The sequence below is a fragment of the Ochotona princeps genome, chromosome 1 (assembly GCF_030435755.1).
Source record: "Ochotona princeps isolate mOchPri1 chromosome 1, mOchPri1.hap1, whole genome shotgun sequence".
Lineage (NCBI taxonomy): Eukaryota > Metazoa > Chordata > Mammalia > Lagomorpha > Ochotonidae > Ochotona > Ochotona princeps.
In genome coordinates this window covers 69,326,363-69,398,451 of record NC_080832.1, presented here as the reverse complement: position 1 = coordinate 69,398,451, position 72,089 = coordinate 69,326,363, and the positions used below count along the sequence as shown (strand labels likewise).

The 72,089-nt window shown below is 44.5% G+C and overlaps 1 long non-coding RNA gene across 2 annotated transcripts; it reads right to left on the bottom strand.

Annotated features, from left to right (window-relative positions):
- Positions 1-16,060: 16,060 nt before the first annotated feature.
- On the bottom strand, positions 16,061-32,765 carry LOC131481682 (uncharacterized). 2 transcript variants are annotated; one of them, XR_009246503.1, is made up of 4 exons: positions 32,700-32,765; positions 27,770-27,858; positions 19,301-19,384; positions 16,061-16,124 (listed from the first exon to the last, which is right to left on the bottom strand). It is a non-coding gene; the product is annotated as an uncharacterized LOC131481682 (long non-coding RNA). The 2 variants fall into 2 exon arrangements; XR_009246502.1 differs by lacking the exon at positions 16,061-16,124 and adding an exon at positions 17,747-17,943.
- Between the last annotated feature and the right edge of the window lie 39,324 nt (positions 32,766-72,089).

Genomic DNA, 72,089 nt, shown 5'->3' with positions numbered 1-72,089 from the left:
AAAGCTTCTCCCTGTTAGCACTAGATCATGATTTTCCATAAAATTTGCCCTTGAGCAAGCAGTTCTCTCATCATTTCCACTAAGAAAATTGCCTTGCTCCCCTTTCCCTGCCCCTCCGCCCCACCTGACTTCTCCATCTTTCCTCACTTCGCTAAAGCTCTTTTTCATGAACCTGCATTTTGCCTGCTAATTAATGTTTCTGAATAAACACTCGTTGTTGAGTTGAAGGATCTGTGGGGGTATTTCTCATGCTGGTTTGTGAGTTCCTAATCCTGGTGTCAGTTGATATTGTCCTAACTTGGTTATTACATTTAGGATCTTCTTCAAGCCTCCATTTGTGCCATGGAGACATTTTGGTGTTGAAGAGAAGTGTCTCTGATCCCTGCCTGCTCAGTCTTGCACGCATGCTTGGGATCTGCTTCCCTGCTTAGTGCATTCAGAGGGGGCATGGGAGCCAGACAGCTCACTCTGAAAGGTGAATTCACTCACAATATGCCCCTTTGTTCCAGGGACTGTTTTGTTCCTCTGATCTTCAGCTTCAGCATCATGAAAAAAAAGCATTTGTCAAGCCCCTAATTGCCCAGAGCACTGCACTCAGTACTCCATAAAGAGTTTCACAGGCACAGTGGGAAAAATTGAGATGGCCGTAACTCTTGTTCACAGGCTGCTGCACTTTGAATGGAAAAATGATGTCTGTGCAGATATCCCAGCCTTACTGAGATACCTGTATTGTGGGGGTGGCCACAATACGGCAGCAGGACATGCAGGGCGTTCACAGCATAAAGACACCCCAAACCCTGTCTAAGAAGGAAGGAAGGGAAAGTGTGATGATTAATGTTATATGTCAACCTGACTGGGACACAACATGTCAGAGCTGACAAAACTTATTTTGGTGGAGTTTTGCTAGGATGTCTATGGAAAAGACTGGCATTCGATTTTGCAAGCTGAGTAAAGAAGATGGCCCTGGCCAGTGCGGGTGGCCTTCATCTGGGCTAACGAGTCCCTGGATAGAAAAAACAAACAAAAGCCCAGAGGTGCTGTCTTGTGAAGGTGGGGACATTGGTCTTTTCCTGACCTCAAATGGTGGTGCTCCTACTTTGTGGGCTTTCAGACGCATACTGAACACTGGACTCAGACATAACACTGGACAATCATGGGATTCCTTGGCTTCCTTATGGAACCATGTGAGCCAGTTTCCATAATAAATCTACATACACTTGGTTGGTTCTGTTTATCTTCAGAATATTCATACAAAATACTAAGAATGGTTCCAAAAGAAGCAGAATTTTAAGGATGGGTTTCTAAATTGCTTCTGGGTTTCTGGAATTGGCTCTCTTATCTAATTAGATTTAAAGATGCTAATGAATCTATTTCTAGATGTAAAGAGTACATTGATAGTCCATGGCCTGTGAGCCATCCAAATACAAACCATCTATCTGCATCGGCTACGCCTAATCAACCACTTGTGGGAAGGCGCCAAGCGACTCTGGATGTGACAATTTCGAGTAGTTTTTGAAAAATTGGCACTATAAAATGCTGATCAGTTGCTCCTACTATCACTAGACACAGTGGTGAAGGAAAAGGATGAGCTCAGGGATTCAGAATCCAAGCTGACGTGCTGTGTAAGTGAACTAAGAGCTCCAGGTGTTTTCTGAAGGAGTCTTCCCTCTTTTAGCTGCCAGCAGGAATTGCAGAAAATCAAATGCAGAATTTCATTTTGCAGCTGAATGGACTTCAAGTGGATAGCGTATCTACTACTAAAGGGAGGGTATTTGTTGGGAAGGAATGGGCTACTGTAAGTTTGGATAGTAATGTTTGGGAAGACCCTGATAAAGTTGAGCCCCTAAAATCTGATGAGTTCTTGCTAGGAGACCCATACCATCCTACAATGGAATTGACCTTGCACTTTCACTATCTATAACTTCATAGGATGCCTTACCTATCATTATGTTATCCCACCCAGCATTACTTATCAAGAAGTCACCTCAGAGCAACAGCAACAACAAAAAAAGAATTGCCATGGATGCAGGCTTATGGAATTCACTGGCCTTACTATACTCCCACCATCCTATTAGCTCCTGGAAACCTTTGAAAATTCAGTTACAGCAGTAGCCAGAGCTCCTGGCAGGGCTGGAGCAAGATTCTGTGGAGGGCTGTATGTACTCTGAATCACAGTCACAAACTCATAGATCAAGGTATAGAAATGGGAGTGACACCATTTACTTATAAGCTGAAGCGACCCACAGGCAAAATTCTTGCTACTGCTTGTCGAGACTTTGTGTTCTGTTGGAATTCTTCATTCCAGAGGCAGGAACACTTCCTTTAGGAGACTTACCTTATTCCATTGAACTGGATGTTAAGATTGTATCTGGCTCTGCTGGTGCTATTATATAGCAGGCTAATCCTTGACCTGAGAGGCTGGCATCACATATGGGCACCAGTTGGAGTTCTAGCTGCTCCACCTCCTGATTCAGTTCCCTGACTGTGGCCTGGGAAAGCAGTGGAGGATGGTCCAAATCCTTGGGCCCCTACACCCATGTGGAAAGACCTAAAAGGAGGAACTGTCTGCTGGCTTTTATACCAGCCTGGCTCTAGCCATTGTGGCCTTTGGGAACTCTAGTTTTCAAGTAAAATGGAAAAAATATAGATATATATATATGTGTGTGTGTGTGTGTGTGTATATATATCTTTTAAATATATCATATATATCTACATGAGATACTTGCTGAAGGCAAGAATATGCAGTAAATAGCCAAGAAAGGTAATAAATATAACTGTGACCTGTTATAAAAATGAAGATCATTAGTGTCATGATATCTCCTCCTTATTTTGTTATGTCTGTGCGTGTACATATATATTAAACAAATAGCTGTGCTTGTTTTCTTCTTATCTCCTTACGTTACATAAAATAGATTGGCTTTATATCAGGATCGGCATTGTGACCCTGAGAGCTAAGCTGTTCCCTGCGACCCATCATTGCATATCTGTGTTGGTTCATGTCCCTGCTGCTCAGCTTCAATCCTCTTCCCTGCAAATGCATATGAGAAAAGCAACAGATAGCCCAAGTGTTTGGGCTCTTCCCATCCACGGGGCAGATCGAGGTGAAGCTCCTGACTTCAAAAAGACCCAACCCAGGCCATTGCTGCCGTCTGGCAAGTGAATCGGTAGGTGGAAGATTTCTTTCCCTCTGTCTCTCTCTCTCTAACTCTGATGTTCACATGAATAAGTAAATCTTTTAAAAAGTATTGATTTTATATCAATCATGATTTAAGTATTGATCTTACATTGTAAGTAGGTTACAGAATATCAAGGGGAAAAGTAAACGTCACTGAAGGACTTCACTTCTATTGTGAGGGAGAGAATCAGTGCCTTTGTGGTTGAATGCAGGACATTTGTATGGTGTTACATGCAATTGCTACTTAGTTACTGCCTTTATTTAGAGATGAAGTATGTTGAATGAAAAGTATACACTTGTAGGTGTCAGATTGACCAGGGTTAATTTTACATGTTCATCTGATTGGGCTAAGGGGTGCCCAGGTGGCTAGTAAAACATGGTTTCTGGGTATGTCTGTGAAGGTGTTTCCAGAAGAAATGAGCGTTTCAGTTTGTGAATAAGGTGATGATCCTCCGCAGTGTGAGAGGGCATCACCCAGTTTGCTTGGTTCTCAGGCCTGAGTCACACCGTGCATTTCCCTGCTTCTGCAGCTTTCACAGTACTTTTCAGTCTCCACCATCGCGTGAGCAAATTCTCTGGAGAACCTCAACTAACAAAGGAAGCAAGCTATTTTATTCTCAGGAAGCCTGAAGGGCATGTTCCTGAGAGGAAGCTACTGCTTGAGCAAGTGGCACACTGCTCAGTGCATTGCCAGCGAGGCAACAAATACAGGGGTTCCTGGAAGCAACAGCATTTGGCCAAATGCCAACAAGAAATTCTTGCCTGCTAGGACCCAGTAATCCTGGTTGGGATGATACAAAGGCATAACCTAGTGCACAATGCATGATTACATAAAAAGCATACACAGAGAAGACACACAGGAGGGAAGGGGGTGTGTGTGTGTGTGTGCAGAGGAAAGCACATAATTGGAAGTTTACAGTGGGGATTAAATGGGTCAGTTCTATAAAGTACTTAATGCAGTACCTGGAATGTAGTCATCACCTCCTAAGAGCCTGCTAAACACAAACAGGGCCTAGCTCAAGATGGGAAAACTGAGGCAATGCAAGGTGAATAGATGGCTCCCTCCCCTAATGAGCTGTCCAGAGCAGCACTGAAGGAACACTTCAGGACTGAAGGTAGTTCAGGTGCTCACAACATGCAGAAAGGTGCTCAGGCCAGCCTGGTGTCTGCCCAGGGTGTGTGTCCCAGGTATGTGTCCTTGAGGTGTGTGGCATGAAGAAAAACAGATCATCCTTTAGGACAATTTATTAAGGGTAGAGGCAGGGGAAAGGAGCTTGATTGGTTTGCTTTGCTTCAGTCTGCGTAACTTTGAAATTAGTGTTCTGTGGGTTCAGTAATTCTTAGAGTTAGGACCGAACATGAATTTCATGATGATCAAAGTATTGAAACAGTTTGACTTTGGGCCCGGCGGCGTGGCCTAGCGGCTAAAGTCCTCGCCTTGAACGCCCCGGGATCCCATATGGGCGCCGGTTCTAATCCCGGCAGCTCCACTTCCCATCCAGCTCCCTGCTTGTGGCCTGGGAAAGCAGTTGAAACAGTTTGACTTTGATGTTTCTGCTAAGATTGTGCTGGGGCACAGATTTGATATGAGGCCACCATATTGCTGTTGGACCCACAGGCGTGGGGAGAGAGAGGGAGAGAGAGAGAGGGAGAGAGAGAGAGAGAGAGGGAGAGAGAGAGAGCAAGCACACTGGTCCTGTCTAATACACAAATATGTTTATACTGTTCATGTTCCAAACTTGTCTGCAAGTGTGGACATTCATTTCTTCTTCTTCTTTTAAGATTTATTCAGATAGCAGCTGATCTAAAGCCATTAGCCAGGAGGGTCTCCTGAGTCTTCCACATGAGAACAGTGTCCCAAGGCTTTAGGCCATCCTCTACTGCTTTCCCAGGCCACAAGCAGAGAATTGGATGTGAAGTGGAGCAGCTGGGACATGAACCAGTGCTCATATGGGATTTCATTGGTTACAAGGCGAGGACTTTAGCCACTAGGCTATCACTTTGTGCCCTGGACATTTGTTTCTTGCACCTCCCCATCACTGCCAGAGGTCTTAATCTTTGCTTGCTAATCATGGCACTGGAGCCAGATGATTTGGTTTTGGGAATTTCTAGCCTGAGTTCTCTCAGTGTGTGGTTTCTTTAGCCTGCTCTATGGAATGGCAAGTTAAGCTGCTTCCTCAATGCCAGCATCCCATATAGGCATTGGTTGAATTCCCCATTGCTCCACTTACCATTCAACCCCCTGCTAAGCCACCTGGGAAAGCAGCAGAGGATGACCCCTGTACCCACATGGGAGACACAGAAAAAGCTGCTCATTCCTGCTTCAGCCATCTGGGGAGTGAACTAATAGATAGAAGATCTCTCTCCCTCTTTGCTTCTGTGTAACCCTGCCTTTAAAGAAACATTCTAGAAAAACAAAAGCAAAAACAAAAAACAAAACATTCCAGGCCAGACCCAGAAGCCTAGCAGCTAATGCATTCTCCTTTAATGTGCCGGGATCCCATATGGGTGCCAGTTGGTGTCCCAGGTGGTTGCCCCACTTCCCATCCTGCTCCCAGTCAAGTATGGCCCAAAGCCTTGGGGCCCTACACCCACATGAGAGACCAGAGGGGAGACTCCTAGCTCCTAGGTCGGGTCAGTTCCGGCAGCTGTGACCACTGGGGAGTGAATCAGCAGATGGAAGATCTTTCTGTCTTTCCTTTCCTCTGTGAGTCTGCCTTAACCATAATAATAAAATAAATCTTTAGAAAAAATATCCCCCTCCAATAGCTTCTGGGATTATGATTACTACGCAGTGTCCAGTGATAGACAGCTTATCCTCTGAGGGTTGAGAGTCCTGCAACAGGGTGAGAGGCACTTGCAGGGACTCCTGATGAACTCACCTGGGGAACCTCACAAAGGTTATGGTCAAGGAACTTAGCATCTGTGGTTTCCATTCAGTCCGCTTGCAGACACTCTGCAATATTTGTCAAGTTCCTGGGCAGCTTAGCCTTGTCCTGATGCAAACGTGAGGTGCATGCACATATGTGTGTGTGGTGCTACCATACGGAGATTCTCTGATTTCCTGACTTCTTCCCTTTTGCCCTGGTAGACGCCAGGACTCTCTGAGATCACCAATCCATGTAGAGTAACTTCCCTGGCCCCAAATACCACCTCATTAGAGCTTTCCTGGACTCATAGTTTTCATTTATTTACTGATTTTTGAAATTCAAACTTTGGTCCTTTTTTAAAAATTTTGACTTTTTCTATGAATTGGGTAGGTTTCATGTTTATCAGATTCAATTAGTACGGAAGACTGTTAGGGATGGATGCAGTCAAGAGATACTATTGAGGATGCCAAAGAGTCAAATGATTTTGTGAAGCTAACCCATGCTCTTGAGAAATTAGAAGGAAAGGGAAAAACTACCCATTCTTTTAGTTCCAGATGTGTAGCAAGTGCTATGTTAACAGTGTACTTGCCTAGAAATAGGTATTGGTAGGATATCACAATAATTTTGTAGAAAAAAACACACAACACCTGCTAAATTCTTTTCTTGGAAACCATCTCGCTCTGTTATATGCAATATAGGCCTCTTTTAAGCTTTCAGCCACCTGCAAGGAAGCTTCATATCCAGGTTTTGAGGGATTTTGCTAACAATTGCTTGAGAACAAATGTGAGAAATGAAAATATGCCAGAAACTCTGAGATTTGCCTCCACAAAGGGTTAGGGTTAGTGGACCTATGGGAGAAACAGTGGCAATGACTGCACAGAGGACTTGGCCTGGCACTCAGTCACCACCAGCATCCAGCCCAGGGCACCAGCAGCATCCAGCCCAGGACACCCTGCTATTGAGGGAGGATGTGAACAAATGTTTTCGTGAGCTTGAATATCATCTTTTCGGTGTTATGCAATGTGATCTCAATTGTAACAGAAGAGAATGATTAAGCCCCACAACGGATATTGTACTGTCATTTTTAAAAAGATCAATGTCAGAGTTTAGCTCTATAAGTGGGAACAGTTTTACATTTGTGGGTTTGTGTGTGTGTGTAAAAAATAGCATAATAATATAATACTCATATATAGTATTTATATGCTAACTACTGCTTTTAACTGAATCTTTTAAAATGGCATAATGATACATTTTATTATTTTATACATTATACACAAAATGTATATATTTTATACATATGATACTTTGTGTCATAGAATGATACTAATAAACAGAAGTACAATTAAAAAAATAAAATGGCATAGTGATAGCAATAGTTGCATTTTACAATATGTTAGCCACTGCCTATAATTCAAGTCTTTGTAGTAGTAATCCTATAAGCAGATATCCCCATTATATAGATGGTAAAACAGAGTCATGGAGAGGTGGTGATTTTTCCTAGAGTTAAGCAGCAAGCAGAGGTAGGGCTAGAGACTGTAACTCAAGAATCATTGCTACGAGCAAGCTGGTGAGAATCTGCCTATACTGCTGAGTGCAGATAGGGGTTGGCCTCAGGCTCAGGCATAAAGCAAATGGCATTTAGTATATTCAGTAGATACAACAGCAATATGATAAGAATAAGTTGGAAAGAACCTAAATTACCCAAAGTATCTGTTAAAGTCACTTAATAATCTGAAGAGCAGCCAAACCAGAAAGGAACAGTGGTTCTTTATAATCTGAAAAACCATGAATGTAAGATGATGTACATTTTTTTTTCTTGAAAAAACTCTCACAGATACACAAAGAGGAACTGACCATCCAGGAAAAGTGTATATATGTATCCTCTCAGCGGACATGACCCGGACATGCTGTCCACTAAAGGTGAACTGAAATCACAGTGATCTGGCTAAATTTCTGAGCTAAGGTCATCAACAGGAAGGGACAAAAAAGTCATTAGAGATGTGGCTTTAAAGTTTCATTAGGTGAGACTGGACTAGTCTGCCAGACATACTGGCAAACCAGGGTAGGGGGTGGGCCTGGTGGAGGTTATTGTGGGTTGCTCCGACTAGGCTGCAGCTCCCACTGGTTTATGTGAGGGCCGAGTATGTGCTGGGCAGAACCAGGCTGGACTGCAACACCCATTGGTTCCAGTGCAAGTTGGGACTGAAACCAGAACCAACCCAGCAATTGCAACCACCAGCTGATCGTGGAGATGGACTGTGCCGGGCCCTGTGCTTGCTAGAACATACAAGAATCAGGTCTGGGAATACCTCAAAGTTTCTTTGGGGATCTCCCCAATCGAACTGCAGGACTCAGAACCCTAGCCAAGAAAAGACAGAAGAAAGAACAAGTCAATCAACCACCTCAGCTATATGTTGGCAGCGAAATACTGGGCAAATAAGGACTCTATGATGGACTATGTCAATCAGTGGATTCTTTTTTTTTTTTTTTTTTAAGATTTATTATTATTGGAAAGCCAGATATATAGAGAGGAGGAGAGACAGAGAGGAAGATCTTCCATCCGATGTTTCACTCCCCAAGTGAGCCGCAACGGGCCGGTGCGTGCCGATCCGATGCCGGGAACCTGGAACCTCTTCCAGGTCTCCCACGCGGGTGCAGGGTCCCAAAGCTTTGGGCCGTCCTCAACTGCTTTCCCAGGCCACAAGCAGGGAGCTGGATGGGAAGTGGAGCTGCCGGGATTAGAACCAGAGCCCATATGGGATCCCGGGGCTTTCAAGGCAAGGACTTTAGCCGCTAGGCCACGCTGCCGGGACCAATCAGTGGATTCTTCAACGACCTCATCATGCTTGGAGTGGCGAGACTGGCAGCGATTCATAACTGATGAACTATTAAAACCACTTGGGGGCCCGGCGGCGTGGCCTAGCGGCTAAAGTCCTTGCCTTGAACGCCCCGGGATCCCATATGGGCGCTGGTTCTAATCCCGGCAGCTCCACTTCCCATCCAGCTCCCTGCTTGTGGCCTGGGAAAGCAGTTGAGGATGGCCCAAAGCTTTGGGACCCTGCACCCGCGTGGGAGACCTGGAAGAGGTTCCAGGTTCCCGGCATCGGATCGGCACGCACCGGCCCGTTGCGGCTCACTTGGGGAGTAAATTGTTGGACAGAAGATCTTTCTCTCTGTCTCTCCTCCTCTCTGTATATCCGGCTTTCCAATAATAATAAAATCTTAAAAAAAAAAAAAAAAAAAAAAAACCACTTGAGCAAGGATCTCAGAGCATGCCCCACATTTGGGACCTGGGGTGGGTAGGAAACTGGGTGTGGCTTCCCCCTCAATATCCCCCTTTACCTCAGATACAAGAAGGAAACAATATGGACATAATAGTCTTACCCACCTCCCTATAGCCCCTGAACCTTTTTACCGTAATTAACTATGCAAAGATTTTCAACAATATAATTAAAAAAAAAAGTTTCATTAGGTGACAGGGGATGTCTTTCCTCAAAACATGGGATTAAAAATACAAATTGATTTAGATAAAAATCAAGGCAAATTTTTAGATAATTTATCTCAGTAAGTTACATAAGAATATTACAAGGGATAAGTCCTTACGCAAGCTTAAAAACAACCTAGAAGAATTTCAATCCTACAATATTTTATGTAGATACATTTTACTATGTATTATTATCTAATGAGGGTATTATAAGTGTTCTAGATGCTATCTTGGTCTTTTATGTTTTTCATTTTATATTTTCATTTTAATTCTTTTTTACTTTTTATTTTTAAAAACATTTTGCACTAGAATATATATTTTTTATCTTTTTAAGATTTACTTATTTTTATTGCAAAGTTAGATGTACAGAGAGGAGGAGAGACAAAGAGGAAGATCTTCCGTTCATTGATTTACTCCCCAAGTGCCGATGTGGGATTCGAGCATGTGCAAGGCAAGACTTTAGCCAGTAGGCTATCAAGCTGGGCCCATTTTAATTCATTTTTTAAACAGAGCCAATGTGATTTGTAAATACAAGTCCAGGAATGCAATGTTATTTTCTTACTTTTTCATAATGCCTGTTTAACTGTAAGTCAATTTTGAAATAATGCTGTTAACTCTTAGGTGTATGTGCTAAGCAAGATGGCAAATTTGAAAAACAGGATTAATTCTGTCATCTGGGTTAAGGTTGGTTTATTCTTGGAATAAAATAACTGATAAGGGCCCGGTACTGTAGCCTAGTGGCTAAAGTCCTCGCCTTGAATGTGCTGGGATCCCATATAGGTGCCGGTTCTAATCCCGGCAGCCCTACTTCCCATCCAGCTCCCTGCTTGTGGCCTGGGAAAGCAGTTGAGGACAGCCAAAAGCCTTGGGACTCTGTACCCATGTGGGAGACCTGGAAGATACTCCTGGCTTCGGATTGGCACAGCTCAGGCCATTGTGGCCACTTGCGGAGTGAATCATTGGATGGAAGATCTTTCTCTCTGTCTCTCCTTCTCTCTGTATATCTGGCTTTCCAATTAAAATAAATCCTTTTTTTTTTTTAGAAAAAAATAACTGACAAAGAGCACAAGTCTCTCTCTGTCTCTCTCTCTCTCTCTCTCTCTCTCTCCCTCTCTCTGTGTTTATTTGAAAGGAAGAGTGATGGAGGGAGGAAATGAGACAGACACACAGAGAGAGCTTCCATCTGCTGGTTTACTCCTCAAATGACTGAACCAGGGCAAATACCAGGGGCCAGGAGCTTCATCCAGGGGCTCAAGCACTTGGACATCTGTGCTGCTGTCCCAATCACACCAGCAGAGAACTGGATTGGAAACCCGTAAGGGATGTTGGTATCACAGCTTGTAGCTTTACCACTGCACCACATACCGGCTCTGAAATCCATGGTAAAGAAGCCAGTGATTTGGTGTTGTTGGGCTTGGAGTAAAGGTGCTGAGATTGTATGAAGATTTCCTGACCATTTAGATTCTACTGAAACTAAGATACTGGTTGGTCTGGAATATATTCCTGCCCCTCAGCTGTGCGCCTGTAGAATCACAAGAATACTAGCCCGAGATCCTGTTAGCATTGTGGAGTTCTTTGTGTGATGGCTGTGTGGGAAGAGGGGCGTGGCTTCTCAGCAAGGCTTGGGGCAGATTCACCCCATCTACAAAACACCTCATAGAATTAGTTGAGGCTTTGTTATTATTCATTGAGATCCACCTTCCCCTTCTGCCCAATCTTTCTCTTCCAGCCTTGCACTGATGTGGTCCCCAAGAGCACTCCTCCTGTACCCCCGTCTGTTTCAGCGGGGACCTGAGCTCTAATTCACAGCAGTTTCCTCTGAATGCCAACAAGTGCTGAAGGACAGAGATCCACTTTGGAGAAAGATTCATGTGAATTTCTGTACCTTTTTTGGAAATGGTAGTGCTTTTCTCAATTGCTTTAACTCTTCCCCGCACTCTCTACTGATTCTTAATTCATGTATAGATTTAAAAAAACTTTACAAGTATTTTCTGATGAAAGATATAATTTGTGTTTAATGTAAAAATTCACAAATTATAGGGGTATTGTACAGGCTACAGTGCACATCAAAAGTTTAGCCATCATTACCAGCAGACCTAATGTAACCCCTGTGCATCCTCACTCAGCCTTGAGAGTTCTTTGCGTATGACATTTACTCATTTAACACTATTTGGAAGATAAGTGGGTTTTGACAATAACAATATCATCTGGAATTTGTTTCTAAAACATTTTCCAACGAGTATGTTGATTTATTTCCTGGTATCCTTCAGAAAGCCTGACCATCTTAGTTTCATTTTCTAGGTAGAGAGGAACTTGCAGAAGACACTGGGCTATGGGAAATTCCTTGTGGCTGGCTCTCATTTCTGCTGCAACCAGCAGGTTCAAGCCCTTCACTCAAACTCTCTTTTGGTGTTTTGTGAAATGGCACATTCCACCATCCCTGCTGCTGAGAGAAGGATCTAAGCTCAAGATCAAAGCAGCATCTTCAAAGAAGAGTGGGGTTCCTGTTAAATAACTTCTGGCAATTGCTTAAACTCCGGGCACTGGGACTTAAGAGAGCAGGAACAGAACTAAAAATAGAGAAGTGGATAAGGACAGGAGCAGAGACATCATTGTCACTCAATGTCACTTTTTGACAGCATTGGAGCACTTGATCCCTGGTTCTCCACATCAGGAATTCAGGAGTCACATTTTGCAGTGACAGCCCTGGGAGAAGGGAAGGAGAAGGAGCCTCACCAAAGGCCTGTCTGGGAGGGGCGTGAAAAATGGAAAGTGCAAATTATGATGAGCTTGTATTGCCTCTTTCCTAGTCAGGGTTCCACTACTGGCTATCCACCACACAAAGCAAAAATCTAGAAGGACACTCCAAGTAGCTCCAATTTTCTGCAGTCTTACTAGTGGATCTCACAGACAGGAAGTACAATCAGATGCTGCTTAGCAGCTGTGGCTCTGAGAGCCAGCAAGCCAGCAGGAGCTACAGAGATACTGGTCATGTCCCATGTCCTAGACCAACTTCCTCGGCACAATAATCTTGTTTGCTTCGTCCAACACAGCTGCCAGTCTCTCCTCAGTATCATGACTTCCATGCTCCTGTCATCACCATCAACTGAAAACAGTTTGAGTCTCTTTGGAAAATACTATCATATGGGAGAGCTGCCTCAGGTATAGCAGACCTCAGTGAGAGCAGAAAGTAGGATGATCGTGGGGTAGAGAAAGGTTTTCTTTTCAGGTAACCTAGGTAGAAGTAGGTTGTCTAGACGGACCCATTGATGGAACAGCTGACGAAGTCTGTTTATTACACCTGTGCTCATCTACATTGTCGTCTTGTTCTGCCTCGTGGTCCATGGTCCAGTCAGGACACAGACAAGGCTGGGTATCCACAGCAGTGTTGAGAGGGCCATCTGCTCTACATGGGATTATAATCCGGTTGGTGCCATATGGCACAAGCCCAAGAGAAGAAAATGAGCCATGCCAGACAGTGTACAATGAGCTTCTGATGACAGGCACAAGTGTAAAGGATTTTAAAAAGTTAGCAGATGGGGAGATCCTTGTGCATCAGGGAGCTCCAGGAGATTTTTTTCCAGGAGAGAGAAGCTGGAAAGGGGTTGTGATGGATGGGCAGGATTTGGAGAGAAAAGAGGAGAAAAGGAGAGTGGAAATGCTTGACCTAAGTCCAGGGCACAATGACTAACTAGGACAACCTAGCTGAGCATAATGTGTGTGTTGGAAAGTACGGGAAGGGAAGTTAGAAAAGCAGAAGTGAAATTGTGTAGAATCTTGAATGCCAGACTAAATAGTTGTTATCTGGAACATTCTATGAATGTTGTTTGTTCTTGGCCTGGCATAACCAAGGCACTGCCCCAAGATGACCCCCTGCAGTGGAGCAGAGCAGAGACCATCAAGAGACCCTTAAGGGGTTCAAAGATGGAGAGATGGAGTCAAAAGACTTGGGAAAGGAAATGGAATCTCTGTTATTTCAAGTATCAGCTGCCTGTTGCCTATAACATATTCACATAAAGACACACAAGTCCATGGAAGCAACTGCCTGACCCTGTTGCTTTTAGCCATCTGTAGCCCAAATGTGTCTGGATGGTGCAGCCTTTGAGTATAAATCTGGCCACAGTATAAATCACTCCTGAGATGTAGCTGACCCGAAGCCAGGAACCAGGAGGTTCTCCTGGTCTCCCACATGGGAACAGGGTCCCAAGGCTTTGGGCAGTCCTCAACTGCTTTCCCAGGCCACAAGCAGGGTGGGAAGCTGGGCTGCCGGGATTAGAGCCGGTGCCCATATGGGATTCTGGTGTGTTCAAGGCGAGGACTTTAGGCGCTAGGACACTGTGCCGGGCCCATAAGCTGAAATCTTGAAAGTACTATTTGAAAAACAGGACTATGACAGCATGCAAAATAAGACTTGAGAAATGACGAAAAACAGGTTGTAAATTGGCTTTTACATCAATCGGCGGAGAGTGGCATTCGCCTCTTTGTCAAGGCATATAATGATGCAACAGGAAACATTGCAGTGCCAAAAAAAGTTTATTTACGAACCTCAAAGTCACATTCTGTGCCACTCTGGGTCAAGATCTGAACATGGGATGTCTTTTTCCATTGAGAAAATCAGCTGCTTGGCCCACTTGTCCCCATACATTCCATATTGTTCCTTGGCCGAGGCTGACATTTAAAGATGACTTCTATTAGTGGCAGCAATTGAGGAAGATAATGTTAGGCCATGGTAAGGAGGAGATACTTTGCTTGTCAAAAAGCAGAAACCAAACACTGCAGCAAATATTTTGCAAAGAGGAAAAAAATGAAAGCCAAAATCTAAAAAAAACTGCTCAGTTTACTCAACACCTCTCTCCCCATGCAATGATCACAACTCTGATTCTCCCTTGCCTTGGAGTTTTTGGAGTTAACACATCATCCCTGATTTGAGAGTTCACATGTTAGCCTGGCGCTTGGCACCTGCCCAGGCTTCTATACCACGTGGCTATTGATCAGTGTTCTTAGAACCACATTTTGGTAGCCTGACCTTTTGAACGGAGCTTGTCTAGACGGAGAGAGCCACTAGGTCAATCCTCACTCTTCAGAGGAGCTTCAATAACTGTGTATGACAGGTGGTTTTGAAAACTGCAGCAAAAGTTTCATAGCAATTCTCATTTGAAGAGTTTTAAGTGTAAAATGCAGTAGTATTAAGCCCATCCACATTGTTGTGCAACCATCACCACGAACCATCCTGCCAAGCAGAAACTCTGTACTCATTAAACACTAGCTCCCCACTCACCCTCCACCCAGCCCAGCAACCCTGGTTATACCTCTTGTCTCTAAAAATTGGCCCCTTCTAGGACCCTCATGTCAGTGGAATCACACCACCGTTGTCCTTTGTTTGGACTGAGCATAATGTTTTAATGGCTCATTCATTATAGCATCCGTGACAATTTCGTTCTTCGTTAAGGATGAGTAATATTCCATTATATAAACCACACTGCTTCTCCAGGCATCTACACATGGGCATTTGGGTTGTTTCCACCTTTTGACTACTGTGCACAGTACTGTTAAATGCTATTGTTTTAATACCTGAGTCTCTTCCCTCAGTTCCTATTGCTACATTGCATTATGTTATAATTCTGTTTAACTTTTGGAGGGCACTGGAGGAACCCCATTCCCGTGGTTTTCACATACCTGCATTTTTGGTTCCTGATTTTCTTTGCTGGTGCTGCTTTCAAGGAAGGCGGGTGCTCATCACATCGCCTGTGCCAACCCTTTCTGGGTCTCCTCTTGAGCTGAAGACAAAATACTCCTCCCCTTCCTCATGACCAGCCAGTTCTGCTCTTGTCTAGGTGTCACCTCAGGGCTTGCTCCTAGTGAAACTAACTCACAGCACCTGCAACCTGGGAGCAAGCAAGGAATTCTGAGACTCTCAAGTCTTTACTTTTCTCTCTTTCCCTGTCACTGGCAGAGTTCTGCACGGCATGGCTGCAGCTCCAGAAGGACCCCTCCCCCTTGCCTCACCAAATTCCAAGCCCTCAAGCAGCAACACTCAGCTTTTCTGTCTCTCTCCCTTGTTCTTTATATGGATCAACATTACTGCTCCTATATTGCTTTATTTCTCCATTATGTAATTACACAGGGGAGGGCACCTGCCTGCTGATCTAAGCGAGTCAACTCTTTGAAAAGCATGGGGCAGAAATTGAGAGTGTTTCTACGTTAATCATTTCTCTCCTTCTCTGTTCTTGCCCTAGGAAAGATATCCACTTTTTGCATTATAAAATTATTTCCTCCAGATAAATGTAAGCTACGTGAGAGTAGATTTTTGAGTTTCTTTTCCTGCTTAAGAAACCTCATTATCGATAGCTCCGATTCAGTGCCTGTGTGTTCCAAACACCCTGTGAGTTGGTCTCAATCTGCCTTTCCTGTTGTATTCTATGCTATGTCCTTTGCATCCTTCATGCCCCAAGTAACACGAATGTCAGTAATCCTAAACCGTGTGTGCACTTTCTAGCCTGCGTTCACTCCTTCTTCTACTCAGTCTACCTTCCTCTTGCACTTGTCCAACTTCTACCCATCTCAAGATCAAAGGCTGCAATTTCCATTCAAATAGCTGTTGTGAAAATGAAATAAAAGCATGCACAGAGAGATTAGCACAGTGTCTAGCACTGAGCAAGCACCAAACCAATAGTATATAATATTTTGCCCTGTGTTATTGTTATTCTTGTTGATAATCAAACATCTTATTTATAATTTATCAGCTCTTTAGCCTTATTTATTTTTGTCTAGCCCACACAGCCTGTGGCACTTGGAATGCAAACTGGGTTAAACAAACAATGTAAATCATTGTTTCACAAAGCAGAAAGTCCAGGCGTTTAGCTGGCTGCTCCCAGTATCTGAACTCAGCCTTGCTCTCCTACGTGTGTTTTCATTCTCAGGCTCTTAAAGGAGGCTCCAGCCCTGGAGAAGAGGTGGCCCACTTTATGCAGCAAACCTTCCTAGCTGTGAATGGGGCTGTTTCCAATCCCGATCCAGTCGTTTTTGACAAAGAACTCAGATGTTTTCACTGGCAACAACAGTTGGGTCACATGTCATCTGGCCCACTCCATCAAAACTGTACTCACGGGTCTGGTGTGATAGTCCAGTGGCTAAATCCTCGCCTTTGCATGTAACAGGACCCCATATGGACACCAGTTGGCATACTGGCTGTTCCCTTCCCATGTAGCTCCCTGCTTGTGGGAAATCAGTTGAGGATGGACCAAAGCCTTCGCATCCTGCACCTGCATGGAAGATCTGGAAGAAGCTCTGGGCTTCGGATCGGAGCTCAATTCTGACTGTTGTGGCCACTTGGGGAGTGAAGCAGCAGATGAAAGATCTTTCTGTCTCTCCTTCTTTCTGCAAATCTGACTTCCCAATTAAACAAACAAACAGATAACAAAAACCAAAACCACAACAGTATTCACTGAGCAGACTCAGGGGAAGGAAAGCTGAGACAGTCCCTGCACAAAAACTGGGGACAAACCAACATGGGGTGATGGGGATCCAAACAATATCATATATTCCTGCAGGAACTTAACATGCTGCCCCTGCTATTAGAGCGAGAGAGAGAGCCTTCATGGATTTGATGAGTCATCACACAGACACTTAAGTAAGCTCTGCTTTGATGTTAGGGGCAGTCAGTTCTCGAACCTTGCCTTAAAGAGCCTATTTCAGACCCTCTGGAACAGGAGCACAACTTTGCGGAAGCCCTGGACTTTGCTTTCCCAGCAAACAGGACTTGAGGTGACTTGAGGTGACTCTAAGAACCACCATCTCTCGGGCCTCCGGAGATGTCTGGAAGGAAGCAGCCGGAGCTGCTGGCAATCTGCTTACCCTCAGCAGACCACGGGACTGCTGTCAGTTCTTGCCACCACTGTCTAACCTCTTGGTTCACTGACGCGTGCAAACACACTCACAGGCACACGCACCACGGGCCCCTGCTGAAGCTTGGGTTTTGTTTCTCATGGTGGGCCCTACATTTGCCTCCTCTGACCTCCTGACAAGGGAACCACCCTGGCTTCATTCCGTTCACAACAGTCAGTTCAAGGCATTCTTGCTTGGACAGCCTAGCAACCTGATGATTTTATTTCTGTGCTCCCACTGTAGGTAAGTGGGAAATGCAATTTGTTGTTTGGGATTTCATGAAATGAAACAGAAGCAAGGGCTGCTTTCCTGAGAACTTTGTCCCTTTGGCTCTGGTTTGTGGAATGGCACAGATTCAGGTTTATTTGGTCTGTGATCTGCAGGACCTAGTGTAGGCTCTTCTGCTTTTCTCTGAGGATATCAAAGAAAGCATAAAAAAGGAGGGGGAAGGAAAGGAGGAAAGTCTGGGTTCTGGATGTTGGTGTGCTTTTCTGTGGTAGCCAAAATTTCTTGGTGAACACGCATTCATCCTGAAGTCAAGGAAGACACCAATAAATATTGAAATCAATTCTAATGAATCACAGTGATAAAATGACAGTCAGGTATTTTTCAAAAAAATGCAAATAAAAAGAAAAGAATGTTAGTCACAGAGGAAGAATTTACTGCAAAGCAATTCTTGGACTTCCATCTTGAGAAAAAGTATAATGCAGAATGAAGATCTTATGGTGGTCAAAGTCATGTAATGAAAGCACGTTATTAAACATAAGAAAGAAAAACAAATAGAAATAAAGGAGATGATGAAAGAGAAAAAATGGTTATATCAGATTTAAACTCCAGAATTGGCAACAGGAGAGAAATATAAGGAACACCAACACATAAACACTATAATCGTACTATAATTTTTAAAATTCATTAATCAGCAAATACTGAATTGTGTTCCAGAGCACAAAAAATAACAATCCTTTCTTGAGGTATTATTTGAAACACTAGGCAAAACAAACAATTTCTAAGATCGTAGGGAAAACTCTTTTCTAAACTGCAACAAAACTAGAAAAAAACCAACAAAAGCTTGTTTAACTAAATATGAAATTCTGAATTCTCACTCACTTGGAAGTAAAAAACAATGGTCTACATGTATGCATAAAAAGAAAATCAACACCACAGTCACAATTATTTAGAAAATAATATTAGTCCTATTGTTGATAATCATTCATGAATTGTAGCCAGATTGCCACACAGAGGTATGCTGAGAGCTCCATGCACACTCATTATTAAACCAGAAACAATGAAAATGAAGAAACATATGATTAGAAGGGGGGAAATGGAAAGCTTTTAAAAAGCAGAAGTAATTAAAGATAAATATGTAATTTATGACTAAAATATCAAAATATATTTTACAAATCCAAACACACTTAATTTTTTTAGGCTTAAGAAGTAGAATTACTTTTCATCTATTAATCTTGGAATACAGACATGGGGAAGGAGATATGAATATATTCCAGAGAATATTTAAGTGGAAAAATATTCCTGTTAGTAATTTGAAAACATTGATGAAGTGGATGAGTTTCTGGGGAAAGCTGCTAAAGGTTGAATTACCTTTGTATGTGAACAGATCAGTATCACTGAGAAGGAATTGAAAAAGTCATTAAAAATCCCTTTTTAAGAACTTTCCAGTTCTTGCAGCTTACCGAGGAATTTTTCAGTTTCTGAGGACGTGGGATTTCTATGATTTGTAAACCATTCAGGAAAATAAGTGAAGTGTGAAATCTTCCAAATTTTGTTTATCCAATCACCAGTTAATGAACATTCTGGAGGCTAGAGAACCCAGCTGTTCCACTCCCAGGAATCTACCAAGAGAACTGAAAATCTGTGTCCACACAGACTCACATGCCAGCGTAGGATGTTATGCCACCATTACTGTTGCATTGTTCACAACAGCTTCCAAATGAACGTGATCCAGCTGCCCATCACCTGTTGAAGAGGTAAATAAAAGGAATGTCTGAAGACTAAAGAATACAGCCATAAAACGTACATGCTGTTACAAGAAAAACCTCAAGGATGTGCTAAATGAGAAAAGGCAGACACAAAATGCTATGGATCATTTCTCCTTTGTGAAATGTCCATTGGAGAAAATCTTCCACAGAGCGCAGATCATTGGTAGTCCTGGGATGGGATCAGCAGAAGGCTGAACTATCAAGGAAATCTGAGAAGGTAAATATTGGAAGTCATTGTAAAATACATTGTCCTAAAATTATTCTAAAATTGGTAATAGTTTTATAACTGTATACATTTACTAAAAATCTTTGAATTGTGATTATGTAGTATATACATTATATATAACTCAATGAAGATATTAATCAATTATTATGAAATAAATAAAAATTAGCATTAATAAGATGCCATTTACCAAAGTGAATCTAACCAATTGGTAAGGTTAAAAAGGAACTCGGAGATTCAGATTGATGGTTACTATAATTCACTGTTATGATTTTAGAAAGCAAGTTGAAAACAGATACCAAGGACTTTCAAAATGTTAACAGGCTTTACCTCATTAGTTCCATTTGAAAAGTCTATCCTTCCAAAAATAGATGTGTGGGGAAAGAGTGCTATAAAGGGACGTGCATTACACAGCTCTTTGTGATAACTACAAGGTAGAGCAGCCTAAATGTCTAACAGAGATGAATACATAAATCAAGTGTATCAGACAGTGAGATTTGAACAGCTGGTAAAAATATTTTCAAAGACTAATAACATGAGAGAATGATCAAAAATAACACTGAATGGAAAAGAAAAGTAGGTTCAAAATTACATTCATACTAATCCTAAAGAGAAAAAAAAGGCAAATTTTAATGAGTGGAATGATCTGGACCAAATGCTAACTTTGATTACCTGGGTGATATAATTGCAGAAAATGTAATTTTCCTCACAATACTTTGTTTCCTATTTTCTAAATTATTGACAGTGACTCAATGAATATGACTTGCCTTATCATTCGCAAACCAGAGGCTTTATTGGGAAACTACACGTGTTGTTAGAAATGACCAAAATGGGAATGGAAATGAACCATCTCTCCATCTGCATCCAAAGACACATTTAGACAAGACGCTGGATGTTTGAAGCACAACTGTGAGCAGCTGCACTTCCATTAGGCAAGGCAGTTTATAGTGAGGTGTAACTAGATGTGCCTTTATTCCATTGCAGTGTCTCCATGGGACAGTTAACTTGGGGTTGTGTGTGTAGTGTATAGTGTGTGTGTGTGTGTGCATGTGCACGTACACGAATAATAGTGGAACTTCAGCATTGCAAAGCACTTTCCCACCTTATGGTGACGAAGTCTTTTGATAACTTAGTCTCACAAAGGAACTGCAGGGTGGCCTCATGCGTCTAGGGGCTCTGGTTTGCTCTATGTATCCTAAGCTCCTTTGACACCTGTGTGGTACCTAGACACACCAGCTCCTGAGATTTAAAACATACCCAGTCTCCTTGTGACTTTTGTGGAGGGTAAGCATGTAGCTGAAGAAGCCAGGAAGAAACGGAGGGCAAAACAGAACAACTACAAGGAGGGAAAATTAGGACACAGCAGCGAAATGAGGCAAGTCCAACTTCAAGTGGTCTTGGGAGCTAATGAGCAGGATGTGCCAAAGACGTTCCTCTCTGAAGTCACATTATTAGCTGCTCCACAAACATTTTCCACCCTCACTTCTTAAATAATTAAACAAATGAAAAAAGAATCCAGATCCTAGTATAAAAGCTCCTAAGGCCCTGCTCTTTATTACTAATAAGTTTCCACCAGCCCCCACTACCCGTCTTGACAAAGTGTGGGAGCGGCCGGCTCCTAACGAGGAGGCTCCCTGCGCTGATGAGCGTGTGCTCATTAGGGAAGCCACTCGGGTTGAAGACCCGCCCCAGCCAATCTGATTGTGGATTTTATTGAAATAATTTTATAAACAAGACTTCAGACAAGGTTTCATCCTGATGAATTCTCTGAGCTCATTACCACCCTCAGGAAGAAATTTGAAGAGATAAAAATAAAAGTCTAGGATTAAAACAACACTTTCACCTTAAGGCAAAACAGCCTCCCTGGGCTTCAGATTCCTCCATCTGTAAAACCAGGATAATGATATTTTCCTCTCCAGCTCACTCAGACCTACAAATGTGAAGTTTCAGAGCATGTTCTTGGTGGTTGGGGAAGAAGGGAACTCATAAACCTGATTATTTTTAATAATGCGAAGAATGTAACAGTGATAAATAGATGACTGATCTCTTAAGACGAGCAAAGAAAAAAAAATAATGTTAAGGAGAGGAATAACTATAGTGCAATAAATCAGCCAAATCTCTGGGAAATTCACCTGGCATGAATTAAAAAGTTGTTCTCCTTCCAATGTTTTCTTTGATAGGAAGTTTTTTTTTTTTTAAATCCAGTGACACTCACCATAAAGTCATTAAATGAATCTGTTGCAGCTGCTACTACAGAATCAGAGTGACCTTAGAAAGCAGTCTGTGTAAGAAAGTGTATCGTAGTAATCAGAGTGCTGGGTGGTAGGAACCATTTCCAGGCATCCTGGTCCCCTCCTCCTTTGGTTTTCTTAAGTCAAAAGGCAGTGGGCTCTGAGCAGGGAAGAGAGGCACCTGAAATTGCAAGATAACTCCATAGAGCCAAACTCAAGAGTCTACACAGAAGCATTGCCTTTAACAGTGTGAAAGAGCTGGATGGGGTGCAAGGATGATCGACATATCCTTTCTGAAGCAAGTGACAGCCTCTTCTGCTTCTCCTCAGCTTCTTATTTTTTGCATCAAACATAAATATAGTAAGGGAAGAAATGCAATTCAATAGCAGAGCTTCAGGTTCCTGAGATGAGATGAAAGAGATCCTTAGCACCAAGACACAAAGACTTGAAACAAAACGCAGAGACTAAAGGAGTAGTGAAGGGCAAACTTCAATGGGAAAAATCTCCGGCAACCGAGTGGGTGCTTTGCACTGCCCTAACACCCCGAGCACCTGAGAACTGGGGCCAGCTGCTCCACAGCAATATCAGAATGTCCTATCAATAATGAAAAGGCCACTGACTGCCAAGGCCAAATTCAAATGGATGGCAAAGGAGCTTGGGTCATTTGTTTGCAGGCTGGATGACTTAATGAGAGGGTGGCCAATGCCTCAGGAGACGACAAAACTATTGCCAAGGATCTAAGGACAGCAGCAGCTGTCTCTGAGACCCTATCCCTTCCCCCTCTCCCCCGCCAGGCCCACCTTTCTGGCTCAGGCACTTTCATGTGTTCTTTTTTGTTCTCCTTCTTTGATTCCCAGCTGCCATGTGCACATGTGAAGGGGCTCAGGCTTGCCTTCTAGAGAGGAGCACAGCGCCTTGCACCACACTCGGACACAAGCAGGCGGGCGTGTTTAAGATAACAGCATCGCAGAGGGCAAACGGCCCCAAAGTGGAGCCAGAGCAGCCTATGAGATCATTTGGAAAAGCTTGTGAATTCACTGCCATTTGCCTACTTGGCTGCGGATGAAAAGCAAATCTTAAAGCTGCTCAAAATGTGTCTGATTCATCTGTAACTGAGAATGAGACCAATCAGGGATAAGAAGTGAGTAAAATCCTTGTGATCACAGAGCCAAGAGAGCCTATTTTAAAGCACTTAATGTATTTTTTTTCTTAAAGATATATACACCAACTGTAATTAAGCTCTCTCTTTCCTTATGATCTTGGCAAGATGTTAAAAAAGAGATAGAGAGAGGGAGTCAACTTGCCAAGTGGATTTTTCTAAGCATTCGCAGCCCTAATTAAAAGTCCTTTGTGCAAGGCCAACCAGCAATCAGATTCCTAATTAGGGTTGAGCAAACTGTCTTGGTGAACTGTGGGTTTCTCCAAGCTTTGGCGTCTGGGAGAAAGCGTGTCTCATGGGGTTTGTGTCTGGCCACTGGCCCACAGCCAAGGCCTGAGAGGGAGCATCAGGAAGGCAGTGACACTACCCTGGACTGTTGTTGGGTCGCTTCCTTTTGGGCATGGAGATGGCTCAGCAGTGTCCTCTGCCTCGTGTTGTTACCTCGGGATGGTGGAGCAATGAAATGGGGTCTTTTTGAGTACTTGTGCTGAGGGCTCAGGACTATGAGACTTGAGGTGTCAGTGTAATAAATACTGGCACTCCCTGATTCACATCCAATACAGACGGCCATGCTGCTACTCCCTTGGAGACCTGGCAATCAAGTGACAAACATACACTCAGCTGCTTCCTTCGCACCAGACATGGCTTTCAGAACTTCAGAAATACTCAGATCCTACAAGGACTACAGGGACCCGTTATTGTCCTTCCTCCCTGATTCCACAGAGAGGAAACCGAGGCGCAGAGGAATTCAGTCACAAGTTCAAGGTCATGTTGGGAAGTGAAGGAGCCATGATTAGGCTGCAGCCAGCCAGACTTGAGTCTGTGTTCATATCCACAACCTCAGGACCCCAACATCACCTCTGAGCCCACCACACACAGAGGAGCAGAACCACCTGGCTTCAGGGGCCTGGGGTCAGTGCAGCTATGCAGCACCCTGCGTGTCTTCCAGATAACTAGACTGGGGTTCTAAATCCATGTTTCAAATTGAGACCTTTGGGAATATAGATCTTCTACCAAGAGATTACAGTGGGATGCACAAATGAAGAAGGTTTGCTGTGCTTGGCTCACAAAACTGTGGGAAAAGCAGCCACATGGCATTCTTGTCTTGCCCACTTGGAGACAAAGCGCCCTAAAGCCACAGCAGCCGACCGAGAGGCCACAAAAAGTGATGCATGCCCTTCCCTTGGCTTAGCTCATCTCGTACATAGAATTCCCCATGTCTCGATTTTTCCAGAAATGTTAACATCATGAGGCAGGGAGGAAGCACTCCGAAGGACATAATTTTCTTAATGTTTTCATTTGGGTCAAGTTTACAAGTTTAAAGGGCTAAAGGCTCTGTGCAGGTTTTCGTGAACTTATTATACCAGTCTTAAAAGGAGAGATATTTTGCCCACAGACTTTTGTTTTCTACCCAAAATACTCAGCATAAATATGGTCACATCAAACACTTCCAGTGTTGCAATATTCAAGCCATCCCTCCATAGCTGAATGGCACTGGCAAATATTGAAAGCTGCAGGTGCTCAAGTCCCCGATATAGAAGAGCACAGTGCTGACACAGAACCTACACACACTCCCTTGTACACTGCTCTAGATGACCTAGAATACCCAACGCAGTGCCAATACTGTGTGAATAGTCACCATACAGTATTGTATAGAGAATAATGACAAGAGAAAAAAAAAAGTTTGTATATGCTCAGTAGAGGCAGTTTCTTTTCCCAATCGTATTTGAACTGCAGTTGCTTGAATCCATGTCTCCAGAAGCTACAGGTGCCCAGGCCTGGCTGTGTAGCAGACTCACCCCCACTGCCACAGGCCTAGCTGGGCAGATCTTAGGGAGTCAGCACTTTGACAAGAAGTCACCAGGACGTGGGGAGGGGTGGGGTGATTCCCTGTTCCAACGAAACTATCACATAATACAATGTAATCAATGAATTAAAAAAAAATTAAAAAAAAAAAAGAAGTCACCTGGAGCAGCTCCCAGATGACGAGAGGAGAGCAGCAGCGGAACAACAAGGGGAGAGGAAGTCACAAAAGCCAGTGGACCTGGGGAAATGAAAGAAAAAGCAGAGGAAGAACAAGATGACACGGAGAAAGGCTGCTCTTTGTAGAGCCACAAGGAGATTCTATGGGTTTTAGGAGAAGGAGTGCAAACACGCACAAAGAGCCACATGCGCATGTATGGAGCTGAGGATCTCTGGCACTTGGGCTGTGTGAATGGCTCCATCCAGGGCTGGGAAGCAACGCTGTGCTGGGGAATGCCCAGAGCGGCTGGAGTCCTGACAGCAGCTTTCCCGGGAGGTACTCCAGGTTTACCACCACGTCCATTACGTTTTCAGCAGGCAAGGTGCGGGAAGAGGAATCCACAGGTCTGCCACCAAGTTTGTACTTTCTGCATTGCATTGTAATTCCTTATCGAAATGCCTACACCCCCCAACACACTTGTCCATAAATCAAGGAAATAACGATACACTTGATTCAAATTTGCATCTTGAGTGCTCTGTAGTTGGCCTTCAGTATTGTTTGTAGATGAGCGAGGCTTTAGGGTGTCAGCCACTCTGCCTTGCAGGGGTGCCTTTTGGGTTGCAGGCGCTTAATAAGCCTTCAGAGTGAATTCACCCCATGCAATAGCAAGTCATACATTCCCATTTTTAGGTTTTGAAAAAAATCCAAACAGACGGGCTTGGAAGTCCAAGATCTGAATAACACATCCTATAAGACCTCCCGGGAGAAAGAATTAAGGAGAAAATAAAATGTTTGAGAGTGATTAGCACATTTTTTCTTCTGGAATGTCAAGTACAAGACCACGCCAGCATTTCAGGGAGCGTACATCTGCGTTCACTGTCTCAAGCTTAAGTTTCATTCCTCTCTAAAAACCACTGAGACGTCGCAGTGTCTGGGGAACTGGCCCCGATACCTCCACCGTACCTGAAAACACACAGTTTCCATTCATGTGAGTGTTGATATGTGTAATTTATCTGACCCTCTGGTAACGTGTCAAGATACATATATTCAGATGATCTAAGTCACAGAAAATGTAGTTGCCTGATGAAATGAAGAGGTAGTGTACATAGCCAGAGACTGATGAGATGGGGAGATTAGTTTGTGCCGGTGTTTATTCTGCTCTTCCTGTTGAAACATTCTTCAAAGCTGTGATCAGACACCAACCCAATCAGGAGGACACCAAGTTACTTATGTCTTCCACCCCAGCCTGTTTCAAGTGCCAATGCAATGTCAGGAACGCTGCTGGGTTTTGCGTTCCTTCACCCGATGACAACTTGAATTGGCTTTTCCTAGTTAGCACATGAGAGGATTTAGCCTTGCGTGTGTTATGGCTTGGCTCTGTTGCTGCCTGATGCCCTGGAGGGAGCACTGTCTCATTGCTCCTCTCCAAGAAGGAAAATCGAGGTGTGGGTTTTCTGCAGATCAGTGCCAGGGTAGCGGTGATGTTTCCAACCAAACCCTGAAATCTGGTGCAAGAGGAGCAAAAGAAGAATGACCTGGTTCCATGGCTGATCGTTGGCTGTGAGCCTGGATGTTACTCTTGCAAAACCCAATGTAAGTGGAACGCTTCCAAGAATGTCTTTATGGGGAGTACAGAGTTGACATGGCTGTCCAAGCCAAGAGCCTGGACAGACAGGATTATAACACGGGGTCTATAGACTCCCTTGGGTTTTGCTCAGCTGCTTTCACTCAGGCTGGTAAGAAACCAGGATCCAATGTAGATGACCTTACCAGTTAAAGACGCACTGGGATTTGCTATGTCCCTGCTCTGCCCAGCTGCTTGGCCTGGACATCTTTACTCTTTAGCAACAATGTGATGCGAAATGTTCTAGTACTCTCCTCACTTTACTGATAAGGAAACCCAGTCTTATAAGTATTAAGAAACTTACCTGAGGCTGATCAAAAAGAAGAAAAAGAAAAAAAACCTCATGTATTTTGCAATATACCTTCTTTATCTTGTTCTAATCTTCTTTTGAAAGGCAGCGATAGGATGAATTCCAATATATTGTTTGTTTCACAAATACCTAAAATGTGTGAGGCTGGGTCGGGCTGCAGCTGGCAGCAGAGTACTGGATCCGGATCTCCATGTGGGGGGGAGGAATCCAATTGCTTGTGCCATCATGGCTGCCTTAGCAGGAACCTAAAATCAGAAGTCGGAGCCAAACAGTGAACTCAGCACTCTGACGTGAGCTATGTCTTAACCACTCAAGGAAATGCTCACTTCTGCCTCTTCCCAGCCTATATGAAATTGTACTGCATAATTCAAAATTCAAAATAAAAACATATTAAAAAATAAAATAAAAGGTACAACATGGTTTTTCTATACATAAAGGGATACCGCCATTGTCAAGCAAATTAATACGTGAGGAGTATTCAAAAGTTCATGAAAAAAACCACACATAGATTTTATACACTTTTGCACCAAAATAAACTTGTTATTCCACTCTCCCATGACTTTTTGAAGTACCCTTGTGTATGTCACCTCACATGGTCATTTTCTGTGCATGTGATAAAAGCATTTGCAGTCTTTCTTAGCAAATTTCCCATATGTAGAACAATATTAATTTAGTCCTCAGGATGATATTAGGTCTCTAGACTTCATCATCCTACACAGTGCAATTTCGTATCCTTTGGCCTACCTGTTTTTCATTTCACTCCCACACCTCTGTGCTCCTAAGCATTAGTCAGTTTTAACTAAAATGTCAAGAGGAGCTACTGAGAGAGCAAGCACATTGATTTTAGCTTACAATTTTGGAGAGTCACAGTCCAATACCAGCAAGTTCATTAAGCTGGTGTCTGATGAGGGTGATGGCTGAAGGCATGATCGCTTGGTGAGCTAGGAAGCAGAGAGAGAGAGAGAGAGAGAGAGAGAGAGAGAAAGAAAGAGAGACAGAAGACTCAGCTTAGCTTTATAAACAACTCTGTCATGAGAACTATCAAGGGCAAGCTTCTAATGGCCCAAAGACCTCCCAGACACCATAATTGGATAGAGCCTCCACCCTCAATCCAGCAACCATTTAACAGCAACCCACGAACTGTTAAAAGACTGAAGTCTTAACATCCATATGTATTGGAGAGCCAAGTCATGCTCAAATCACAGCACTCTAGTAACCGCTGTTCTCTGTTTTTATGTACATGACTGTTTCATAGGCTCTGCATAGGAGATCATGCAGTGGTTTTCCTCCTGTGTCTGGCTTTTATCACTTGGCATAATATTCTTCATGTTCATCTATAACTATCACAAATGGCAGGATCTCCTTTTAGGAGACTAAGCAATATTCCATCACATTTGTCTACTAAATTTCCTAATTTTTAATGTGACAAAATATTTTCTAAAATATTTAATTATTTCTATGTAAGAAACGGAAAGAGAAAGAGTGCGATAGACAGAAAGAGTACACCTATGCAGGCATTCGTTCCCCCAAAACTCGCGCTGCCTGGGACTGGGCTAGGCAGAAGCCCAGAGCCAGCAAGGCAATCCAGTTCTCCTGTGAGGGTGACAGGGATCAAATTCTTGAGCCATCACCTGCTGTCTGCAGGATGCACATTGCAGAAACACAGATGAGACTCCGACCTGGGCACTCATATATGGCACATGGGTGTTATAGCCTTAGGTCAGACAGTTGCCTGATCCACTACCATTTCTTTATTCACACATCTGTTGGCAGACGTAGGTTGTCTTCCTATGCTGGCTGTTGTAAATAATACTGGCATGAACATAGACACATAGGTATCTTGATGAAATGCTGATTTCATTTCTTTTGAGTGTCCGCTCAGAAGAAGGGTGCCTTCAGGTACATACTCAGGAAAGTTGAGTTGTATGGTAGTTCTATTTTGAAATTTTTTTTCATTAATTACATTGTATTATGTGACACAGTTTCATAGGTACTGGGATTCTCCCCACCCCTCCCCAAACCCTCCCACCATGGTGGATTCCTCCACCTTGTTGCATAACCACAGTTCAAGTTCCGTTGAGATTCACTCATTGCAAGCATATACCGAACATAGAGTCCAGCATCTTATTGTCCAGTCAAGTTCAACGGCTTCTTAGGCATACCCTCTCTGGTCTGAAGACAGAGCCAGCAGAGTATCATCCCGATCAATTAAAAGCTCCAACATACCATCAGCAAAAATTTACATCATTATGGAGTTGACATAGTAATGAGTAACCAATATGTTAAAAATAAATGCGAGATCTTAACCACCTTCTGTGATTACCTCATTGACATTTCAATTTTAGTTTATACACAACATATAACATACATAACATAACATGTTATACATAACATCATATCATCTTAAATTAAGGCAAACATGTGGTATCTAACCTTTTGGGATTGGCTCATTTCCCTTAGCATTATGGTTTCCAGTTTGACCCATTTGGCCACAAAGAACTGCATTTTGTTTTTTTTAATAGCTGAGTAGTATTCCATGGAGTAGATGAACCATAGCTTTCTTATCCAATCCTCTGCTTATGGGCATTTTGGCTGCTTCCATGTTTTTGTAACTACTGATTGTGCTGAAAAGCTATTTTGAAATTTTTGATGGGACCCTTCATGTAGTTTTCTGTGCTGTCCTTACCAGTTCACATGCCCACCAACAATGTACATGGTTCCATTCTGTCCACACTTTTTTTCCCAACACTTACACTTTTCTTTTTCTTTTTTATTTGAAACACAGAATTACAGAAAGCAGAATTGCAGAGAGAAGGAAGGTTTTCCATCTACTGATTCACTCCAGGTATAGGCTTAACCTACTATACCACAGTGCCAGCCTTATAATCTTTTTTTTTCTAAGATTGCTTTGGTGGTCTGGAGTCTTTGGCAGTTCCAGGGTCACATAGTTTCTCAAGAAGGAATTTTTATCACACTTTCAAGTTTATTGATGATGCTTGACTCGGGAACTGAGAGCTGAATTGTTTTGTAGATGAGAAGAGAGAGGCTTCAAGTTTGTTGCCTTAGTTAGGAATCTTTAGGCAGAGAGGAGTTTGATGGTGAGTTAACTACAATGCTCTCTGTGGCCAGTGGCTGAGCCACAAACCAGGGCAAGTGGTCTTAGCAGGGTGGGAAGCCAGGAGTACTGAACCAAGCATCTGTGGCCCCATCACCTCCCTCACAGGCTGGGGACTCTGCTGGCTATGCGGGCTCTTCGTCTGGCTCTTGGGGCCATTTTGAGAATGAAGTGGGTTTTGTGAGAGCTGTGAATTACCCTACAAAGGTGAGTTATGAATAGTCGTATCAAGCAGTCACACTTGAACCTGGTGTCTTTCTTTTCCTTGTATTTAGGAAGGTTAGGTGATAGGGTGGCATCCTCATGGTGGATTTAAAGAACTTTTCTTTCATTTCTACAATGTCTATTTTCATAATATTAATACCCACTCATGGAAGAATCAAATTAGTTAAGCGTTTGAAAGAAAAAGAAAGAAAATGGAACTCAGGAAGAGTTGGCCAGACACTCATAGACTGTCTGCCCAAGAAAATGGTATATATTCACAATGCTTCAATTTAGCAGCCTCGGAAAATAAAATATTTCTCGGTTAAAGAACAAAGAGTCTTGTGGTTATAATACGTCAAGAGGGAAAATATGTTTAAGTCACACTTTCAAAAGTGACTTATGCAAAAATAAGCATAGAAGCTTTTTGGCTTCCCTCTTTGTTGACAGAAATGCCACATTCTGTCACTTTTGGTGGTCATTCCATTGCTTTCTTCCTGTCGTTGTCACAGGGTGCTCCTGCTGGGGCCTGGCTGATGCTGGGGAAGGCTGAGCTCCTCTGTCGCCTTTTCCCTGCATCTTTCCAGCCTCTCTCTGTTTTCCCCTGAAACTTTTAGCCCAAGGCTTACATTCAAGGAGAAAACATTTCTAGTCCATATGTATTACTTTTTCTGCAATAACAAGGTCACATAAAGCTGAGCTCCGGTAAGAGATGGTAATAAACGCTGAACAGTTTGGATCTTGATGACTCGCCAGTTCCCATGCCGCTGACTCAGTGAGATGTGTCCTGCAAGGATTTATGGTGAATATTTAACCATCCCTTTAAGGAAGTGTTAAAGACGACCTAGAGAATGGAACAAAAAAACAGAACACACAGCCCAAGACACCATGTGCTGTACGCAGCAGGCATGTACTGGTCAAGGCATTAGATTACTCAAGGAGGTGACTCATTCAGCAACTATGTAATGTTTGCGGTTGAAGAGAAATCTTTGCCAGAGAATGACTAAAATCTATTGGCAGCATCTTTAAAGGAATCATGACTGGGCCTAAACCAATGAATACGCAAGTGTTCTCTTTTTTTTTCTTCCTCTTTTACTAATTCAAGACTGGGAGTGAAAGCACCATCACTGTTGACGTCTGCTATTACAGCATGGTCTCCGGGGCATTCCCAACAGCCTCTCTCAACGGGGCCAAGTTCAGACACATATCTTGGTGTTTAGGCGTGGTTGTGTGTGTGTGTGTGTGTGGTTAGCAGGACAAGAAAACAGACTTTTTAAAAATTGTTACATTTTTTTCCGGAAAATTAAAGAAAAGTCTGGAAGAAATGTTCAGAATGTGGTTATTGTAATTAATTTCTAGAGCTATCCTGATCGTGTTATCCTGGGGGCTGGCAATCTGAGCTCAGCCTGACAGTGAAGTTGGCTGCTTCTGGGCTGGGAAGGGGACTCTATTGCATTCCGTTCTGTTGACTTCTGGGACTGCTGGCCATCTTTGGCAGTCCTTGGCTTGCGCAGGTATCGTCCTAATCTTTGCTTTCACTGTCACAGTGGTGACTATCTGTCTCTGAATGTCCTATTTCTATAAGGACACCAGTCACATTGGATGAGGGGCCCACCCTCCTCGCGCATGACCTCATCTTAAATCATGAGAACTGCAAATGTCCCTATTTCCAGATTAGGTTGTATTTGGAGGTCTTGAGGATTAGGATGTCCACATGTGACTTTGAGAGGAGAAAAAATTCAACACAAACAAGTTGCCTATCTGTCAGTCACAGATAATTACAGAAGTAAGCTCCCTGTGAAATTCTGTGAGACTGAATGTTAGACTTTGTTTGAAGTTCAGAGTTTACAAAATGTTTGAGTGCATTTCACGTTATAAGGAATGACTACTTAAAAATGAGAGAGTTGGGTCTGGCATGGTACCCTAGAGGCTAAAGTCCTCGCCTTGCACATGCTCCGGGATCCCATATGGGTGCTGGCAGCCCTGCTTCCCAGCCAGCTCCCTGCTTGTGGCCTGGGAAACCAGGACGGCCCAAAGCCTTGGGACCCTGCACCCATGTGGGAGACCCAGAAGTGGCTCCTGGCTTCCGATAGACTCAGCTCCAGCCGTTGCGGTTGCTTGGGGAATGAATAAACAGATGAAAGCTCTTACTCTCTGTATATATGACTTTCAAATAGAAATAAACTTTAAAAAAAGAGAGAGAGTCTTTCTAGCACCAGAGTAATTAAAGCATACTTCTTTTCCTGTCATCTGGGTACAATGTCGAAAAATTAACATCTGCATTCATAAATGCAAATGTCATACAAGCATCCCCCTCCATTAACAATAGTAGACAACATTTTAACAAGTTTGTTAAAATTGTAGATTATCTACAATTTCATGACTCTTGCTTTTTTTAGGTTGTCAAATTGCTTATTTTATTTTTGACAACCCCTGTAAAGTGAGTGGGCACATGTGTAAACATACCTGTAACCAGCAATACATTCTTGTGTACAACTTACACCAGGGTTACTTCCAACAGTTACAAGCCTGTTAAGTAACTGAAAGTGAAAAAAGACAGCCATGAGACATTTGGGCCCCAGTGTCAAAGAGCAAGATGAGCAGAGCAGAAAGCTCAGCTCAACAATAAATGAGTTCTAAGTTCAGGAAGATGTTGGATTCGTGGGTTGAATCTTTTTATCTCTGATGACAATCACAGGAAGGAGATCACACTGGCCTTGAAAAGTATGTGATTAGCAGATGTACTAACCTATCTCTTTAGCCTGGACTCATTTCTATCCGTTTGCGAGCACTGTGCTATCTATGTGTGAAGTCCAGTTAGACTGAGTGCTGAATAAGGGAGAAGGGAGCCAGTGGGTGAAATCACTAGCGAAAGTGTTTAGGCACTACATCTGAAACGCAGATCTTTCTTAGTGAAAGAAACTTTCACCCTATCAGCTTATCAAAGCCCAAAACAACTACTGTGCTAATGTGCCTTACATGGAGAAGAATTTTGAGCAAATTCATTCATCAGGATCATGGCTACCCTCTTAGAGCCAGAAATAATCATTTGAAACACCACTTGAAGGTCTTTTTGTTCATTATAGAGTTAAGTGTAGCAAGTTCACACAAGCATAGTGACATGTGTAGAGAACCAGAGACTTAGGGTCATAAAATTTTATAGCGGAAAGTGACCTTGGGAATTATCTAGTTCAGGCTTTCATTTTACAGATAGGAAAATCAAGTTACACAGAGGTTCAGTGATTTGTCAGAGGTCAGTAACCAGGAAGTGGGTGGAAGTAGGCCTCCAACCCATTTCCTGGTCCTCTTTGTCCACCGACACAGCCACAGGGTAATCTCAGAGATGAGTTGTAAAGCGAGCACCAAGCTACAACAGGGATACCGATGGACTCTTGTCCAATGAATTGGCTGCTTTTCACTTTTTCTCTGCGTGCATTATGCTCTGGTTCAAATATTCAAAGAAGATGCTAACTAGATTTTAATTCTTGGCCAACTCCCAACTTTCAAAGAACTAAAAGGGTTGTGTAAGGGGTTCTTTTAGGAGAAGGAAAAGGAGTATAGCCTCAGATCTACCTCCCCTTTCCTTTTTTGCAGGTGGCAGTCCTCAAACAAGAGACATTACCAACTATTCATGGCATATTTGTAGTTGATAATATCAGCAAACCAAATACATCAGACTCCATGAAGATGTAACTCATAAGCTTATGTGCCAACCATTTTGTTGTTGTTGTTGTCTGTGGAGAAATTATATTTCCTGTCACAGAGATTTAAAGCTGCTTTTGCCAGAAGTTCATGGTATCCTGTTGGCAAGGCTGGGTTCTAAAAGAAATTAATTGGAGCATATTGGGCTGACTTTAATACCTTGACCTCCATGTGTGTGAACAGCAGGGCTGGGAGGCAGAGGCAGGCCATTCACAGCTGAATTAAAAGGAAGCCCTGGCATTGCTCAGGGAAGTCTTCCCACACCTGCTTCTCATTTCCTCTAGTTATTTCTGGTAATGAAAATTGGAACCATCGCTATATATTTTGAGGTCTAGAAGGTCTATACTTTTTGTTTTCATACAATATGCTTGTGATTAAGCGTATGTCACTGTCTACAAAAAGACAAGACCCAAGTGTTTCTGGAAGAAAAGGAAAAAAGCCTTACACAGTAATGTCTTAAAGATATTTTTTTTTCCTGTTGATTCCGACAGGAGGGCACTGTCATGTTGCAGACTGTCCATGAATATTTTCATCTCTTTAGCTTTGTGCACACTGCCTTTGTCCTTCATCAGGGCCAAGAAAGACAAAGTGAATAATGTTATCTGCTGGTCTTAAAGAGGCTGAGCAATTGCTCAGGAAAGTTGAAACCATTTGGATGGGAAAGCAGTCCTTCCCAAAATCACTTTTTGCTGGGACTTTTTAATTCTATAATCATTTTCCAGGCAGTCCCCAATGTCATTATCAAAAGAATGGGACATGTGGCTCAAAAATACCAATTGGAGTTTTCCCTCAGGAGCTCTTAGCATAATCTGTGATGAGTTCAGGGTTGGAATTTGGCCCAGCCCCTAATCAATCTTTAGGTGTTTCTGTTATTTCCATATTGCTGGGGGCAGTCTGCCCATCTTCCTCTCACCGCCTTCCAGTGACATTCTGAAGTACAGCTGTATTAATTGTGACTTTGCTCTTCCCTCCCTGGTAGCAACTTGGAATTTCATTGAGGAGTAGTAATAATGTGATATGTATTCATGTGCACATATGCACCAGCTACCCTGTTCGGTATTTGCATGTGCCTTCACATCTGCTGTGCAAGGGTATGCCATGCAGGGGAGTCAGCCTCTTTCTCTCCTTGCCATATGATGCCTATATATTTATGAGTAGGAGAGAGAGGAGCACTTGGATATATGAATCTTCATGCAATTTCCTAATGGATTCTGGCAGGAGAGCTTTGCAATAGGACAACTTCCAGTAAAGAATGTGTTCATGGAAGTGCTTTTTCCTAGGCCTGTCACCTTTCTGCCCTTCTAGAACAATGAAAAGATTCATCGCAGAATAAACCAGAGGTTCTATTTTGGTCAACAGAGAATAAATCTTTTTTGTAAGAGAAGGCCACTAAACCCATGTTCCATTTATAACAGGGCATTTGAGCGAAGGAAGAATTCAGGCAGACCCGTTCCTGGTGGGAGGAACTATCTTGGCATTAATGGCCATCTTATTGCAGTGGATTGGACTGTGGAACTAGCATTTGACAAGCATGTGCTGGGCATACTCCTGGAGATGGAACAAAGATGTTGCCAGGGGGATTAAAGGTGAATGGGCTTGAAAAGTAGGAGCTTTTCCTTGCAGGAGCTGATTTAGTGTTGGAAAGGCACCCTGAGTCTAGAAGCCCTCACTGTTCAGACATGGCTTCTCTCCTGTTCAGGTCATGATCTTCCATGTCCTCAGTCCTTGTCTCAATGAACCAACAGTGTAAATGTACCTCATGCATCTTAAAGGCAACTTCTACAAAGACTCCTTCTTGCCCCACTTCCATACTCCTTAGACTTCCCTAGACTGCCTGACCTCCATCACAGCCTCAGGTTAACAAGTATCATGGAGTCAGTGAATGCTAGAAGGAAGATACATAATGCTCAGAGGTGTCTTTTTTTTTTTTTTTTTTTTTTTTAATTTTTTTTTATTTATTTTTTTTTTTTTATGTATAATCCATTTTATTGTATTGTTGTTGACAATCTTTACATAGTTAACTATAGTTGAAGGAAAATCAAGAAAGAGAAGGAAAAAAAAAAAAAAAAAGGTTCAGGGGGATAGGGAGGTGGGCAATGCTATTATGTCCATATTGTTTCCATCATGTATCTGAGGTAAAAGGGGATATTGAGGGAGAAGCCCCACCCGGTTTCCCGCCCACCCCAAGTCCCATATGTGGGGCATGCTCTGAGATATGTGCTCAAGTGGAGTTAATAGTTCTCCAGTTATGAGTCACTGCCAGTTTCGCTCGATGAGGTGGTCCACTGATTGATATGGTCCATCATGAAGTCTCCATTTGTCCCATATTTCGCTGCCAACATGTAGCTGAGATGAATGATTGTCCTATTCTGTCTTCTGTCTTTTCTTGGTTAGAATTCTGAGTCCAGCAGTTCAAGTGGGGAGATCTCCAAAGATACTTTGAGGTATTCCCAGACCAGATTCTTGTATGTTCTAGCAAGCACAGGGCCCGGCACAGTCCATCACCCTGATCCGCTGGTGGTTGCAATTGCTGTGTTGGTTCTGTTTTCAGTCCCGAGTTGCACTGGAACCAATGGGTGTTGCAGTCCAGTCTGGTTCGGCCCTTACATCAACCAGTGGGAGCTGCAGCCTAGTCGGGGCGACCCACAATAACCCCCACCAAGCCTGCCCCCTACCCTGGTTTGCCAATTTGTGTAGCAGAAGACCAGTCTGTCCCCCATCCCATTTGGCTCTGGTACTTGTCAATGGGTATTAAAGCTTAGTTCTATCTAATCGACTCAACCATCCAGCCCTCACAGATGTTGTTGAGTGCCTCTGTCTAGCCATCCCAGCCCCCGTCCTAGTTTTCATGCCCTCCCACGGGAATAGTGACCCAAGAAGGGGGAACCCACTTTTTCCCTCCCAGGTCTCTCTGTCCCGGTTTATGCACTCTTTAGGTGGTCCTGTGATTTGACTCGACAGAATTAGTCCCCAGTGCCAGCTTCTGCCAGCTGATGCTGTGGCCCTGATCTTGTCCACATGCAGCGCACAGGTGTTGTAGCCTTGCTTAGTCTGGTCTGTCTCTATCCCAGCCAACACTCTCCAGTGGGAGTGGTTGTCCAGCGAGGGGACCAGCCCCTTAACCCCCCCGCCAGCTCTGCCCCTCCCTTCCTGGATCTCATGTGTGCTGGATGGGTGTTGCATTCATATCCAGTACAGGCAACCACGCCCTGGCGTTCCAGAATGTGTACTGGTTTTGTCGCAACCAAACCCGGCCCATTCCACACTCTGTTCTGGTGATCGGATTTGCCAGAGGATGACATGAACTGATTCAGCCTGGCCTGCTCCTGACCCATGCCGAATGCATGCCAGTGGGAAACTTTCCATGGCCTATTCTGGGCTGTTTCCAATCATGCTTCTCGCGCTTACCTGCAGGGACTGTGTCCTGCCAGAGGAGTTGCCCAGGCTCCTCCATCAGAACCCCTCCCAATGCCAGATTTTGCGCTTGCCAGGGGGTTCTTGAGCCAACCCTACTCAGTTCACCTCCTGTCCTAGCAGGAACAGTGGCTTTTCCTGGCTGGCTTTCACCCCATTCTGACTCTTGTTGTTGGATGTTTCAGCCCAGCCATGGCACGTCCATACCCACATACAGCTCACACATGGCTCAGAAGGGGATTGAGACCCAGCCTAGTCAGTCCCACATCTACCCTGTTTCTCCATAACACCAGATGGTGCTGGGATCTGAACCGGCCTGGTGCATCCAATCCCAGCCCACACTAGTGCCTCGGGTGACTGCAACTGTTTCCTAGATAGAACGCAGCCCCCATTCCAGCACATACACCCCTTGGTGGGAACCTCATCCCAGCTGTGGCTTCCCAGATTGGGACCGTTCCTAGCTGTAAATCACACACCTGCACGTGGTTGCTCCGAGGACCATTAGGTGCCAGCCTGCTACACAAGCCGGAGCTTATCTTTTACTTGATAGGTGTTCAAAGCTCAGCATTGTTAAGGGATTGGAAGTTCTTCAAAGGAAGAGTTACTGGCATTGGGAATCTTTAGGATTGACTCAGATCCCAGAAACAGTGGGGTCACTCTAGAGCTATCTCAGCAGCGATTCAGATGTCCAATACCCCAGAGCTCCCCGGCCGGGCGGCCAGTAGGCACAGCCTGGCGCCAAATGGCGCACTGGCCGCCCTGGCCCAGCCAGCCATGAGCCATGGGCACATGGCGGACTGGGTTCGGGATCCGAGCTAGACGTCCTCTCCTGCAGCCCTCGACTCGCCTCTGGCAGCCGGAAGTTAAATCCTGCAGGCCCGAGGTTGCGCCCCTCCCCAATCCCGTTCACCCACCACCCAATGAGGGTGTTGGGTGGGTCCCGGACATGCCCAGTCACGGAGGCCTCCCCCCTCGGCGTACTCACCCCAGAAGGAAGCAGGCCGCACCCAGGCATGTCCGGGCCCAGCCCGCCATGAGCCATGGGCACATGGCGGACTGGGTTCGGGATCCGAGCTAGACGTCCTCTCCTGCAGCCCTCGACTCGCCTCTGGCAGCCGGAAGTTAAATCCTGCAGGCCCGAGGTTGCGCCCCTCCCCAATCCCGTTCACCCACCACCCAATGAGGGTGTTGGGTGGGTCCTGGACATGCCCAGTCACGGAGGCCTCCCCCCTCGGCGTACTCACCCCAGAAGGAAGCAGGCCGCACCCAGGCATGTCCGGGCCCAGCCCGCCATGAGCCATGGGCACATGGCGGACTGGGTTCGGGATCCGAGCTAGACGTCCTCTCCCGCAGCCCTCGGCTCGCCTCTGGCAGCCGGAAGTTAAATCCTGCAGGCCCGAGGTTGCGCCCCTCCCCAATCCCGTTCACCCACCACCCAATGAGGGTGTTGGGTGGGTCCCGGACATGCCCAGTCACGGAGGCCTCCCCCCTCGGCGTACTCACCCCAGAAGGAAGCAGGCCGCACCCAGGCATGTCCGGGCCCAGCCCGCCATGAGCCATGGGCACATGGCGGACTGGGTTCGGGATCCGAGCTAGACGTCCTCTCCCGCAGCCCTCGGCTCGCCTCTGGCAGCCGGAAGTTAAATCCTGCAGGCCCGAGGTTGCGCCCCTCCCCAATCCCGTTCACCCACCACCCAATGAGGGTGTTGGGTGGGTCCCGGACATGCCCAGTCACGGAGGCCTCCCCCCTCGGCGTACTCACCCCAGAAGGAAGCAGGCCGCACCCAGGCATGTCCGGGCCCAGCCCGCCATGAGCCATGGGCACATGGCGGACTGGGTTCGGGATCCGAGCTAGACGTCCTCTCCCGCAGCCCCTCAGAGGTGTCTTAATTGAAGACCTCGGAAATGTCTGATTTTCACATTGCGGAACTTTATATTGAAAAATTTTTAAATCTAATGCCTGGTTTCATGTGAATGAGGTGGTTTTTCCTCAGCTTATCTGGGATAAGAAGACTGTAATCTCACATATGTCTCATTCCACAAACACTTTATGGACTTGACCACTATGATGTAGCAACACTGGGAGCAAGCTGGTCTTTCATCTTTTTGGCATGAATTTTTCCCTTCAAATACAATCTTTAATGCTATACAAGCCAAAGGTAATTGACATAAAGATAAAGGAGGAAGCCAGAATTGTGCCTCAGTGGGTTAATCTGTACTTGGGAACCCACATCCTATATCAAGTTCAAGTCCTGGCTGCTCTGTTTTCAATCCAGCTTCCTGCTAATGTGCCTGGAAAGGCAACAATGGTGGCCTGACAATTCCTGGGCTCTTGTTCTGTTTGTGGGAGACCAGGGTAGAGCTTTGGCCTGCTGTCTTCCAGCCCTGATCGTTGCAGCCATTTGGGGGTTAAAGCAGTGGATGGAAGATCTCTCCATTTCTCCGCCTCTCTGTGTTGCTCTGTGTCACTCCAGCAAGTAAACAAGCATTTATTACCAAAACATGATTTAAAATTTACCTGAAGGGCAGAGGCCAAATATATACTCTATCGCTATTGACTCTTGCGGAAACTGTAATATGATGCTCAACCTCTAGCCTTCTCCACATGTGAAGTTCTTCCCTTAGGCAATAGGTATGAAATGTGATAGGTAAACATTTGTTGTGGCAACATTCCCAACATCTTGGGGGGAGGTGGCTATAAGCTCCAGTGATGGCTACCAAGCCTAATTAGATGGCAGGATGGCTGTGGGAACAGACTGATGGTCCAATTTGGTTCCTAGAAGAATGTCTCAGAAAGGAAAGATAAGTATGCTTATAGACCTTACAGCATTAAGCAATTTCTCTGTAGACCAAGGTTTTACAGGCTCATGCAGTATGGCTGCATCCTTACTGCTATGCCTTCCTGGGTGGCTTTCTGCCTAGGGCCAGGGTACCATACTGGCAACTTTGCAAGCAGCTAAAAAGACAAATGAAAGGAAAGAGAAAATTATGGCAGCTGATAGTTATCAATCATGCTGTTTAGGTTCTCCAGGTCTTTATGAATGCTTTTGTCTAACTGTTCTATCTATTGCTACGGGGGTGTTTAAATTTCCAACTCTGTAGAATTGTCTGTCAATTTTACTTTATGTACGTCTAAGTTCTATTCTCAGGTGTGCAAAATGTACATTTATGACTATTACTTTTGTGTGTGTGAATTATGACAAGCTCCTTTTTTTCTTCAGTGAAGCTCTTTGTAATGAAGTCCATTCTATTTGATGCTCCTACAGCCACTGCAGCATTCTTGTGCTTACTGTTTGCATGGCATCTTTTTCCACCAAATATATTTCAACTGATCTGAATCACTATTTTTAGAGTATCTCCTGTAGGCAACAAAGTTGAGATTTGGTCTTTATCTCTTCTGACAATCTCTGCTTTCCAAAGTGTTTCGTTGACTTGGATTTAACACAGTTATAGTTGAATTTAGCTCCACCACTTTCCTATTTACTCTCTTTGATCCAGCACATATTTAGCATGCACTGTTCAGAAAAGTTACCTGAGACTTAGCAAGAAGAGAAGATTGCCTGGTACGCCTCAAAGCTATCAGAGTATAATCTAACAAGCCCATCTAAAGCACAGCGGAAGACTAGGGGATGAGAACTGACTTATTGATCACTGTTAAGGATACTATGGTACCCAGAGGTTCGCTGACTGGCTCCAAAGCACCAAGCAGCAAGCATGAGAGTTGGGATTCAGGAGCCAAGGCCAACGTACTGAATCACTTTGCCACAGTGCCTCCCCCGGTAACTTGCCTCACAACTGAGGGTATGCACAGTGGCCAGAGGCAGTGGGGGCTGGGGGCTGTTGCTGCTCATCTTGCCTTGGTCCCTTGCAGATGGCGTTTTCCGTTAGAGGCAAGAACAGCTGCATGGCACCTGAAGAGACACGTGCACTGGACCCAGGCCCCCCCGGGGCCACACGGCTCAGGCTGAGTGCACAGGGAACCCGGCCAGGAGCTGTTTGCTCACTCTGCTGGTCAGGAACGCCTCACGTGCACCGCCGCCTCTTAACACATGGCTAGGCACCGCGTGTGGAGTGAGGCTGTTTTCAGGAACTCATTGCCGAGCACTCTGGTAGAAGGATTTGTTCTTCTATTTTCATAGGAAAGTAAGGGCGAGGCTGGGGGCGGGGGCAGAGTGGGGAGCCTGGGACCAGCCAGGGAACACCACTGCTGTAGCAACTGCTAGTGATGGTTAGCACTTCCTCCTCAAGCGGCATCACCTCTGCCACCCAGACACACTCACTATTTAGATTTTTCTCTTGCTCATTCACCACAGCTGTTTGCTGTTTTCTTCAACGTGAGTCTTTTTATAGCTCTTCAGTTGCTTATAAAAAAGGATCCGTTGTTGAGTCCACATAGAACTGGCTCAGCACTGGTCTGACGAGCAGCGAGGACACTGAAGTTGCATTTCTCTCGCTTCCATTTTCTCACTGCTCTCCCTTCCCCCACTCGCCCAGGTGATCTTTGGAGCTCCAATGACTCCAGAATCTCGGAATTCGCTGCAAAGGTTGCTCACCAATTGGCCCTTGCTGTCTATTCATTTCCGACTGCTCTCCCTACTTGATACTGGCTTTCCCCGGGGGTCAGAGGCAGAGAGGATCAGGGGCACTTTGCCAATGCTGAGGGGCTTCCAATGAGGCTTGAACGTGTACAGAGGTGCCTGAGGTCCTTGAACCAATGGAGGCTCATCTATGCCATGCAAGAGGAGGAGAGCTTCTTCTTTGAACAATCTGCCGGTTTCTAAAGCGAATAGGATCAGCCACCAAGAGGATCCTAAGAGAAACAGAAGGAAGGTGCCAGAAACTACCACATGGTCAGGAACACAGATAGAATCCATGTTTGAAGGACCTCATGGTCTCCCCTGCACTTGGAGACCCTGAAAATGGCATCTGTGAGTTGGACACACATTGTATGACTGACTGTTCCTGCTGAATATAAAACTCTCAGGGCTATGTCACAATCATGACACAATCATGAGGGTAATCAAGACGACATCATTGAGCACAACATGGAGTGGGAGGGAGGAGTCCCGTCAGAAGAGTCATGGCTTAGAAAATCTGTACGTGTGTCCTAGCACGGAGGCTCCCATCTGTAAGCCCCAGATCTTAGCAGCACTGAACATTCTTAGCCAATGTAATGTAATGTGACGCATCTATGTACTGGTGGTTTTTTTTTTCCTTCACAAAGATGAGAATACTGGAATGACGGCTAAAATATTCATTTTAATGTAGTATCAACTTTTTGGTATTTACAATTGCTTTTCATGTTAAAATTTGTACTGGTTTACTTGTGTTTTTTTTTTTTTTTTTGAAACCTTGATGTAACTATAGAGCAAGAGTTGCTTGCTACCCCAGCAAGTGGTTGAACTCCCATCCAGAATGTCTTACACGGAACTCCTTAGGAGCCACTAGCCAATTACTGGATCGAAAAGCCATCCTCAGCCTTGTTTCCTTGGAGCTGAACTATGGATGGATGAAGCTCTTCCTTTAGAAAGTGGACAATCCACCTGGTGTATTGTCTGAGAAGATCTTGCAGAAAGAAATCCTGCTGAGTAGGTTGTGAGAGAGAAAAGAGACCTCATTGCGGTCAAAGGCAACCTGGATTTATCCTAAGTGTCAGACTTTAAAGGTCTCTTTTAGAGTAAATGGAATGAGTGTGTGTGTGTGTGTGTGTGTATACACACATATAATTACGTATTAGTTCAGAGGCTTTTATGTGTCCCTATTGCAGTATTGCATTCTTATGGGTTTATGTGATAATACTAGTGACTAATATTTATTGAGCATTTACAATGTGTCAGACACCAATCTAAATACTTGACATTTGTAATCTCAACAAGCCTCATGGTAACTACTATGATGTTCATTTTCTTCAGGAGGATGTTGAGACTCAAGCAGCCCAATGCTACCCTGGCTTACACAACTGTATGTGGCAACCAACATTTGCACGAGAACCACCCAACTTTTATGCTAGCACTTTAAGCCATCAGGCTGTGATCCCTTCGTGTTAAATGCCTGACTTAAAGCTCATGTTTGTCTTTCCATAACTTTAATTTACTGTTTAGGCATTAGGTGTCTATTTTTTTCTCATTTGAAAATGATTCTATTAATGAATACATATAATCAAGTATATTATGGAAATTCACTTATACCAGTTTTTCCAACTTTATTTAATAAAACCTCTCACTTATTTTCTAGTCATTGTCTCAGAGGCTGTGTGGAATAAATGAGGAAGTTAATTTTCTTAGCTTTTTTTAAAGTGGGGCCACATTTTCTCTAAAAGCATCGTAAACAATTGTGAACTGAAGAAGACTATGCATATGGCCAATAGGCATATAGCAAGGTGCTCAGCATCACTAGTCATTAGGAAAGTGCAAATTAAAATAGAGAGGTGCCACCACACACACACACACACACACACACACACACACACACACACACACACACTAAAATGGCTAAAATTAAGGTAACGGACGATACTAGGTGGTAGTAAAATTATCATGCAAGAAGAGCTCTCGTTTCTGCTTGTGGAAATGCAAAATGCTACGGCTGCTCTCTGAAAACAGCCTGGCAATTTCCTATGCACTCACAATATGACTCACCAGTGTTACTTCTAGGAGGAATGAACTGTTGTGTCTGCACTAACCTGAACACGAATATTCATGGACATTTCATTCACAATGGTTCTAAACTAGACTCAAACCAAATGTCCATTAGCTGGTAAGTGAGCCACTGTGATATAGCCACATAAAGGAATAGTATTTAGTCATAAAAAGGAACCAATAAACACAGACATAAGATTCAGAAGCAATAGGCTAAGTGAAAGAAGCTGGGCAAACAAACAAGCAACTACCTACTATGTGGTTCTATCTATAAGACAATCTGGAAAAGGAAAACCTCAGTGATATCAAGCAGAGCTGTTGCTGTCAGGGGGATGGTTTTGGGGCGGGAGGGAGATTGACCATGAAAGAACATGGAGCACCTTTGGAAATGAAAAGGATGCTCTAGCTCTTTACTGCAGTGAAAGGGATGTGGTATTTGTCAAGATACAGTGAACTGTCCATTTAAAATTATACCTTGAGAGCAGGTGGTTAGTATAGTGACTCAGAGATCCAGAGTCCACATCGGACTATTTGGCTTGATTCTTAGCTCTGGCTCTTCAATCCAACTTCCTGTGAATGTAGACCCTGAGTGGTTGTAGTGATGACTCAGACGATGGTGTTTCTGCTTCGCACATGGGAAACTCGAAATGAGTTGCCAGTTGCCACCTTAGGCTCAAGCCTAACCTCAACTGTTATGGGCAACTGGGGAGTAGATCAGTGGATGGAAGCGCCCTCTCTCTCTCTCTCTCTCTCTCTCTCTCTCTCTCTCTCTCTCAGTCTCCATGCCTCTCTTTCTCCCTCTTTGTCTCTTTGCTTTTCATATTAAAAATGCATCTTGGGCCCGGCGCGATAGCATAGTGGTTAAAGTCCTCGCCTTGCATGTGCTAGGATCCCATATGGGCGCCGGTTCTAATCCCGGCAGCCTTGCTTCCTATCCAGCTCCCTGCTTGTGGCCTGGGACAGCAGTTGAGGACAGCCCAAAGTCTTGGAACCCTGCACCCGCGTGGGAGACCCTGAAAGAGCTCCTGGCTCCTGGGTTCGGATCGGCACAGTACCGGCCATTGCAGTCACTTGGGGAGTGAATTGTTGGACAGAAGATCTTCCTCTCTGTCTCTTCTCCTCTCTGTATATCTGGCTTTCCAATAAAAATAAATAAATCTTTAAAGAAATGCATCTCAATAAATTAGTTTGACAAAATAATGTGACAGATTCTTTGTGACTGAACTACATAAATGTCTTCAGAAATTCATGGAAATGTATGTTAGGGAAAGCTATGTATAGATTTTAATTTTTGTATCAAAAATGAACTTATTTCTTAAAAAAAAAACATTTCATTTGGAAGGCAGTTACAGAGAGAGAGAAAGAGAGATCTCCTATACTCTGGCTCATCCTCCAAATAGCTTATTTGGAGCTGGGAACCAGGAGTTTCTTGCAGGTCTCACAAGTGAGTGCAGGGAAACAAGGACTTGAACCCTCCTTTGCTGCTTTCCAAGGCCATAAGCAGAGAGCCAGATTGGAAGTGGAGCTTCCAGGATATCAACCTGTGCCCATATGGGGTGCTGGTGCCAGAAGGTTAGAGGATCAGCCTGCTGCACCACCATGCTGGCCCCAAACTTAATTTTTAATTCAATTTTCCCCACCAGCTTTTTGAAGCACCCTCTTAAAGGAGACGATTATATCTTTATAGCTCTACAGTCAGTTTCCATTGAGTGCAGCCCAACACATTTTGCCCCAATATTTAAAATGTTTCAGCTGCCATCTTGACACTGAAGTTATTTCTATAACCGGAAAAATGATATTTTGAATTCATTGAAAAAAATTGAAATCAAGGTGTCCATAACAAAAATTAACTTCATAGTGTTGTTTAGAGTCTACACAGCTCTCTCAGAATCAGTACGTCTTTGTAGCTCTGGATCTGTCACATGGATCAACTATCTCGCGAAGTGTTTATTAAGAGTCTTGGAATTTTTACGGTTCCAGGTGACATGCTCGTTGCCACGTGTGCTCCTTGATGCCAAACTTTCTCCACAAACAACAGAGGCTGGCCACGAAGACCTCCTGGGGCAGTTTAAGGTTGTATTTAATTACATGAAATCAGCCGGTAGCTTGGGGACAAACTAAAGGATTACGCAGTTCGTGCTGTCTTTTTTGCCTTTCAGAATCAGTAAGAGATAATTTTTGCAAGCAGTGTATCTCCCAGTGGTCGGCATAGATAAGCACTCAGTCTCTCCTTCAGCCAGGTACATTTATTAAGGGTTTGTTTAAATTAAGCATGGTGCGAGGTGCAGGATGGCTGACCTGTAATCATTCCTCTCCTGGAAATTCAAATTCTGCACTTGGAAGCTTGCTGAGGTTTCTACAAAGTTATACACACATGCTATGTTTTGCTTCTGGTTATTCCAGGTGTGGATGTCCAAAACCAATAGCCCCAAATCAGAATGTGTTCAAGTAACTGAGGGCTGCTGCACAAGGCATGGCCCCTCAAGAAAGTTCTGCCACCAACCCTTTCTTCATGCCTGAAGACATCACTGCAAGAACGGCGTACCAAACATTCTCTGCTCCCTCCAGCCCTCACCAAAAGGCAGCTGTGTGAGAAAGTGACATTGTGGATTGCAGATTCTGTAACACATAACTGAGAGCTTTCAGATATTTGCTTTTGGTCATAGAGATAACACTTGGTGGTCTTCTGTGGAGGGACAACCTTTGTTATTACGTATTTTTCTGCTTAATGCTAGCCCCAGAAAGTTTTGCAGACCATCCAAAAAGAGTAATGGATGGAACCCTGAAGAAAGGTGTTGCTACTCAAAGTGCAATTCCTAGTTTAGCATCATGGTCATCTGGGGGCTTGTTAGCGATGTAGAATCTCAGCACATAGCCCAGGCCAATGGCATCTGCATTTCAACAAAGTCCCTGGGTATCTAGACCAGTCAGAGTGTTCCTACAGGCGTGAAGGTTTTCTGCTTTTTCTTGCTAACCGATAGAAGCACCGTTGGAGGATTGGTCTCTTTAGCTGGCATTTTATGGGATGCCCCAAAGGTCAGTTAGCTGATCCCTTCTACCTGGACAGGCCTTTCAACTGATTTCTTTCAAGATGTTTCCTGACGTGGACTTACCTTTTGTGGTTCAGTGGGCATCCCTGTAAGGGGGGGGAGGAATTGCAGTATCTGAGAAGCTTTGGCATGTAGCCAAAAGGGGCTCTGATTTTGAGAACCTGCACGGAGACATACTTTGTTTAATAAACGATAAAGGAAAATAATAAATGCCCTTCCTCTTGGCTTGCAAGTGGCTTTTACATGGTCCTGGTACAAATGCTTCTTGTAAAACCTTTAAAGCACCTGTTGTTCTGTTCCTGCCAGCTCTTATATGGGTGACTGTATTTACTCACTGAGCTGTGTGTGAAATACCTTAATGGCCAAGTCTCTTTCAAGCCCTGAGTGACATCTAAGCATAGACTTTCTCCTCTGTGCAGACAATACAGCTGAGAGGCAGCCGACTTGTGTCCTTAAATAGTGCCTGCTCCCATGTCCAGCCTTTCAGTTGAGAGCCATTTGTCCCTAAAGGGCGCCTGTACCCTCTGCTGCAAGGAACCATGCAGGAACTAGGGGACACACAGAGAATGTGAGTACAGGATTCAGGGGCCAGGCCTTGGCCTCTATGAGCTTTAGATTCAGAACTGTAAAATGGAAGAGTCATGCACTGGAAGGCGTTTGAGTTCTCCACTTTTAAACCAAGGCAGAGGAGGCTGGGAGTTCCACTTTGGCACCACACCACTTGGGAAGGCGTTTCATAGCCATATCAGTGTGGTCACCACCAAGTCCTTGCAGTAGCTTCTGTTTTACAGTGAAGAGATTCCCTCCCTCCATGTCATCTGATCCCTCAGGGCAGAGCCTAGATTCAGATCTCAAGCCCAGGCACCCTGGCTTCACCCTGAGTCCTTCCATGGCACCTCAACTGTGACCAACTCAGGCTGTCTGCTTTGTTTACTAATATTACTGAAGGCTGTGTGGAGGTTAAGCATACCAAATATATCTGCTTCTATAAAGAGGCTAAAAGAAGTGAGCTTGAACATCACCCCCATGCAGGTGTACAGCAGCAGAAAACAGTGCACCGCATATGGCTTCTGTTTGGATTATACACGTAGAAGAGGGCAGAGTGCTTCTTCAACTATTGCCACTAGGGACAAAGATTTCATGTCATAAAGACCCCGCTTAGGATGCATGCCCTATCATGCAATCCTTATTCCTGCTTCTTTGCTAATGTGCACTCCAGAAGGCGTTAGGTGTTGGCTCAATTAGTTGGGGTCAGAGAGTTGCTGTCAGCTATATAGCAGACCTGGATTGAGTTCCTGGCTCCTGGCTTTAGCCTTTTCCAGCCCCAGCTGTTGCAGCTATTAAAGGAATGGATCAGCAAATGGGAGAATGTGTCTCTCTGTCTCCATGATTTAATAAATAAATGAGTTAAACATTTTAAAAGTTGCTTCTTGTATATAAATACCATCTGATGTGGTACAGAGGCGAGTACTGTTGATGCCATTTCAAAGGGAGAACAGAGGCAGAATGATGAGATGAGCTAAGATTTGTCAGCCACAAGGGAATAGCGATTCTTCATGCCTGACATTTTTGCTGTCTTTCCCTCATCCCCTCATCTAGTTCCTTGTTCTGTACACAACCTTAACATTTTATATTATCTCATGCCCAGGGATAACAGTACCTAACTGGTGGCCCCAAAGACTGGAGGTAAGGATAACAGCAGGTATCCCTTAGAAAAGCAACTAGAAATAAATGTACATGGGATAATTCTGGGGCTGCTGCTGTGCCTCAGTGGGTTAAGCCACTGCCTGCGACGCTGGGTTTTCATATGGGCATTGATCTGAGTTCCTGCTGCTCCACTTCTGATCCAGTGTCATGCAACATGCCTAGAAAAGCAGTGGAGGATGGCCCAAGTGCCTGGGCCCTTGTCACCCAACATGGGAGACTGGATGAAAGTCCTTCTGGTTCCTCATTTTGATCTTGCCCAACCCCAGCCATTGTGTTCATTTGGGGGAGTGAACCAGGAGAAAAAAAGATCTCTGTGTCTCCATCTCTCTCTTTCCCTGTGTAACATTGCCTTCAAATAAATAAATGTTAAAAATGGAAAAGGAATGATACTGTGGATACCATTAGGTTGTGGTCGCACAAGAAAGGATCTTTGCACTCCCGTGAAGATGTTACTGGATTTAATTGTTTTACCAGCTTCAGTTAAACCTTTTCACATTTTACCTTGCTGAAAAACAGGTACTTGCTTATCTAGGGTTTAACGACAAATATAGCTTTGTTCTGCATGGATAAAAAATGCAAAAATGTCAAGGACAGTTAGCTAGAGTCAGAACAAGTGAGAAAAACAGCTGCTTCCGCCTTCCTCACCCTTTAATTGTCCCCAGTAGCCAACAGCCAAAGGTAATTTAGTGTTGCGGTTAAGAATGTGGGCATCAAACTGATCGTCTCTTGGCTGTGCCCCTTGCTAGCCCTGTGACCCTGATGAAGTTATTTCTCAGGTCAGTTTCCTTATCTGTAGTATGTAGATAATAATAGAAACTCCCACCAAGAAGAGCTGTGAGGGTTAAATGAGTTGATACCTGCAAAGCGCTTAATATAGCACCTGCATAAGAGTGGGAAGTTGACAAAGGTCAGCCATTATTGCTGTTGTAGTGAGAGGGGATGGTTCAGCGTTTTGCTTTTATTGTAGTTGAAACTACTACCATATGGTTGAATCCTAACAAACCTGGGAAGGAGTACAGATCATCAACTGAAAAACTCTAGGTGGTGGTAAAAAATTAAAAGGTAAATTAGAGATAGATTGGGAAACCACCAGTTCACTTACGATGATCAAACATAAGACAATGCAAAGGAAATGGATAATGCAAATGATCTACTGCAGGATTAGTAACTTAATCTACGATAAAATCCATTGTCTCTGGAATGGTGGCAAATGATCAAAGACCTTGAAGTCTAGAGAGAAAGAAGTGTTAACACCAGGGGGTTGGACTGTTTGATCAAAATAGGCTGGATAGTTATGGGAAGACAAATCCTTTGTGGCAAATAAGTAAACCTATTCTGGTTTATAAATCAGCCGGTAACATGTTGTTTACTCTGATCCTAATTAATTAACTACAAGAGGTATTAAGTCCTGAATCCCCTGGATTTTGAGAGTTTCAGAGATCATAGCTTGTGGAATATGGGTAGAGAATTTGTTATACCTCTTTGTAGTATATCGCTCACTAGTTATCAGAGTTTAAAAGATCAAGACTCTGGGCTCAGTGGCTAAATCCTTACCTTGTACATTCTGGGATCCCATATGGACTCCAGTTCGTGTCCCGGCTGCTCCAGTTCCCATCCAGCTCCCTGCTTGTGGCCTGGGAAAACAGTAGAGAATGGCCCAAAGCCTTGACACCCTGTACCCACATGGGAGACCTAGAAAAGTCCTGCTCTTGGCTTTGGATCGGCTCAGTTTTGGCTCTCTGGACCCTTTGGGGAGTGAACAAACAAACAGAAGGTCTTTGTCTCTGTCTCTCCTTCTCTTTTTAAACCTGCCTTTCCAATAAAAATAAAATTTTTAAAAAAGATTAAGACTTATTTCAATGCTAGCAATGTTATTGAACCTAATATTTTCTCTGCTTATTGGAAAAGATCAGAATATTCTAGATGTTGTAAATGTTCACATGGGAAAGGCGAGGTTACAAGACACTAAAGGTAAACATTCTAGCTTAGTAGAGAGGCTCCAGGGGCCTGGGAAGTGATGGCAGAATCTGGAGATGGCTAGGAAGTTATCAAAACAAGCAAACTTCTCAGAAAATCCAAATAGTCTTTACGTGCAAATTTGAGTTATACACAATTGTCTACACAATTGGAGCTCATTTATTACTATCATATCACATTCCTCAGCCACAAAGGGAAATTGATTATGGTACTTCACCAACTCCTAGTGATTTCCATGTAAAATATGTTTTCTAGAGCTCACCCTGTTAACCATGGCTGGCTCTGAGTTTTGACATTTTCCCTCTCTCTCTCTCTCTCTCTCTCACACACACACACATACACAATTACATTCATTCTGAAAAGTTACAAATGTTCCACTACTGAAGAGGCACAAGAATGTGGAACAGGTCTGAGGACAATTCCAAAGGGGTGATCAAAGGCTGAACAGTGGTCTTATTTTTGAATAAAATAATAAGGACAGAGATAATCATGGTCCTGGTCTTGTGGGATGACACCAGCGTGGCCACTTCCAGAAAACTTGGGAAGAGCAGAATGAGGTACTAAAGTCTAGCTTCTTTGTTCCAGTTCTGGTTCACCCACTGGACACATAACCTTAGGTAGCTTACTTAACTTCTTTATCTCTTGATTTCATCACCTGAAAATGGACTTGAATCTGTAAAAGCTGTTAGGAGGGTTAGAAGAAGTTAATATATTTAGGTGTCTGGCACACAATAGGCATTACTTTAGGGTTCATCATGCCTTTGCCATCATCTATCATGGGTCCCCGCTGCTGCATCTGTCCACCCAGGGGTCTTAAGCAGGTGGCTGTTTCCTCAGTTAACAGTGGCTTTCCCAGTTAGCAAAGTCAGCCCTGGTGGCTTTTGTTTTGCTTCTTTCCTCACTGTTCTTAGGCTCTTTTTTCCCTCTTTTCTCCTCTTTCCTGTATGTCCCCTCTTTGTCTCCTCTCTTTTGTGATATAGGTGAAAATTAATGAAGAACTTGAGTTCCAACAATGGGCATAGTATTTGTCTGTTTAGCTTTATCATTTAGAAGAATCACAAAGAATCAAGGAACATATGTTCTCTTTGCTTTCATATTAGCGTGCCAGAGAGCATAGTGAATATGTCCATCTCAGAACTATTATTATTTGCAACTTGTAAAATATGGCAGCTGAAAAAAACAATTTTGAGTAAAATTTACCATTTGCAAATATCTCCTTCCTAACTTTGAGGAAGGAAGAAAATAACTTACGAAATTGAGCCATGTTTAAAAGTTTTATTCACATTACACCTAAAGCAAAAGTGATTTTTGAAATACAGTGTTAGCAACAAAAGTCACATTTCTACACACTCATTATGGAGCTTATCATAAGGACTGGAACAGGTATAATTTCTAAGAGTTGGAATTAAAATTGGTCTGTTTCCTGTGGCCAGATAGATGTTGGTGTATGAACAACCTAATGCATTCTTAACAGTATGAGGTACCCACCAAACTAATTTATAGGATGTGGAATGTTAAGGCTAATCAAGTGATCTAATTGTTTCAACAGTGCTAAAGGATTTATAATAATCTTCATGATCAGGGATTCAGCTAGTCTATACTTCCCTTTTCTCACCTCCACCCCCTGCTTGCTTCTATTCCCCCCAGAGGAATTCTAGTCTATTGTGTTGATCAGGTGTAAGCTATGTAGGAAATAGTTGAAGTTTGGGGCCTGAGTTCAAGTCCTAGGGTAAGATTATTTATGAAAATCAGCAGGGTTCTTGTCTTAATTACTCCTTGTGCATTTTGGAAAAAACCACTGCTGGCTCAGATGTAACTGACAACCTCGACTCAGGGGCGATTCAGAAGAGAACATGAGTGTTTGCAAGGTTGGGTGGAAGGGGGATGTGGCCCCAGGCTTGCCAGTCCTTCTGCTGTCACATCATCATCACCCCTCCCATTCTTCCCCTGGGTGACATATCAGAAATCCCATTATAACCGATGCGTTGTGAAATGAACTTGGGCACAAACAACACATGGCCCCCTGGATTTGATTCTCCCAAGCCCTGTGACTGCATAGAGGGCAGAGTGATAGATGAGGGATGCCAAGCTCTGTGTGGCAATGGCTCTCACAGAGCAGGCATCTGTGCCTCCATAATGCTGTGCTGTTCTGTAGATAAGAAGTGAGGTGTGCACATGAGCAGTTTGAATATTTCCCCCAGTGCATCCATGTTGCTGGTTTTTATAAATTGTCACGGAAAAAAATAGAGACCAGCTTCCTAGTAAGCAAGAAGTATATTTATTTATTTAGGCTTGAGTTTTAAAAAAAAAAAAAGGATCAGAAAGGGAAGGCAGGCTTTTATCTCAGCCTTTATGGAGGAGTTAATGTTTGCCAAAGCATTAACAAGTTGGTGTATAGAGTTCCTGGGCTTAGTGCCTTTGTCTTAGCTTTATAGACTTCTGTGAAGAGCACTTAAAAGTTGTCCACAAGGCAAGTAAATCAGCTGGGGATTGGGTTTCATGGGGCCAGGGTCACTTTATCTGCATATAACACTGTAATCAGGAAGGGAAAGGGCACAGGACAAGAAATCACTAGAGAGAAGATTGAAAGAAGCATAGTGGAGCAGGTAGATCATGTGCAATACATGAATCCCAGGTTTCCTTTGGACCGAATGCACTTCCTGAGTGCCAGGGAGCTCCGTGGATGCTGCCACAGGCCTGTTGTCGGCCTCCAGCCTGGGCAGAGGCTGGGCTGGGTCCCAGGGTGGCGTTTTGAGACGGGGAGGTTGTCACGGAGAGATAGAGCTGACAGGCTGAGGGAAGAGACGGGGAGGTTGTCACGGAGAGATAGAGCTGACAGGCTGAGGGAAGAGACGGGGAGGTTGTCACGGAGAGATAGAGCTGACAGGCTGAGGGAAGAGAAGCGGTGCTTCCCTTTCTCTTCTGATCCCTAATCCATTTTTCCTGACTCACCTTACCTCCCTGGGAGCCCGTCTCCTCACCCGCAAAATAATGTTAACAGCTTTGGGGAAGAGTAAATTACTTCCTGCCCAGTGTGAAGAGGTGTTCACTCCACGTCCATTTTCATTTCCTTTCAAATCTGCCATCAAAAGGAACACCTACAGACATTTTTTGTAAAACACATATTTAATATTTTTTTGAAAGACAGAGTGACAGAGAGAGAGAGATGTGCCAACCTCTGGTTCACTCCTCCATTGCTCACAATAGCTGGCGTTAAGCCAGACTGAAGCCTGGAGTGAGGTGTTCCATCTGGGCCTTCCACATGACTGGCAGAGACCCAAGTACCTGTACCACCAGCTGCTGCCTCCCTGTGTTAGCAGGGATTTGGATCTGAAGTGGAGTAGTGAGGACTCGAACTGGCACTTTGATAGGAGGTGCAGTCCTCCCAAGCAGTAGCTTCACATGCTGTACCACAGTACCTGCAACCTCTCTAGGGATTTGTTCATGACGTAACTAACTACCTGGGGTCTGTCAGCAAAGGACATCCAAATGCTTAATTTCTCTGTCAGGGCTTGGTTTTCAGGGGAGCCCTTCAGCTGGGTGAGTGCCTTGGCTGCCACAGAAGGAAAGGAGTGGAGGCAGCAGCCCTACAGCTTGTCATCTCCCAGCCCCAGGCACTGCGATTCGTCTCCACGTCATGAACAGGCTTCTGAGGACCCACTAATTCGTGCTCATGTGATGTCTGCAAAACAAAGCCCAGGTAAGGGCACGAGACAGCAGCCTCTTGGTTCTGTTTCTCAAAACAAAACCACTCAATTTTTTTCCAGAAGAAAATGAAACTTGTTTCCGGAGATCATAATCATCAACACTGCAGGCACCAAAAGGATCTGGGCTAGGCTCTGTGCAGACCTGTGTTCAGACACCTGCTTGGAGCTGTGTTTTACTCTGGCCCTCCCAAGGGGTGGGGATAGGTGATCTATTTTTTTTTTTTTCACGCTAACCTAAAGGTGATCTATTATTAGATGCACATTTGGGCTGGAAGGGGTTCCATGTCAGTCACTATTCGCACCCCATCCCTGAGAGGGTGGAAAGGATGAATGACTCCCCTCACTAGAATTCACAAAGTGCAGACGGGGAGAATTTGTTCCATTTCCCTTCCTCTGCTTACAAGGCTGCTTGATTCTAAGAGTCCCATCTTGGCAGTTTTCTCACATCATTTTCATTAAATGACAAGCTTGGACAACTGCCTTAAATAACATGACTTGAGGAACTAATTTTTTTTCCTAAGGAAAAAAAAATAACAGAAAAGTGTAGCTTAGCCTGGAAGATATTTAAGTAACGAGTGATTTGAAATAATGATAGCTTTAGTTTACCATGTCAGTTTTGGTGAGCGCTTGTGTCTTTGAACGTGTTGTTATTTGAGATTGCAAAGTGGGTTCGAGCTATTTTGAGTATGGCTCAGAGTCCATGTGGGCTGTGTGGGAGCTGGGGATGGGATGGGTGGGTGAACTGTGTCGTGTGAAAGGAATTGCGCTCTGATTGACTTAATCAGCTTGCAAGGTTGGTTGAGAAAAGTCATTTCCTTCCATCATTCACAACTCTGACACTTACCTGTCGAACCCCCACCCTCCCATTCATGGGCACTGCTTCTCTTTCTCTCATTGCCTATCCTTGCCTCTCCCTCCGTACTCAGTCCTTGCAGGTCCTGCAAGAGATGGGGAAAAGTGGATTTTAACTTCCAGCCCGCAGCAAGCGAAAAATCACCCCCAGAGTAATGGGCTTTCTTCCACCGTCGGTGAGCTTTGATCTCTGCACCTGGCTTGAAATCAGCTAGAAAACACACCTCTTAACAAATCTGTGCAGCGAATGGTTTGGAACTGGATTTGAATATGAGCAAATTCTCATGGAAAGATCAGCCTCCAAAAAAGTTTATGGAAACTGTATGTAAAAAAAAAAAACAACTATACAATACTTCACATTTTTTTTCTGTTCAACACTATGTTTATTAGAAAGTGACATAAACAAGCAAAACCTGTACCAAAAAATATGTGGAATCATTCATCACCCTGAAGCAGTAATTGTGAGTGCCATTGTCAAGCAGCACCCCTGTTCCTCTGCCACCGCCATGCCCTGCAGCAGCTCCCCTTTGCTGAGACTGCACCCTGGGTTCAACATCCACTAACTGTGTGTCCAGAGGTATGTCATGTGGTAGAATAAAATATCAGATGTTATGTCCTCGTGTACTCAGTGTTTCCAGCTGTGTGGATTCTCTGTTCTTTTCAAGGTGATTTTTACAGCCCTTCCATGTGTATTCACACTGGCATCTACACCTGTGATGTTCCATGGACCTGTATTCCATTCTTCAATTCAGTGGTTACAGTTTTATGACTCAGTTTCATCAAAAATCTCATGAGCTTCATCCTGGAGACCTGACTGCCCCTTTCAGATCGATGACGCCTAGACTTCAAGTTCTTTGCACCCAAATAAATTCTTCCCCACCACCAAAAAGGATATATTTGTTGGTTTGAAAGTCAGAGTTACAGAGAGGGAAAGACAGGAGATGGAGGGAGCTCTTTCGTTAGCTGGTTCATTCCACTCAGCGTTGGTGAGGAAGAAGCCAAGAGGCTGAAGCACCACGCGGGTCTTCCCTCTGAGTGGAAGAGGCTGAAGCAACCGGGCCATTATCTGTTGCTTTCTCAGGCATATTAGCAGGGAGCTGGATCAGAAGTCGAACAGTTGGGACTCGAACTGTACTCATATGGATGCTGGTAGTACAGGCTGCTTAGCTTGCAGGGCCACAACACTGGCCCCAGATTTATCTTTTTATTTTCCTTGAACTTTTTAAAGTATCCTTATATGCTTCAACTGCATAATCACGTCCTTTAACGATGGGATTCATTGTGGGAAATGAACCATTAGGCTCTTTGCTGTTGTACAGCTGTCACAGAGTGTATTTACACAAACCTGGATGGTACACCTTGCTACACACCTACGCTGCATTACTCGCTTATGACTTTATGCGATGACCTGCATCTGTGTGGTGTACTGTTGATCTAAACATCATTAAGTGGCACGTGACTTCAATTTAAAACCCACTCTCTGTCCACTTCAATTAGAAATCTAAGGTCTTACCCTCAAACTCAGGTAGATTCTGACGTGATCTTTTGTGTTGAGGCTGCCTCTGATACACTAATTCAAGTGACTGGCATTGAAGAAGCTCCAATTTTGCTCCCTAATGGAAAATAGGAACATAAGCACATTTGTAAACTACTTTTAACCTGAGCTAAAGCCTGCTTTCCTACCATCAGCCTTTTCAATGCATCAAGATACTCTGGGATACAAAGTGATGGTTAGCTGGTAACACTAGGATAACCATAGTGAGTGCGGATTGGAGAAATAAATAAATCCATGCACTCTGAGCTCCATTAAAATTCCTCCCTCACCCACTTCTAAGAGCTCTTAGACCACCCTCATCATGGTAGTCACTGGGACCTTCAGGAAAGCTGGCATGATCATTCAAGTCCCTTTCCCTCCCAGCAGTTAACTAATTTGACTATCACTCCTGGCTTGCATTCATCATGCTAAAAATGACTGATTGCACATCTATCTTCTTCACCATGTCTGCAACTCGTATATTTTATGATGACATCAATAGCCTTTCGCTACTTGAGGAAAGAGAGAGCCACTAATTAGATGTTACTCCTAGGAGTTTGTCTCAGTTGATACACTTAGCGTCGTTCCTCTTACCCAGCTGGGGTTTGATCCTTAGGGACACGGGCATTTATTCAACAATTTAGTCCAGTTAATTAAAACTTCAAGGCTTCTGTAAATATACCTCTACTTCTATAAGCAACAGAACATTCTATATGCATGCATGGTAAGAGAAATAAGCATTTCCTGGTATATAGTTTTTAAAAGATTTATTTATTTTTATTACAAAATCAGATATACAGAGAGGAGGAGAGACAGAGAGGAAGATTTCCCTCCGATGATTCACTCCCCAAGTGACCGCAATGGCCAGTGCTGTGCCGATCCAAAGCCAGGAGCCAGGAACCTCCTCCAGGTCTTCCACGTGGAGGCAGAGTCCCAAGTCTTTGGGCCATCCTCAACTGCTTTCCCAGGCCACAAGCAGGGATCTGGATGGGAAGCAGGGATGCTGGGATTAGAACCGGTGCCCATGTGGGATCCTGGCGCATTCAAGGCAAGGACTTCAGCAGCTAGGGTACTGCGCTGGGCCCTCCTGGTAGATTTTTAAATGGTGGTTGCTTCATCCCTTTATATATTTGGCATACATGTAAAGGCTTGACGAAGAACCTACAGCAGCCACAACCTTGGATTATTTTCCCAACTCTGGTTGGATACTTAGATTTTTTCTGACTGGAGGAATTTTGTCAGTTGAACTTGTTTCATGCAAAGCACAGGGGCTGCTGAATATATGGACAAATCTAATTTCTTCATGACTGCGTCAGCAACACTGTTGTCTGCTGTTTTGTTTGTACAAAACATTTGAGTGAATTTACAGTATGTAAGATGAGCTACACTAGGCAATAAGAACGTTTTCAAATGTTAAAAGTTAAATAATTATGAAGTCGAATGAGTAAATATGGTGATCAGGTTGTGATCATGGAATGTTAACAGGGATCTGTGTGGTTTTAGTTTCACATCAGTAACAGGGGTTGTCCTGGATCCAAACTGGATCCAAACTGTTGTGTAAAAACTTGGTTCACTGATGGCCTCTCTGCTAACCCGAGGTGGGGAGGCTGTAGCAGTTGGTACAGCTTCTAAACTCGAGTAAAGGAAGGGAAACGTTCAAAGGTAAAAGTCTGCTGTGAGGGCGATCTGACTGTCACCTTTCTGATATGAGGGTTGATTCGGCTCATCTGGCTGGCTGCGTGGGCGTTCCCCTCCTCCTTCTCTGCTGCGTGTATGTCCCTATCGACGCTGCCTGCTGGGTGGAACAGTACCACCTTCCACGCCAGAGGAGGACGGGTCTTCAGTCAAGGGTGCACAAGTAGCTGCACTCCACTGCTGGATCCTCCAAATATGCTCTCAAAGATAAAGTGGTCTGGAGCTCCACTATTAATCTGAAATAAAGTTATGTCACTAAAATCAAAATGAGACATAAACTCATCAGACTTAAAGGTGTTACATTATTTTAATAAGCTTTATAAATGAAATTTTATAAAACTAAACAAACAGATTTAAATAGCAAAGCTATTTTAATATTGACAGATGGGATTTTGCTAAGAATAAACTGCCTCGTGCAGTGGGAATATGATATTGCCTACTATGATTAACACACATTCTTTTTTTTTTTTTTTAAAGATTTACTTTATTTTTATTGGAAAGCCAGATATACAGAGAGGAGGAGAGAGAGAGAGGAAGATCTTCCGTCCTATGAGTCATTCCCTAAGCAGCTGCAACGGCTGGCGCTTGAGCCAATCCAAAGCCAGGATCCAGGAGCCTCTTGCGGGTCTCCCATGCGGATACAGGGTCCCAAGGCCCTGGACCATCCTCGACTGCTTTCCCAGGCCAAAAGCAGGGAGCTGGATGGGAAGCGGGGCCACTGGGATTAGAACTGGTGCCCATATGAGATCCTGGTGAGTACAAGGCGAGGACTTTAACCACTATGCTATCGCGCCAGGCCCAAAATACATTCTTTTGAGGTCAGTGTTTCTTCCCACTGTGAGCCTTGGTGAGTGATTCAATTCTCCATTTTCTCCATGATAACTTCTTTTTTTTTTTTTTTTTTTTTAATCATTGCTTGGCACATTGCGAGAACATTTGGACTTCATTTTGTGTGTGTACATCATTCACGTATCCAGGCTTCTTTTATTTTTCTCTTTTTACTTTGAAGGTCAAATCATGGCAATGGTGATAATATCATAAATACCTAGGCAAACATCAACCATGAAATACTATGGCATTTCTTCCTACCAAATAAAAAAAACGACCAACAGCTACAATGGCCCTACAGGGTGTCAGACACAATTATGAGTGTTTTATATATTTTAATCATGTAACTATTACTACTTACTAAGTGAAGTTACTCCATTTTACAGATGAAAAAGCAAGAACTTCCAAAGTCACATGGTTAGTCAGAAGGACCTAGACAATCTGTTGCAGAACCAAGCTCATAACCTCTATATTCATAACATTTCAGAGGCAATCATAACCTGTACTATGTTTATTTTAACTTTTGATTAGTTATAATTTAAAAACACAAAATTAAAAATGTCTACTAGATGGTTTTTAGGCTCGCCTTGAAATATTTTATAAGCTCCTTTAAGAACTAATCATTCGATTCTCTACCCTGAAATCCTTTATTATTACCAGAAGTCATTATTACGTACTGTTCTTTAGAGCTTGAAAATATGTCTTGTTTCTGTTCAGTTATCTCAGTTATTAACAGATAATTTCTAAAATTACAGCCCTGTGTTAGATAATTAGTAAAAACAAACAAACAAGCAAACAAACAAACAAACAAAAACTCATAGTCATAGAGATGGCAAAAGAGATGATCTGTAGACTCCCTCAAATGTAACCACATATTTGGTCTGGATAAAGACAATATAGACGTCATTGTCACAGCCTCTGATAGGGTGGGATTTTGGATGAGCGAAGCAGGTAGCAAGAGAGTAATGGTTGGGTGAAAACTTGAAAGGGAAGGCTCAACGCAGAAACCCACTCAAATCCACCTTACCCCGGGGGTAGCCACTGGCAGAAAATTTGGGCGAACAGTAATTAGAAGTTATAACTAGCCTGTAATGGAAGGCTTGAAGAAGTCTAGGGGTTTAGGATTTTTGGCACAATAGTTAAGCCTTGCTTAGGATGTCTGTATCCCGTATTAGAGTGCTTGGTTCAAGCTCAGACTCCTTGGTCTCTGACCCAGATTCCTGCTAATGTGTATCCTAGAAGCAGCAGGTGATGGCTTGAGGAGTTGGTCTCTGCCACCTACATGGGAGAACTCGGTTGGGTTCTGCGACCCTGGCTTCCGCCTGGCACAGCCTTAAATGTTGCAGCATTTGGGAATTGAGCCAACAGATGGAACATCTCTCTGCCTTTCAGATAAAAAATAAAATAAATAAACTTTCAAAAATTAAGAAATAAAAACAAAACTGGGAGCAGCACAGTGGGAAGTCTAATGAAGCAGGCATGTACAACTATTTGAGCCTTTTTGCCTGAGGATTTTTATATGTAGCCCAAGCTCTGTATCCATATATGTTTGTTGAAGTTTATCTTTCACTCCTCTACATCATCAACAGGTTCATCCTTGCCGTTGCTGTTTATTTGTCTGGATTGTAAATGTAGATGAAGGGGAAGCATGTCTAAACCCACTCCACCCATTATGAGATTGTAAAAAGACACACCGGAGTACTCTTGAATGATGAATCAGCCACGCGTATTTATGGAGCCTCTATTTTACACACAAAGTCCCCTGTTAGCTATGGATGGATGGAAGGGTGAGCAGCTCAGGGACTGCCATGTAGAAATTTCACAGGGTGAGGTCATGGATGTGATGAGAACAGGTACCAAAGCCTGAGCCTGGTGCATGGCAGCTGAGCTTTGAGATTGCAACGGAGAGTCCACTTCAACCTTGGGTCTATTAACCGCTGCCTGGGTGTGCTTGGGTAACCTAATTTCATTATCCTTACCTATAAAAGGGGACAATATTGATGATAGTACCTATATCTAGGGTTATTGCGATGCCTAAATGAGACTAGATATACACAGTGGAGGTAGCATGCCTGCTACGGGGAACTGAACTCATCAGATATGAACCTGAAGCTGCTGAGGCTCCTCTCACAATGACCATGCCTAAGCCGAGCTTTGTAGTCTGGTACAGTCTCATGGCAGGTAAGGGGATAAACCCAAGAGAGGCAGCACTAATTGGCCAAGCCTGGGGTCAGGATGTGTGTGTTCCACTGCCCTCTACTGGAGACAATGCTCACAGATGTATTAGGAATACCCAAATTATTCCAGCACTCCCTGCTCCAATGCCCCACATTCAAAGTGTCCCTTGTGGAGAGCTTTGCAGCCCATCTGAGATAATTTCATCCCTTTGCAGCACTTGGGAGGCAGAGGAAATCCTATTGCCTGTCTGCTCACCTGCTTTAAACGAATGGGGAGCTTGGGCAGGTATTGATTTTTCTGCTTTTCTCAGTCTGTGCTCATCAGTCATTTTATATTACTAGAGAGCCCATTAGCAATAAAGATACAGCACGGACGTTACAAGGCATATGAGAGAGACTTACTCGGTGTTCTTGAGATGAGGGAAACAATTAAAAGCACACCATCTTACAAATATTCTAATAGAGTCATTAGAAGAGTAAATAAACTCAGGATGTGATTTCCAAGGGATGAAATGAAGTCTTCCTGATGAACCAATCAGAAGAGTGTGCCCTGATGTTCCACAGCTTTGTGCTACACGGGTGAGAAGAAAGGAAGATAAATACTAGGGTGGAAGAACACCCCACAGCAGAGACATCACTGTAGGCTTACAAAACATTGAGTTGCATTCCTGAGAGGACGCATCGGAGAGGAGAGAAAGGGGATGTAAGAGCAAGAGGTGGCAATCAAACCCTGAAATGTGGATGAATTGATGACACAGAGCCGTGTTTTCACTGGATTCCAGCAGTCTTACAGATAGTCGCTGAAATTCTTTTGATTCTCTGATGAGCAGAGGGAAACAAAGCAGGAACAGACGGTGGGATTTGGTGCTTATTGGTGACAGGACGTATCTGATGACACGGGAGACCCTGCTTCCTGGGTTGGTCTGAGCTATTGTATGTGAGCCAGACTTTAGTCTTAACGCAAGTTGGCACTTGAATAATGTTCTTTCTGTTTTCCCTATCGAAGGCAGAGTGTGTGGAATGTGTGGTTTTGAAAATTCTTTATTTCCAGTGAATATTATACTTAATTTACTGTTATTTTCATAGCTTCCAAATGAAACACTTTTTACACTAAATGCTATTTTAGATTTTTGTTCTCTTTGGATGATCACTGAGTTTAAATATGGTTGTCTGATTCTCTTTGATCCAGAAAGCAATAATTATGTCCCCCAAATCCCACTAGATGTGGCAAAATTTATATTTTGTTCTCCTCCTTACTCAGACAGCAAATTCTTTGGTGTTTACACTGACTCTACAGTAGCTCCCTCCTCACTGTAATTTGTGATCTGTAACTCGTTTAACAGTAAATACCAAGAACCAAGAAGAGAAACACAATCCCCCTCCTCTCACATAGGAAGGGGTTTTCAATTTCTGTGTTCTTCTAATCTTTATTCATGTGAATACTTTTATATATAAAGTCTTGCCTTTGGGCCCAGCGCCATGGACTAGCGGCTTAAGTCCTCACCTTGAATGTGCCGGGATCCCATCTGGGATCTGGCTCTAATCCTGGCAGCCCCGCTTCCCATCCAGCTCCCTGCTTGTGGCCTAGGAAAGCAGTCGAGGTCGGCCCAAAGCCTAGGGACCCTGCACCTGTGTGGGAGACCTGGAGGAGGTTCCTGGCTTCTGGCTTTGAATCCACTCAGCACTGGCTGTTGTGGTCACCTGGGGAGTAAATCAATAGACACAAGATCTCCTGTCTCTCCTCCTCTCTGTATATCTGACTTTGCAATAAAAATAAATAAATAAATATTTTTTAAAAAAAAACCTTTCTTTTTGCTTTTTCACTTGGTGCTGTTTTGCATAATTTTAATGTTTTGTGATAGCCATAATTGTAATTTTTAATGGTTGCAAATTACTTCATTACATTTATATCTTTTAATTTACTCAGCCATTTATCTATTGCAGGCATAGAGATTTGGTGGGGAGGTACTGGCTAGTTCTTTGTAACCTTTATGAATATCAGCATAGTTTTCTAAGTAGAGGTTTTTTTTTCTGTGCTTGAATTTGAAGATACTTCAAAAAGCTCAAGGAGAAATTGAATTCAGAGGTAAGCAACCTTTTGGCTTCACAGTGAGGCATTGTTTCAAAGGGCCACATGCCATAGTGGAGTACCTGAGGCTCAGTTTCTGGCTCCAGTTTCTGATTCCAACTTTCCACCAGTGCAGATTCCGGAAGACGGAAGTGATGGCTCAAGTAGCCGGGGTCCTGCCATGATGTGAGCTGCCTGCCTTGCGCTCCTGGCCAGCTTCAGCCCTGGACTAGCCCTAGTTCTGTGAACATTTGGGAAGTAAATCAACAGTCTGTCTTTCTTCCTGCTTTTTAAATCAAAAGTGATTTTTTTTTTTAAAAAAAGGATGAGTTTATTTTGACACAAAACATTTTAAAAATTCTAAAATCTTAAAATTGTATTTAATAAAAATTTTTGGAACTCATGCATAATTTCTCATAACATGCATTTCCATGAATTTTCTGAAGACCCCCTGTGTGCTTGTTTTTTTAAATAATAACTCATTTTATTTTTGATGATCTGTAAATAAGCGAGAAGAATGCATGCCTATGTAGACTATTAATTAGGGGAGGATCAAGGAATAGGGCAAAGTGAATGAGACAACTGCCTCCAATCCTTTTTGTTCATGTATCTGGGAAAAATGGGGAGAGAAGGAAAAAGGGTCACTCCGAGCAACCCAAATGCATCAGTACCCAGGGTTGGGGGACAGCCACCCATTATCACACCAGGTCTCTGATGTGGAGCATGTTCTGAGGGTACTGCTTAAGTGGTTTTGATAGTTCTGAGATGCTGTTGATTTCGTTGCTCCAAGGTTGAGGAAATCCTTTCAAGGTCTATTTGCTGACATTGTCCACCTTAGGGTCTTGATTCTTCCAGATGCTCACTGTCAAAGCTTGACCAGGAGAGCTATCCAATTTGTTCTGCCTTCCAAGGTACCAGGCATCCCCTGAAGGCCTCAATGAATTAGTTGCCATGTCCTCCATGAGCACCTGGGCATGCCATCCGCTGCACAGCCCTCAGCTACTGTGGAGACCCAGTTCTGACACACACACATTCCATGATCCTGTGATTTTCACATGGTTGGAGTTCTGAGTCTAATGATCCAGCTGAGAAGATCTCCAAAGAAACCTTGTCTGAGGTGACCCCAACCTGACTCCTCTGTGTGTCAGGCAGTATAGATTCCAGCTCAGTCCATCACTCACATCAGCCTATACACACACTGGTTTTTGTAGTCACCCGGTCTTTCTGTTTCCTGCCCTATTTCATACACAAACCAATAGATGCTGCTGCCCAGTCTAACCCTGTTCACCACACACTCGGCCCTTGTATACACCAGTGGAAACTGCAGCCTAGTCAAAGCGACCCCCAATAACCCCTACCGAGTCCACTCCCAGCCCTGGTTCCTGCACATGCCGATATGTGTAGCAGCTAGTAAAGCCTGTCTCACATCCGATTTGACTTTTGTATAAATCAATGGACACTGGAGCCTGGCTCAACCCAACTGACCCCACCATCCAGCCCACACTCATGCTGGTGGGTGCTACTGCCTGTCCAGACAGGCCTGCCCCCAGCTCTGGTTCTCATGCTCACTGGTGGGAGTTGCAGTCCATCAGAGACATGCCCACAATTTCCCTACTAGGCCCATTCTCATTCGTAGATCTTGCACTTTCCAGGTGGTTCTGTGGGCTAGCCTGACAGGACTTGCCCCCAGCCCCAGCATCTGCTAGTTGATGCTGAGCAATGCCCGACAAGCCCGTACTTAACTAGCTCATACATGCACCAATGGATATGGTCGCTTAGCCCAGCCTGGCTCTCCCCGTAACCCAGCTCATATGCAAGCCAGCAGGTTTTGTAGCCCTACCCAGCCTGGTCTGCCCCCACTCCCAGATCTCACACAGCTCCCCTACTGGGCTTGCTCCCCATCTTGGGTCTTAAATGTGCTGGTGGGAACTGCAGCCAAGAATGGCATGGCTCGACTCACCTTGGCATTCACCAGTGGGTGCTACAGCCCAGGCAGCCCCCAGTTCTGGCCCTAATGTGAATGGAGGGGTGTTGTGGCCCAACCCAGCCTGTCCTGCACCCTGTCCTGGTTCTTATGTCTGCTGGTGGGTATTATGAACTGGCTCAGCCTGGCTCATTCCCATATCTGACCTACAAACCTGGCTTGGTCTAGGCTATTCCTGGTCTTGGATTTTTATATGCAGGCACTGCTTCCTGACAGAGGAGTTCCCTAATCTTCCCTATAAGGTCATCTTCCAGTCACAGATCTCATTCATACCAGTGGGTTCTTAGCTCAGCCTGACTTGCCCCACCTCCTGTCCTGGCAGATACAGTGGCGTTGCCAGACCACCCCTCACCCTTCCGGCTCTTACTGTTGGGTGCTATAGCTCAGACCTGCTCAGCTCTTACATGGTCCAAGTGGGTGCCAAGAACTAGCCCAGCTCATCCTACACCCACTCTGGTTCTTACAAACAACAGCAGGTGCCGGGGCCTAGTCCAGTTTGGCACATTCCTGACCCAGTCCACATCCATGTCAAGGGATACTGTAACCATATCCAGCCCAGTTCGTTGACCTCATTCTGGCTCAGGAGCTCACCAGTGGAAACTGCAGGCCAGTTGGGGGGACACCCCTTAGCTCCCCGATCAGGCTAGCTCAAAGCTACAGATCTTGCTAGTGGTTGCTCTGACCTAGCCTGGCATAACCCACCACCTGTCTTGGCCTTTGCCATCAGATGCTACAGCCTGACCTGGCCTATGCCCCCACTCCCCAGGTCCAACTCTTACTGGTGGGTGCTAGAGCCTCGTCTTTCCCAGCCTGCCTCCATCCCTGGCTTTCAGGCAAATTAGTAGGTATGATAGCTTGGCCTTGTGTGGCATCACCCACATCCCATCCTGGCTCTCCATGAATAACAGTGTGTTATGGTTTGGCCTGGTCCTGCCTTGTCTGCCCTCGCCCCCTCACCGAGCTGTCCCACACATCTACTAACAAGTGAAGCAACTCTGCTTGACCTGATCAACACCCAGCCTTGAATCACATCCTCACCAGCAGGGGTGACAGTCTACCAGGGGAGTTCCCTAAGTTCCCCCACCAGGCCCACTCCTAGACCCAGATGCATGCCAGTGGGTGCTAGGCCCTTACCCAGTACAGTCTGTCTCCCAGTGTTGGCGTTCATGTGTACTGGTGTTGCAGCCCAGCCTGCCCCACACCCAATTCTTTGGTGTGCCTGTGGGTGCTATAGCTTTGATCAGCCCAACCTGTTCCCAATCCCAGTGCCCATGGATGTCGGTGAGTTCCATGGTCATGTCAAGCTTGACCCATCATTATTCCCAGCTCTTGAGCAAAACAGCTGGTATAGCAATCCCATAGTCCCAGAGAGATTAGCCCACAATCCCCCACAGACTCTGCTCCCTGATCCAGTTCCTTTGAGCTGTTTAGTGTCAAGGCCCAGCCTAAAATGGTCCACACTCTGCTCTGACACTCATTGGTGAGTACAATAGTTGAGCCCTGCCAGGCAGGCCCCTAAGTATGGCTTTCGTGTGTGCTGGTAGGTAGTGGTCAATGCCAACCAGCCCAGCCCAGATCTCCCACATGGACAGGTTATATTGGTTTGGCCTCATAATATCCTCTGGTTTCCCTCCTCTAAATCGTCCAGTTTCAGCCCCCTAAGTTGCCTGCAAGTACAGTAGCCAAGTGGGTGGAAGTCCCCAAGAAGTCACTCCTCACCTGTTACATTCTCCCTTGGCAGTTTTCCCTCCCATACATCTCCAGAACCCCTTCCCTGAGCAATCCACAGCCCCCCATGCAGATCCCCAAGTGGTGTGCCATGTCAGCCTGGGGCCCTGCCTAACTACTCAGGGCCCACAAACACTTGCATGTGGGTCCCCACACCCTGAATGTTGGTGTGCCAGCATCTGCCCTCCAATATCTTAAAAAAAAAGAAAAGAAAAGAAAAGAAAAGAAAGAAAGCAGAATAGGCAGCTATGCTGGCATGTTGGTATAGTTAACACAAATTTGGCATTAATCAGGCCAGAATGCCTACCAACTAGTAGCTGCTTTCTTCCCAGCAGTGTAACATTTGTCTAGGTACAATGCAACATAGGATGTTGCCTACAGCCGGAGCCCTTGTATACTTGTATACATAGACTTCAAACATATTTTGGCTCCCATATAAATTCATTTTTTTATTCTGTTTTCATAAAATTTAAGAAGTAACCTTGTGTTTCCAATGAAACGTGAAGGCTTTCCAGTTCTTGGGCATAACTGACTGTCTGAAAGGTTGTGCTGTTTTACTGAGCCAAGAACAGTGGCTGTGACTTCTCTTCTAATCCTCTCAAGAGTACCTGTTACTGCAGACTGTTCTTACCCTCTCCAAGCAGTCTGTTGTCCACGGTTTCCTCATCTAGCTTTTCATCACCTCTCTGGCTATTCTTCCTTGCGTTCTCCGTAGTCTCCTCTGCCTCTACCCTTCCCTGAAGTCTTTGTGTCCAGTGGGGCTTGGGCCTATGCTATCTGCCCTTCTCATATTACTTTTGAAATTTTACTTTATTTTAAAATGATTTATTTTTACTTTTACATGAAAGGCAGATTTATAGAGAGGAGAGAGAGATCCTCTATCTGCTTATTAACTCCCCAGATGGGTGGAGCGGAGCCAATCTGAAGCCAGGAGTCAGGAGCTTTCTCCAGGCCTCCCACATGGGGGCAGGGTCCCAAGGATTTGAACCACCCTCCACCACTGACCCAAGTCACAGTTAAGGAGGTGTGAAATGGAGCAGTTGAGACTAGAACTCGTGCCCTTATGGGATGCTGGCACCACAAATAGAGGATTAGCCTGTTAAGCCACTGCACCATTAACATTCCCTTTGTGACATCTCATTCCCTCTACGGTGGACTTCATGACGGCACTGATCACACACTACCTCCTGTACACCAGACCCAGATCACACATGCAATATAGACATCAAATCTCCTTGTGCCGGTCTTAGCTAGACTAACCTCCCCACATATCAGTTGGGCCATAACTTTCCTGTCTGTGGGCTTCTAGTGCTGCTGGGGAATAACTGACCTTCTCAAAGAAGGATCCAGGCACCCTTCATGGTCTGAGGTCTGCCTATTGTTGCCACTTTTTCTGCCTCCTCCAACTCCTTACCCTTGTCACAAATTGCTAGTTCACTAGCATGCCCTTCAGCTCCCTTCTTCCATCTCTTGGGTTCCTACTAGCCCTGAGTAAAATTTAAGGAACAGAAAATGCACACTTCCTTAGTGGCTCACTGGGAGTCATGACAAAAGGGGCCGCCCCTCCTGTGTATTCAAAGGTATAGTAAATGATGACTTTGTCCCTAGCCTAGACATGGGCTGGACCATTAAAAGGCCCGTCTAATGGTAGCCTTTGGACTGGAAGAAATGAAGTGTGGTGTGTCCTGTGGCTGTGGGCCATTGTGGTAGCTTCCTGGCCATATGGTAGATCTCTGAGTCTGACGTAATGCTGTGTGTGATGGCAGCTCTTAGCTGGGTAGGCCTGGCTAAGGCCCTGTGGGCAGGAAGACACACCCTCACAGGACAAACAAATGCACAGCTCTTGCTCTGAACTGAAAGAAGCCTGACAAAATGAACTTGCACTTGATGCTAAATCTTTCTCGGAGGCAGGGTCATGGCAACTCCTGGGGCTGGTTTCTCTGCTGTGAAATCAGATGTCAGGAACTGTAGCAGTGACGTTAAACTTGGTATGGGTTTTCCTCCTATTTCCTATAGCCATTCTCTCTTCACTGTTTCAGACACCCAATTTCACCCAGTCAGAAACCTACTTGCTTTATGGGATGTTGCTAAGAGTTTCTGTCCATAGACTACGTGCTCCTATCTCCTGCTCTCCTGCCGTCTGTTCAGGGAATCACTTCCTTAGATATACTTGGGGTGCAAGCTCTGCAGGTCGCATGAAATAGTTTCCAAAACTTGCACCAAAGCCAAGGAGAATGAACCCACTGGACAAAAAGAGGTGAGAGACCCTGCTCTGGCCAAACAAGCAGAAATAGGTGGTAGGGCTGTGGTTCAGAAAGGAGGAAAAAGGAACTGGATTCTGTTTTGTCACTCATCTGACACAGGCAATTGTTACTAAGGACCACTGTACCAGGAACTGATTAGCACCTCACCCATCCTCATTCCCTGTTATTGTGGTTGTGCAATGATCAGAAGCTCAAATGTGCCAGAAAACATCTGATTTCTCCCATATTCCCTATCCCCCGGCATGGGCCTTTCTGGAAATCCTGATTATATATGGACATGTTGAATGAATGAGCAGCTGGATGAATGAATGAAGTTTTGTAGATTAAGGGTGCCCCATGAGAATCATTAGAGAGGCACGCTTCTCTAACCTGTATGTGGCGCAGGCCCCTGGTTTGTTGCAGCTGGTTAGCCCCAGCCTGCGCTGATCAAGGGGAAGTGTGATTCGAGATGAGTAATGGCTCTTAGCATCTGAGTCACCCCTCGCTTCATCTGATAATGTCCTTGGCAGAGCTGCCCTTCGGCTGGGGGATTCCCTTGGGCGGTGGCCTCTGGCCCAGCCTGCCTCACGGTGCACCACTGGATGGGGTTGCCAGGCACTGGGTTGTAAGCACCTCCAGAGAGGAAATGGGGGGAAGGAGAGGGCAGATCGATAGCAGTGAAACCTCTTACTGCATGCACTTATGAGGGTATCAGGCACAGTTTGAGTGTTTTTTATGCTGACAGGAAGAGAACCCCGGGCCCTAATGGAAAAGCTGACTACAGAGGTGGTGTTGAGAAGGAAATACGTTGTTTCGATGAGAAATTGTCATTCTATATCTTGGTTTAGGCCAAGCATCAGCACCCTCCTCCCACTCATCGAGGTTATCTTCGGTTAATACATTGCAGGGGGTGAGGGGTGTCTTTTTGTGAGCCACAGCGGCTGCTCTGTGCTGCCCACTTCCACGATCCCCCCACCCCACCCAAGGGAGACAGCAGAGTGTGACAGCAGGGGCTGATCAGGCATCTGAGCTTTTCACACTTGCACCCTTTCAATCCTTATTCAGACCACAAGCACTTAGCCCGGCTCTCTGCCTTGAGAACCTCTGGGTTCCACCAAGCCCCAGCAGAAAAGGCCCAGTGGAGGTTCACGTGGAGACCCACTAAATTTCACACAATTCGCGTTCAGTACAGTCCGGACACCCTGGAATCCCAAGAAGAAAAAAAAAGTCAAAGGCTTGGGCATCTGGTCAACAGATGCTAATGTGAATGTGCAATGGGAAGTCACCTGCAGAAACTTCACCTGTCTCCAATGCTGGCTCTGGGAAAAGGAGCCTGGGGGAAGTCCTGTGGCCTTCGTGGGCCTCGGTCTCCAGCTGTGTGTAACACATGGTTTGCTCTCCTTTCCTTTCTTTCTTCCTTCCTTCCTCCCTCCCTCCCTCCTTCCTTCCTTCTTTTCTTCCTTCCTTCCTTCCTTCCCTTTTTTCCTTCTTCCCTCTTCCTTCCCTCCCAACCTCTCTTTTTACCAACAAATATGCACTTATTTATTAGAGAGGGACAGAGAGCACAGGTGAGGATCCCCTAGCGGGAATCACAGCATGGGGCACAGCATACTCCCTGTGAATATTTTGCTTAGCCAAGGAAAGGGTGACTGAATCCATCCTTGTCCATGCCTCACCCCTGGAGACCGGCTGCTGAAAGGCTAGCTCTGAACATCTTTCAGCTTCCTCCCATTGAGTTATGGAAAGAGAGCGAGGAAGTGACAGCAGAAATGAGGGCAGGAGCTGGCATGAAAGGGTGGTGGGATTCTTTCTCCTGTGATTAAGTGTGCTCAGTGCTTCCAACTGCGGTGATGACAGCCCGTGGCCTGCTTGCCCAGCCTGGGCATGCTGGAGGCTGGGCAGCCCTCGGGACGTCCTGGTACAGGGCAGCACTTGCTGCCTTAGCTAGAATGCCACAGCTCAAAAAGACTTCTCTCCCATCACAGCCCTGAGGGCTGTCCTGGCTGCTGCCCCGCCTTCTTGGCTAACTCCACACGGCTCTCTTTCCCTCTCTGGAGCTGATTGTCTTTAGTTTCAGTTGCTGCCCTCTGGAGAGGGCCCCAGCAGAAGCAGACCCGTCCCCCAGGGCGGCCTGGGGTTGGCAGAGCCTCATTCCTTCCTGTTGGCTGTCACCCAGCAGAGACTACAGCCAGAACCAGAAAGTAACAACCTGGCAGGTAGGAGCGTGGCAGTGTGGGCTGGGAACAGAGGTACTCTGGATGGGCAGTGAGGAGAAGGGAAGGGGTGCTATCATTACCTTGAGGACATTTGAGAGTCCTACTTTCCTACTCAGCATCATGGCCCATACGGCTTCTACAGGTTTCACAAGGTTCCAGGGAGCAAACACAGTCAGAGTAGCCCAGGAGAGGGGTAGATGCTTGGCCTAGTGGTTAAGCCACCCACATCTCATCCCAGATTGCCTGGGTGTCAGTCCTGGTTCTGCTTTTGTCTCCAGCTGCCTGCTAGGACAGACCCTGGGAGGTGGGGTGATGGCTCAAGGAACTGAATTCCTG